The following is a 72,089-nucleotide window of genomic DNA, read 5'->3' as shown; positions in this document are numbered from 1 at the left end:
TGGGGAAGGCCCGGATTCTCCATGGCCTCTTAAAAACCAAGAGACTTCAAAAATCTGGACTGGGCGCTAATTACCAATCCAAACATGCCCCGATAGGGACCAAACTTTGCAAGCATGTGGGGGTGGGAGACTTCAAAAATCCGGACTGGGCGCTAATTACCAATCCAAACATGCTCCGATGGGAACCAAACTCTGCAAGCATGTGGGGGTGGGTCCCCCCCCATGCTTGCAAAGTTTGGTCCCCATCGGAGCATGTTTGGGTACGATGGTATGGGAAAGGCCCGAATTCTCCATGGCCTCTTAAGCACCCCCCATGCTTGCAAAGTTTGGTCCCCATCGGAGCATGTTTGGGTACGATGGTATGGGGAAGGCCCGGATTCTCCATGGCCTCTTAAGCACCAAGAGACTTCAAAAATCCTGACTGGGCGCTAATTACCAATCTAAACATGCTCCGATGGGGACCAAACTTTGCAAGCATGTGGGGGTGGGTCCCCCCCCCATGCTTGCAAAGTTTGGTCCCCATCGGAGCATATTTGGGTACGATGGTAGGGGGAAGGCCCGGATTCTCCATGGCCTCCTAAGCACCAAGAGACTTCAACAATCCGGACTGGGCGCTAATTACCAATCCAAACATGCTCCGATGGGAACCAAACTTTGCAAGCATGTGGGGGTGGGTCCCCCCCCCATGCTTGCAAAGTTTGGTCCCCATCGGAGCATGTTTGGGTACGATGGTATGGGGAAGGCCCGGATTCTCCATGGCCTCTTAAGCACCAAGAGACTTCAAAAATCCGGACTGGGCGCTAATTACAAATCCAAACATGCTCCGATAGGGACCAAACTTTGCAAGCATGTGGGGGTGGGTCCCCCCCCATGCTTGCAAAGTTTGGTCCCCATCGGAGCATGTTTGGGTACGATGGTATGGGGAAGGCCCAGATTCTCCATGGCCTCTTAAGCACCAAGAGACTTCAAAAATCCGGACTGGGCGCTAATTACCAATCCAAACATGCTCCGATGGGAACCAAACTCTGCAAGCATGTGGGGGTGGGTCCCCCCCATGCTTGCAGAGTTTGGTCCCCATCGGAGCATGTTTGGGTACGATGGTATGGGAAAGGCCCGGATTCTCCATGGCCTCTTAAGCACCCCCCATGCTTGCAAAGTTTGGTCCCCATCGGAGCATGTTTGGGTACGATGGTATGGGGAAGGCCCGGATTCTCCATGGCCTCTTAAGCACCAAGAGACTTCAAAAATCTGGACTGGGCGCTAATTACCAATCTAAACATGCTCCGATGGGGACCAAACTTTGCAAGCATGTGGGGGTGGGTCCCCCCCATGCTTGCAAAGTTTGGTCCCCATCGGAGCATGTTTGGGTACGATGGTATGGGGAAGGCCCGGATTCTTGATGGCCTCCTAAGCACCAAGAGACTTCAACAATCCGGACTGGGCACTAATTACTAATCCAAACATGCTCCGATGGGAACCAAACTTTGCAAGCATGTGGGGGTGGGTCCCCCCCCCCATGCTTGCAAAATTTGGTCCCCATCGGAGCATGTTTGGGTACGATGGTATGGGGAAGGCCCGGATTCTCCATGGCCTCTTAAGCACCACGAGACTTCAAAAGTCCGGACTGGGCGCTAATTACCAATCCAAACATGCTCCGATGGGGACCAAACTTTGCAAGCATGTGGGGGTGCGTCCCCCCCCATGCTTGCAAAGTTTGGTCCCCATCGGAGCATGTTTGGGTATCATGGTATGGGGAAGGCCCGGATTCTCCATGGCCTCCTAAGCACCAAGAGACTTCAACAATCCGGACGGGGCGCTAATTACCAATCCAAACATGCTCCGATGGGATCCAGACTTTGCAAGCATGTGGGGGTAGGTCCCCCCCCCCATGCTTGCAAAGTTTGGTCTCCATCGGAGCATGTTTGGGTACGATGGTATGGGGAAGGCCCGGATTCTCCATGGCCTCTTAAGCACCAAGAGACTTCAAAAATCTGGACTGGGCGCTAATTACCAATCCAAACATGCCCCGATAGGGACCAAACTTTGCAAGCATGTGGGGGTGGGAGACTTCAAAAATCCGGACTGGGCGCTAATTACCAATCCAAACATGCTCCGATGGGAACCAAACTCTGCAAGCATGTGGGGGTGGGTCCCCCCCCATGCTTGCAAAGTTTGGTCCCCATCGGAGCATGTTTGGGTACGATGGTATGGGAAAGGCCCGGATTCTCCATGGCCTCTTAAGCACCCCCCATGCTTGCAAAGTTTGGTCCCCATCGGAGCATGTTTGGGTACGATGGTATGGGGAAGGCCCGGATTCTCCATGGCCTCTTAAGCACCAAGAGACTTCAAAAATCCGGACTGGGCGCTAATTACCAATCTAAACATGCTCTGATGGGGACCAAACTTTGCAAGCATGTGGGGGTGGGTCCCCCCCCCATGCTTGCAAAGTTTGGTCCCCATCGGAGCATATTTGGGTACGATGGTAGGGGGAAGGCCCGGATTCTCCATGGCCTCCTAAGCACCAAGAGACTTCAACAATCCGGACTGGGCGCTAATTACCAATCCAAACATGCTCCGATGGGAACCAAACTTTGCAAGCATGTGGGGGTGGGTCCCCCCCCATGCTTGCAAAGTTTGGTCCCCATCGGAGCATGTTTGGGTACGATGGTATGGGGAAGGCCCGGATTCTCCATGGCCTCTTAAGCACCAAGAGACTTCAAAAATCCAGACTGGGCGCTAATTACCAATCCAAACATGCTCCGATAGGGACCAACCTTTGCAAGCATGTGGGGGTGGGTCCCCCACCCGTGCTTGCAAAGTTTGGTCCCCATCAAAGCATGTTTCGGTACAATGGTATGGGGAAGGCCCGGATTCTCCATGGTCTCTTAAGCACCAAGAGACTTCAAAAATCCGGACTGGGAGCTAATTACCAATCCAAACATACTCCGATGGGAACCAAACTTTGCAAGCATGTGGGGGTGGGTCCCCCCCATGCTTGCAAAGTTTGGTCCCCATCGGAGAATGTTTGGGTATGATGGTATGGGGAAGGCCCGGATTCTCCATGGCCTCTTAAGCACCAAGAGACTTCAAAAATCCGGACTGGGAGCTAATTACCAATCCAAACATGCTCCGATGGGAACCAAACTTTGCAAGCATGTGGGGGTGGGTCCCCCCCATGCTTGCAAAGTTTGGTCCCCATCGGAGCATGTTTGGGTATGATGGTATGGGGAAGGCCCGGATTCTCCATGGCTTCTTAAGCACCAAGAGACCTCAAAAATCCGGACTGGGCGCTAATTACCAATCCAAACATGCTCCAATGGGGACCAAACTTTGCAAGCATGTGGGGGTGGGTCCCCCCCATGCTTGCAAAGTTTGGTCCCCATCGGAGCATGTTTGGGTATGATGGTATGGAGAAGGCCCGGATTCTCCATGGCCTCTTAAGCACCAAGAGACTTCAAAAATCCGGACTGGGAGCTAATTACCAATCCAAACATGCTCCGATGGGAACCAAACTTTGCAAGCATGTGGGGGTGGGTCCCCCCAATGCTTGCATAGTTTGGTCCCCATCGGAGCATGTTTGGGTATGATGGTATGGGGAAGTCCCGGATTCTCCATGGCTTCTTAAGCACCAAGAGACCTCAAAAATCCGGACTGGGCGCTAATTACCAATCCAAACATGCTCCAATGGGGACCAAACTTTGCAAGCATGTGGGGGTGGGTCCCCCCCATGCTTACAAAGTTTGGTCCCCATCGGAGCATGTTTGGGTACGATGGTATAGGGAAGGCCCGGATTCTCCATGGCCTCTTAAGCACCAAGAGACTTCAAAAATCCGGACTGGGCGCTACTTACAAATCCAAACATGCTCCGATGGGAACCAAACTTTGCAAGCATGTGGGGGTGTGTCTCCCCCCATGCTTGCAAAGTTTGGTCCCCATCGGAGCATGTTTGGGTACGATGGTATGGGGAAGGCCCGGATTCTCCATGGCCTCTTAAGCACCAAGAGACTTCAAAAATCCGGACTGGGCGCTAATTACCAATCCAAACATGCTCCGATAGGGACCAAACTTTGCAAGCATGTGGGGGTGGGTCCCCCCCCATGCTTGGAAAGTTTGGTCCCCATCGGAGCATGTTTGGGTACGATGGTATGGGGAAGGCCCAGATTCTCCATGGCCTCTTAAGCACCAAGAGACTTCAAAAATCCGGACTGGGCGCTAATTACCAATCCAAACATGCTCCGATGGGAACCAAACTCTGCAAGCATGTGGGGGTGGGTCCCCCCCATGCTTGCAAAGTTTGGTCCCCATCGGAGCATGTTTGGGTACGATGGTATGGGAATTCTCCATGGCCTCTTAAGCACCCCCCATGCTTGCAAAGTTTGGTCCCCATCGGAGCATGTTTGGGTACGATGGTATGGGGAAGGCCCGGATTCTCCATGGCCTCTTAAGCACCAAGAGACTTCAAAAATCCGGACTGGGCGCTAATTACCAATCCAAACATGCTCCGATGGGAACCAAACTTTGCAAGCATGTGGGGGTGGGTCCCCCCATGCTTGCAAAGTTTGGTCCCCATCGGAGCATGTTTGGGTATGATGGTATGGGGAAGGCCCGGATTCTCCATGGCTTCTTAAGCACCAAGAGACCTCAAAAATCGGGACTGGGCGCTAATTACCAATCCAAACATGCTCCGATGGGGACCAAACTTTGCAAGCATGTGGGGGTGGGTCCCCCCCATGCTTGCAAAGTTTGGTCCCCATCGGAGCATGTTTGGGTATGATGGTATGGAGAAGGCCCGGATTCTCCATGGCCTCTTAAGCACCAAGAGACTTCAAAAATCCGGACTGGGAGCTAATTACCAATCCAAACATGCTCCGATGGGAACCAAACTTTGCAAGCATGTGGGGGTGGGTCCCCCCAATGCTTGCAAAGTTTGGTCCCCATCGGAGCATGTTTGGGTATAATGGTATGGGGAAGTCCCGGATTCTCCATGGCTTCTTAAGCACCAAGAGACCTCAAAAATCCGGACTGGGCGATAATTACCAATCCAAACATGCTCCAATGGGGACCAAACTTTGCAAGCATGTGGGGGTGGGTCCCCCCCATGCTTACAAAGTTTGGTCCCCATCGGAGCATGTTTGGGTACGATGGTATGGGGAAGGCCCGGATTCTCCATGGCCTCTTAAGCACCAAGAGACTTCAAAAATCCGGATTGGGCGCTACTTACCAATCCAAACATGCTCCGATGGGAACCAAACTTTGCAAGCATGTGGGGGTGTGTCCCCCCCCATGCTTGCAAAGTTTGGTCCCCATCGGAGCATGTTTGGGTACGATGGTATGGGGAAGGCCCGGATTCTCCATGGCCTCTTAAGCACCAAGAGACTTCAAAAATCCGGACTGGGCGCTAATTACCAATCCAAACATGCTCCGATAGGGACCAAACTTTGCAAGCATGTGGGGGTGGGTCCCCCCCCATGCTTGCAAAGTTTGGTCCCCATCGGAGCATGTTTGGGTACGATGGTATGGGGAAGGCCCAGATTCTCCATGGCCTCTTAAGCACCAAGAGACTTCAGAAATCCGGACTGGGCGCTAATTACCAATCCAAACATGCTCCGATGGGAACCAAACTCTGCAAGCATGTGGGGGTGGGTCCCCCCCATGCTTGCAAAGTTTGGTCCCCATCGGAGCATGTTTGGGTACGATGGTATGGGAAAGGCCCGGATTCTCCATGGCCTCTTAAGCACCCCCCCATGCTTGCAAAGTTTGGTCCCCATCGGAGCATGTTTGGGTACGATGGTATGGGGAAGGCCCGGATTCTCCATGGCCTCTTAAGCACCAAGAGACTTCAAAAATCTGGACTGGGCGCTAATTACCAATCTAAACATGCTCCGATGGGGACCAAACTTTGCAAGCATGTGGGGGTGGGTCCCCCCCCCATGCTTGCAAAGTTTGGTCCCCATCGGAGCATGTTTGGGTACGATGGTATGGGGAAGGCCCGGATTCTCCATGGCCTCCTAAGCACCAAGAGACTTCAACAATCCGGACTGGGCACTAATTACCAATCCAAACATGCTCCGATGGGAACCAAACTTTGCAAGCATGTGGGGGTGGGTCCCCGCCCATGCTTGCAAAGTTTGGTCCCCATCGGAGCATGTTTGGGTACGATGGTATGGGGAAGGCCCGGATTCTCCATGGCCTCCTAAGCACCAAGAGACTTCAACAATCCGGACTGGGCACTAATTACTAATCCAAACATGCTCCGATGGGAACCAAACTTTGCAAGCATGTGGGGGTGGGTCCCCCCCCATGCTTGCAAAGTTTGGTCCCCATCGGAGCATGTTTGGGTACGATGGTATGGGGAAGGCCCGGATTCTCCATGGCCTCTTAAGCACCACGAGACTTCAAAAATCCGGACTGGGCGCTAATTACCAATCCAAACATGCTCCGATGGGGACCAAACTTTGCAAGCATGTGGGGGTGCGTCCCCCCCCATGCTTGCAAAGTTTGGTCCCCATCGGAGCATGTTTGGGTATGATGGTATGGGGAAGGCCCGGATTCTCCATGGCCTCCTAAGCACCAAGAGACTTCAACAATCCGGACGGGGCGCTAATTACCAATCCAAACATGCTCCGATGGGAACCAGACTTTGCAAGCATGTGGGGGTAGGTCCCCCCCCCATGCTTGCAAAGTTTGGTCTCCATCGGAGCATGTTTGGGTACGATGGTATGGGGAAGGCCCGGATTCTCCATGGCCTCTTAAGCACCAAGAGACTTCAGAAATCTGGACTGGGCGCTAATTACCAATCCAAACATGCCCCGATAGGGACCAAACTTTGCAAGCATGTGGGGGTGGGAGACTTCAAAAATCCGGACTGGGCGCTAATTACCAATCCAAACATGCTCCGATGGGAATCAAACTCTGCAAGCATGTGGGGGTGGGTCCCCCCCCATGCTTGCAAAGTTTGGTCCCCATCGGAGCATGTTTGGGTACGATGGTATGGGAAAGGCCCGGATTCTCCATGGCCTCTTAAGCACCCCCCATGCTTGCAAAGTTTGGTCCCCATCGGAGCATGTTTGGGTACGATGGTATGGGGAAGGCCCGGATTCTCCATGGCCTCTTAAGCACCACGAGACTTCAAAAATCCGGACTGGGCGCTAATTACCAATCCAAACATGCTCCGATGGGGACCAAACTTTGCAAGCATGTGGGGGTGCGTCCCCCCCCATGCTTGGAAAGTTTGGTCCCCATCGGAGCATGTTTGGGTATGATGGTATGGGGAAGGCCCGGATTCTCCATGGCCTCCTAAGCACCAAGAGACTTCAACAATCCGGACGGGGCGCTAATTACCAATCCAAACATGCTCCGATGGGAACCAGACTTTGCAAGCATGTGGGGGTAGGTCCCCCCCCATGCTTGCAAAGTTTGGTCTCCATCGGAGCATGTTTGGGTACGATGGTATGGGGAAGGCCCGGATTCTCCATGGCCTCTTAAGCACCAAGAGACTTCAAAAATCTGGACTGGGCGCTAATTACCAATCCAAACATGCCCCGATAGGGACCAAACTTTGCAAGCATGTGGGGGTGGGAGACTTCAAAAATCCGGACTGGGCGCTAATTACCAATCCAAACATGCTCCGATGGGAATCAAACTCTGCAAGCATGTGGGGGTGGGTCCCCCCCCATGCTTGCAAAGTTTGGTCCCCATCGGAGCATGTTTGGGTACGATGGTATGGGAAAGGCCCGGATTCTCCATGGCCTCTTAAGCACCCCCCATGCTTGCAAAGTTTGGTCCCCATCGGAGCATGTTTGGGTACGATGGTATGGGGAAGGCCCGGATTCTCCATGGCCTCTTAAGCACCAAGAGACTTCAAAACTCCGGACTGGGCGCTGATTACCAATCTAAACATGCTCCGATGGGGACCAAACTTTGCAAGCATGTGGGGGTGGGTCCCCCCCCCCATGCTTGCAAAGTTTGGTCCCCATCGGAGCATATTTGGGTACGATGGTAGGGGGAAGGCCCGGATTCTCCATGGCCTCCTAAGCACCAAGAGACTTCAACAATCCGGACTGGGCGCTAATTACCAATCCAAACATGCTCCGATGGGAACCAAACTTTGCAAGCATGTGGGGGTGGGTCCCCCCCCCATGCTTGCAAAGTTTGGTCCCCATCGGAGCATGTTTGGGTACGATGGTATGGGGAAGGCCCGGATTCTCCATGGCCTCTTAAGCACCAAGAGACTGCAATCCAGACTGGGCGCTAATTACCAATCCAAACATGCTCCGATAGGGACCAACCTTTGCAAGCATGTGGGGGTGGGTCCCCCACCCATGCTTGCAAAGTTTGGTCCCCATCAAAGCATGTTTCGGTACGATGGTATGGGGAAGGCCCGGATTCTCCATGGTCTCTTAAGCACCAAGAGACTTCAAAAATCCGGACTGGGAGCTAATTACCAATCCAAACATACTCCGATGGGAACCAAACTTTGCAAGCATGTGGGGGTGGGTCCCCCCCATGCTTGCAAAGTTTGGTCCCCATCGGAGCATGTTTGGGTATGATGGTATGGGGAAGGCCCGGATTCTCCATGGCCTCTTAAGCACCAAGAGACTTCAAAAATCCGGACTGGGAGCTAATTACCAATCCAAACATGCTCCGATGGGAACCAAACTTTGCAAGCATGTGGGGGTGGGTCCCCCCCATGCTTGCAAAGTTTGGTCCCCATCGGAGCATGTTTGGGTATGATGGTATGGGGAAGGCCCGGATTCTCCATGGCTTCTTAAGCACCAAGAGACCTCAAAAATCCGGACTGGGCGCTAATTACCAATCCAAACATGCTCCAATGGGGACCAAACTTTGCAAGCATGTGGGGGTGGGTCCCCCCCATGCTTGCAAAGTTTGGTCCCCATCGGAGCATGTTTGGGTATGATGGTATGGAGAAGGCCCGGATTCTCCATGGCCTCTTAAGCACCAAGAGACTTCAAAAATCCGGACTGGGAGCTAATTACCAATCCAAACATGCTCCGATGGGAACCAAACTTTGCAAGCATGTGGGGGTGGGTCCCCCCAATGCTTGCATAGTTTGGTCCCCATCGGAGCATGTTTGGGTATGATGGTATGGGGAAGTCCCGGATTCTCATGGCTTCTTAAGCACCAAGAGACCTCAAAAATCCGGACTGGGCGCTAATTACCAATCCAAACATGCTCCAATGGGGACCAAACTTTGCAAGCATGTGGGGGTGGGTCCCCCCCATGCTTACAAAGTTTGGTCCCCATCGGAGCATGTTTGGGTACGATGGTATTGGGAAGGCCCGGATTCTCCATGGCCTCTAAAGCACCAAGAGACTTCAAAAATCCGGACTGGGCGTTACTTACAAATCCAAACATGCTCCGATGGGAACCAAACTTTGCAAGCATGTGGGGGTGTGTCCCCCCCCATGCTTGCAAAGTTTGGTCCCCATCGGAGCATGTTTGGGTACGATGGTATGGGGAAGGCCCGGATTCTCCATGGCCTCTTAAGCACCAAGAGACTTCAAAAATCCAGACTGGGCGCTAATTACCAATCCAAACATGCTCCGATAGGGACCAAACTTTGCAAGCATGTGGGGGTGGGTCCCCCCCATGCTTGCAAAGTTTGGTCCCCATCGGAGCATGTTTGGGTACGATGGTATGGGGAAGGCCCAGATTCTCCATGGCCTCTTAAGCACCAAGAGACTTCAAAAATCCGGACTGGGCGCTAATTACCAATCCAAACATGCTCCGATGGGAACCAAACTCTGCAAGCATGTGGGGGTGGGTCCCCCCCATGCTTGCAAAGTTTGGTCCCCATCGGAGCATGTTTGGGTACGATGGTATGGGAAAGGCCCGGATTCTCCATGGCCTCTTAAGCACCCCCCATGCTTGCAAAGTTTGGTCCCCATCGGAGCATGTTTGGGTACGATGGTATGGGGAAGGCCCGGATTCTCCATGGCTTCTTAAGCACCAAGAGACTTCAAAAATCCGGACTGGGCGCTAATTACCAATCCAAACATGCTCCGATGGGAACCAAACTTTGCAAGCATGTGGGGGTGGGTCCTCCCCATGCTTGCAAAGTTTGGTCCCCATCGGAGCATGTTTGGGTATGATGGTATGGGGAAGGTCCGGATTCTCCATGCCTTCTTAAGCACCAAGAGACCTCAAAAATCCGGACTGGGCGCTAATTACCAATCCAAACATGCTCCAATGGGGACCAAACTTTGCAAGCATGTGGGGGTGGGTCCCCCCCATGCTTGCAAAGTTTGGTCCCCATCGGAGCATGTTTGGGTATGATGGTATGGAGAAGGCCCGGATTCTCCATGGCCTCTTAAGCACCAAGAGACTTCAAAAATCCGGACTGGGAGCTAATTAACAATCCAAACATGCTCCGATGGGAACCAAACTTTGCAAGCATGTGGGGGTGGGTCCCCCCAATGCTTGCAAAGTTTGGTCCCCATCGGAGCATGTTTGGGTATGATGGTATGGGGAAGTCCCGGATTCTCCATGGCTTCTTAAGCACCAAGAGACCTCAAAAATCCGGACTGGGCGCTAATTACCAATCCAAACATGCTCCAATGGGGACCAAACTTTGCAAGCATGTGGGGGTGTGTCCCCCCCATGCTTACAAAGTTTGGTCCCCATCGGAGCATGTTTGGGTACGATGGTATGGGGAAGGCCCGGATTCTCCATGGCCTCTTAAGCACCAAGAGACTTCAAAAATCCGGACTGGGCGCTACTTACCAATCCAAACATGCTCCGATGGGATCCAAACTTTGCAAGCATGTGGGGGTGTGTCCCCCCCCATGCTTGCAAAGTTTGGTCCCCATCGGAGCATGTTTGGGTACGATGGTATGGGGAAGGCCCGGATTCTCCATGGCCTCTTAAGCACCACAAGACTTCAAAAATCCGGACTGGGCGCTAATTACCAATCCAAACATGCTCCGATGGGGACCAAACTTTGCAAGCATGTGGGGGTGCGTCCCCCCCCATGCTTGCAAAGTTTGGTCCCCATCGGAGCATGTTTGGGTATGATGGTATGGGGAAGGCCCGGATTCTCCATGGCCTCCTAAGCACCAAGAGACTTCAACAATCCGGACGGGGCGCTAATTACCAATCCAAACATGCTCCGATGGGATCCAGACTTTGCAAGCATGTGGGGGTAGGTCCCCCCCCCATGCCTGCAAAGTTTGGTCTCCATCGGAGCATGTTTGGGTAGGATGGTATGGGGAAGGCCCGGATTCTCCATGGCCTCTTAAGCACCAAGAGACTTCAAAAATCTGGACTGGGCGCTAATTACCAATCCAGACATGCCCCGATAGGGACCAAACTTTGCAAGCATGTGGGGGTGGGAGACTTCAAAAATCCGGACTGGGCGCTAATTACCAATCCAAACATGCTCCGATGGGAACCAAACTCTGCAAGCATGTGGGGGTGGGTCCCCCCCCATGCTTGCAAAGTTTGGTCCCCATCGGAGCATGTTTGGGTACGATGGTATGGGAAAGGCCCGGATTCTCCATGGCCTCTTAAGCACCCCCCATGCTTGCAAAGTTTGGTCCCCATCGGAGCATGTTTGGGTACGATGGTATGGGGAAGGCCCGGATTCTCCATGGCCTCTTAAGCACCAAGAGACTTCAAAAATCCGGACTGGGCGCTAATTACCAATCCAAACATGCTCCGATAGGGACCAAACTTTGCAAGCATGTGGGGGTGGGTCCCCCCCATGCTTGCAAAGTTTGGTCCCCATCGGAGCATGTTTCGGTACGATGGTATGGGGAAGGCCCAGATTCTCCATGGTCTCTTATCACCAAGAGACTTCAAAAATCCGGACTGGGCGCTAATTACCAATCCAAACATGCTCCAATAGGGACCAAACTTTGCAAGCATGTGGGGGTGGTTCCCCCCCCATGCTTGCAAAGTTTGGTCCCCATCGGAGCATGTTTCGGTACGATGGTATGGGGAAGGCCCGGATTCTCCATGGTCTCTTAAGCACCAAGAGACTTCAAAAATCCGGACTGGGCGCTAATTACCAATCTAAACATGCTCCGATGGGGACCAAACTTTGCAAGCATGTGGGGGTGGGTCCCCCCCATGCTTGCAAAGTTTGGTCCCCATCGGAGCATATTTGGGTACGATGGTAGGGGGAAGGCCCGGATTCTCCATGGCCTCCTAAGCACCAAGAGACTTCAACAATCCGGACTGGGCGTTACTTACAAATCCAAACATGCTCCGATGGGAACCAAACTTTGCAAGCATGTGGGGGTGTGTCCCCCCCCATGCTTGCAAAGTTTGGTCCCCATCGGAGCATGTTTGGGTACGATGGTATGGGGAAGGCCCGGATTCTCCATGGCCTCTTAAGCACCAAGAGACTTCAAAAATCCAGACTGGGCGCTAATTACCAATCCAAACATGCTCCGATAGGGACCAAACTTTGCAAGCATGTGGGGGTGGGTCCCCCCCATGCTTGCAAAGTTTGGTCCCCATCGGAGCATGTTTGGGTACGATGGTATGGGGAAGGCCCAGATTCTCCATGGCCTCTTAAGCACCAAGAGACTTCAAAAATCCGGACTGGGTGCTAATTACCAATCCAAACATGCTCCGATGGGAACCAAACTCTGCAAGCATGTGGGGGTGGGTCCCCCCCATGCTTGCAAAGTTTGGTCCCCATCGGAGCATGTTTGGGTACGATGGTATGGGAAAGGCCCGGATTCTCCATGGCCTCTTAAGCACCCCCCATGCTTGCAAAGTTTGGTCCCCATCGGAGCATGTTTGGGTACGATGGTATGGGGAAGGCCCGGATTCTCCATGGCTTCTTAAGCACCAAGAGACTTCAAAAATCCGGACTGGGCGCTAATTACCAATCCAAACATGCTCCGATGGGAACCAAACTTTGCAAGCATGTGGGGGTGGGTCCTCCCCATGCTTGCAAAGTTTGGTCCCCATCGGAGCATGTTTGGGTATGATGGTATGGGGAAGGTCCGGATTCTCCATGCCTTCTTAAGCACCAAGAGACCTCAAAAATCCGGACTGGGCGCTAATTACCAATCCAAACATGCTCCAATGGGGACCAAACTTTGCAAGCATGTGGGGGTGGGTCCCCCCCATGCTTGCAAAGTTTGGTCCCCATCGGAGCATGTTTGGGTATGATGGTATGGAGAAGGCCCGGATTCTCCATGGCCTCTTAAGCACCAAGAGACTTCAAAAATCCGGACTGGGAGCTAATTAACAATCCAAACATGCTCCGATGGGAACCAAACTTTGCAAGCATGTGGGGGTGGGTCCCCCCAATGCTTGCAAAGTTTGGTCCCCATCGGAGCATGTTTGGGTATGATGGTATGGGGAAGTCCCGGATTCTCCATGGCTTCTTAAGCACCAAGAGACCTCAAAAATCCGGACTGGGCGCTAATTACCAATCCAAACATGCTCCAATGGGGACCAAACTTTGCAAGCATGTGGGGGTGTGTCCCCCCCATGCTTACAAAGTTTGGTCCCCATCGGAGCATGTTTGGGTACGATGGTATGGGGAAGGCCCGGATTCTCCATGGCCTCTTAAGCACCAAGAGACTTCAAAAATCCGGACTGGGCGCTACTTACCAATCCAAACATGCTCCGATGGGAACCAAACTTTGCAAGCATGTGGGGGTGTGTCCCCCCCCATGCTTGCAAAGTTTGGTCCCCATCGGAGCATGTTTGGGTACGATGGTATGGGGAAGGCCCGGATTCTCCATGGCCTCTTAAGCACCACAAGACTTCAAAAATCCGGACTGGGCGCTAATTACCAATCCAAACATGCTCCGATGGGGACCAAACTTTGCAAGCATGTGGGGGTGCGTCCCCCCCCATGCTTGCAAAGTTTGGTCCCCATCGGAGCATGTTTGGGTATGATGGTATGGGGAAGGCCCGGATTCTCCATGGCCTCCTAAGCACCAAGAGACTTCAACAATCCGGACGGGGCGCTAATTACCAATCCAAACATGCTCCGATGGGATCCAGACTTTGCAAGCATGTGGGGGTAGGTCCCCCCCCCATGCCTGCAAAGTTTGGTCTCCATCGGAGCATGTTTGGGTAGGATGGTATGGGGAAGGCCCGGATTCTCCATGGCCTCTTAAGCACCAAGAGACTTCAAAAATCTGGACTGGGCGCTAATTACCAATCCAGACATGCCCCGATAGGGACCAAACTTTGCAAGCATGTGGGGGTGGGAGACTTCAAAAATCCGGACTGGGCGCTAATTACCAATCCAAACATGCTCCGATGGGAACCAAACTCTGCAAGCATGTGGGGGTGGGTCCCCCCCCATGCTTGCAAAGTTTGGTCCCCATCGGAGCATGTTTGGGTACGATGGTATGGGAAAGGCCCGGATTCTCCATGGCCTCTTAAGCACCCCCCATGCTTGCAAAGTTTGGTCCCCATCGGAGCATGTTTGGGTACGATGGTATGGGGAAGGCCCGGATTCTCCATGGCCTCTTAAGCACCAAGAGACTTCAAAAATCCGGACTGGGCGCTAATCACCAATCCAAACATGCTCCGATAGGGACCAAACTTTGCAAGCATGTGGGGGTGGGTCCCCCCCATGCTTGCAAAGTTTGGTCCCCATCGGAGCATGTTTCGGTACGATGGTATGGGGAAGGCCCGGATTCTCCATGGTCTCTTATCACCAAGAGACTTCAAAAATCCGGACTGGGCGCTAATTACCAATCCAAACATGCTCCAATAGGGACCAAACTTTGCAAGCATGTGGGGGTGGTTCCCCCCCCATGCTTGCAAAGTTTGGTCCCCATCGGAGCATGTTTCGGTACGATGGTATGGGGAAGGCCCGGATTCTCCATGGTCTCTTAAGCACCAAGAGACTTCAAAAATCCGGACTGGGCGCTAATTACCAATCTAAACATGCTCCGATGGGGACCAAACTTTGCAAGCATGTGGGGGTGGGTCCCCCCCATGCTTGCAAAGTTTGGTCCCCATCGGAGCATATTTGGGTACGATGGTAGGGGGAAGGCCCGGATTCTCCATGGCCTCCTAAGCACCAAGAGACTTCAACAATCCGGACTGGGCGCTAATTACCAATCCAAACATGCTCCGATGGGAACCAAACTTTGCAAGCATGTGGGGGTGGGTCCCCCCCCCATGCTTGCAAAGTTTGGTCCCCATCGGAGCATGTTTGGGTACGATGGTATGGGGAAGGCCCGGATTCTCCATGGCCTCTTAAGCACCAAGAGACTTCAAAAATCCAGGCTGGGCGCTAATTACCAATCCAAACATGCTCCGATAGGGACCAACCTTTGCAAGCATGTGGGGGTGGGTCCCCCACCCATGCTTGCAAAGTTTGGTCCCCATCAAAGCATGTTTCGGTACGATGGTATGGGGAAGGCCCGGATTCTCCATGGTCTCTTAAGCACCAAGAGACTTCAAAAATCCGGACTGGGAGCTAATTACCAATCCAAACATACTCCGATGGGAACCAAACTTTGCAAGCATGTGGGGGTGGGTCCCCCCCATGCTTGCAAAGTTTGGTCCCCATCGGAGCATGTTTGGGTATGATGGTATGGGGAAGGCCCGGATTCTCCATGGCCTCTTAAGCACCAAGAGACTTCAAAAATCCGGACTGGGAGCTAATTACCAATCCAAACATGCTCCGATGGGAACCAAACTTTGCAAGCATGTGGGGGTGGGTCCCCCCCATGCTTGCAAAGTTTGGTCCCCATCGGAGCATGTTTGGGTATGATGGTATGGGGAAGGCCCGGATTCTCCATGGCTTCTTAAGCACCAAGAGACCTCAAAAATCCGGACTGGGCGCTAATTACCAATCCAAACATGCTCCAATGGGGACCAAACTTTGCAAGCATGTGGGGGTGGGTCCCCCCCATGCTTGCAAAGTTTGGTCCCCATCGGAGCATGTTTGGGTATGATGGTATGGAGAAGGCCCGGATTCTCCATGGCCTCTTAAGCACCAAGAGACTTCAAAAATCCGGACTGGGAGCTAATTACCAATCCAAACATGCTCCGATGGGAACCAAACTTTGCAAGCATGTGGGGGTGTGTCCCCCCCCATGCTTGCAAAGTTTGGTCCCCATCGGAGCATGTTTGGGTACGATGGTATGGGGAAGGCCCGGATTCTCCATGGCCTCTTAAGCACCACAAGACTTCAAAAATCCGGACTGGGCGCTAATTACCAATCCAAACATGCTCCGATGGGGACCAAACTTTGCAAGCATGTGGGGGTGCGTCCCCCCCCATGCTTGCAAAGTTTGGTCCCCATCGGAGCATGTTTGGGTATGATGGTATGGGGAAGGCCCGGATTCTCCATGGCCTCCTAAGCACCAAGAGACTTCAACAATCCGGACGGGGCGCTAATTACCAATCCAAACATGCTCCGATGGGATCCAGACTTTGCAAGCATGTGGGGGTAGGTCCCCCCCCCATGCCTGCAAAGTTTGGTCTCCATCGGAGCATGTTTGGGTAGGATGGTATGGGGAAGGCCCGGATTCTCCATGGCCTCTTAAGCACCAAGAGACTTCAAAAATCTGGACTGGGCGCTAATTACCAATCCAGACATGCCCCGATAGGGACCAAACTTTGCAAGCATGTGGGGGTGGGAGCCTTCAAAAATCCGGACTGGGCGCTAATTACCAATCCAAACATGCTCCGATGGGAACCAAACTCTGCAAGCATGTGGGGGTGGGTCCCCCCCCATGCTTGCAAAGTTTGGTCCCCATCGGAGCATGTTTGGGTACGATGGTATGGGAAAGGCCCGGATTCTCCATGGCCTCTTAAGCACCCCCCATGCTTGCAAAGTTTGGTCCCCATCGGAGCATGTTTGGGTACGATGGTATGGGGAAGGCCCGGATTCTCCATGGCCTCTTAAGCACCAAGAGACTTCAAAAATCCGGACTGGGCGCTAATTACCAATCCAAACATGCTCCGATAGGGACCAAACTTTGCAAGCATGTGGGGGTGGGTCCCCCCCATGCTTGCAAAGTTTGGTCCCCATCGGAGCATGTTTCGGTACGATGGTATGGGGAAGGCCCGGATTCTCCATGGTCTCTTATCACCAAGAGACTTCAAAAATCCGGACTGGGCGCTAATTACCAATCCAAACATGCTCCAATAGGGACCAAACTTTGCAAGCATGTGGGGGTGGTTCCCCCCCCATGCTTGCAAAGTTTGGTCCCCATCGGAGCATGTTTCGGTACGATGGTATGGGGAAGGCCCGGATTCTCCATGGTCTCTTAAGCACCAAGAGACTTCAAAAATCCGGACTGGGCGCTAATTACCAATCTAAACATGCTCCGATGGGGACCAAACTTTGCAAGCATGTGGGGGTGGGTCCCCCCCATGCTTGCAAAGTTTGGTCCCCATCGGAGCATATTTGGGTACGATGGTAGGGGGAAGGCCCGGATTCTCCATGGCCTCCTAAGCACCAAGAGACTTCAACAATCCGGACTGGGCGCTAATTACCAATCCAAACATGCTCCGATGGGAACCAAACTTTGCAAGCATGTGGGGGTGGGTCCCCCCCCCATGCTTGCAAAGTTTGGTCCCCATCGGAGCATGTTTGGGTACGATGGTATGGGGAAGGCCCGGATTCTCCATGGCCTCTTAAGCACCAAGAGACTTCAAAAATCCAGGCTGGGCGCTAATTACCAATCCAAACATGCTCCGATAGGGACCAACCTTTGCAAGCATGTGGGGGTGGGTCCCCCACCCATGCTTGCAAAGTTTGGTCCCCATCAAAGCATGTTTCGGTACGATGGTATGGGGAAGGCCCGGATTCTCCATGGTCTCTTAAGCACCAAGAGACTTCAAAAATCCGGACTGGGAGCTAATTACCAATCCAAACATACTCCGATGGGAACCAAACTTTGCAAGCATGTGGGGGTGGGTCCCCCCCATGCTTGCAAAGTTTGGTCCCCATCGGAGCATGTTTGGGTATGATGGTATGGGGAAGGCCCGGATTCTCCATGGCCTCTTAAGCACCAAGAGACTTCAAAAATCCGGACTGGGAGCTAATTACCAATCCAAACATGCTTCGATGGGAACCAAACTTTGCAAGCATGTGGGGGTGGGTCCCCCCAATGCTTGCATAGTTTGGTCCCCATCGGAGCATGTTTGGGTATGATGGTATGGGGAAGTCCCGGATTCTCATGGCTTCTTAAGCACCAAGAGACCTCAAAAATCCGGACTGGGCGCTAATTACCAATCCAAACATGCTCCAATGGGGACCAAACTTTGCAAGCATGTGGGGGTGGGTCCCCCCCATGCTTACAAAGTTTGGTCCCCATCGGAGCATGTTTGGGTACGATGGTATTGGGAAGGCCCGGATTCTCCATGGCCTCTTAAGCACCAAGAGACTTCAAAAATCCGGACTGGGCGCTACTTACAAATCCAAACATGCTCCGATGGGAACCAAACTTTGCAAGCATGTGGGGGTGTGTCCCCCCCCATGCTTGCAAAGTTTGGTCCCCATCGGAGCATGTTTGGGTACGATGGTATGGGGAAGGCCCGGATTCTCCATGGCCTCTTAAGCACCAAGAGACTTCAAAAATCCGGACTGGGCGCTAATTACCAATCCAAACATGCTCCGATAGGGACCAAACTTTGCAAGCATGTGGGGGTGGGTCCCCCCCCATGCTTGCAAAGTTTGGTGACCATCGGAGCATGTTTGGGTACGATGGTATGGGGAAGGCCCAGATTCTCCATGGCCTCTTAAGCACCAAGAGACTTCAAAAATTCGGACTGGGCGCTAATTACCAATCCAAACATGCTCCGATGGGAACCAAACTCTGCAAGCATGTGGGGGTGGGTCCCCCCCATGCTTGCAAAGTTTGGTCCCCATCGGAGCATGTTTGGGTACGATGGTATGGGAATTCTCCATGGCCTCTTAAGCACCCCCCATGCTTGCAAAGTTTGGTCCCCATCGGAGCATGTTTGGGTACGATGGTATGGGGAAGGCCCGGATTCTCCATGGCCTCTTAAGCACCAAGAGACTTCAAAAATCCGGACTGGGCGCTAATTACCAATCCAAACATGCTCCGATGGGAACCAAACTTTGCAAGCATGTGGGGGTGGGTCCCCCCCATGCTTGCAAAGTTTGGTCCCCATCGGAGCATGTTTGGGTATGATGGGATGGGGAAGGCCCGGATTCTCCATGGCTTCTTAAGCACCAAGAGACCTCAAAAATCCGGACTGGGCGCTAATTACCAATCCAAACATGCTCCAATGGGGACCAAACTTTGCAAGCATGTGGGGGTGGGTCCCCCCCATGCTTGCAAAGTTTGGTCCCCATCCGAGCATGTTTGGGTATGATGGTATGGAGAAGGCCCGGATTCTCCATGGCCTCTTAAGCACCAAGAGACTTCAAAAATCCGGACTGGGAGCTAATTACCAATCCAAACATGCTCCGATGGGAACCAAACTTTGCAAGCATGTGGGGGTGGGTCCCCCCAATGCTTGCAAAGTTTGGTCCCCATCGGAGCATGTTTGGGTATAATGGTATGGGGAAGTCCCGGATTGTCCATGGCTTCTTAAGCACCAAGAGACCTCAAAAATCCGGACTGGGCGCTAATTACCAATCCAAACATGCTCCAATGGGGACCAAACTTTGCAAGCATGTGGGGGTGGGTCCCCCCCATGCTTACAAAGTTTGGTCCCCATCGGAGCATGTTTGGGTACGATGGTATGGGGAAGGCCCGGATTCTCCATGGCCTCTTAAGCACCAAGAGACTTCAAAAATCCGGACTGGGCGCTACTTACCAATCCAAACATGCTCCGATGGGAACCAAACTTTGCAAGCATGTGGGGGTGTGTCCCCCCCCATGCTTGCAAAGTTTGGTCCCCATCGGAGCATGTTTGGGTACGATGGTATGGGGAAGGCCCGGATTCTCCATGGCCTCTTAAGCACCAAGAGACTTCAAAAATCCGGACTGGGCGCTAATTACCAATCCAAACATGCTCCGATAGGGACCCAACTTTGCAAGCATGTGGGGGTGGGTCCCCCCCCATGCTTGCAAAGTTTGGTCCCCATCGGAGCATGTTTGGGTACGATGGTATGGGGAAGGCCCAGATTCTCCATGGCCTCTTAAGCACCAAGAGACTTCAAAAATCCGGACTGGGCGCTAATTACCAATCCAAACATGCTCCGATGGGAACCAAACTCTGCAAGCATGTGGGGGTGGGTCCCCCCCATGCTTGCAAAGTTTGGTCCCCATCGGAGCATGTTTGGGTACGATGGTATGGGAAAGGCCCGGATTCTCCATGGCCTCTTAAGCACCCCCCATGCTTGCAAAGTTTGGTCCCCGTCGGAGCATGTTTGGGTACGATGGTATGGGGAAGGCCCGGATTCTCCATGGCCTCTTAAGCACCAAGAGACTTCAAAAATCTGGACTGGGCGCTAATTACCAATCTAAACATGCTCCGATGGGGACCAAACTTTGCAAGCATGTGGGGGTGGGTCCCCCCCCATGCTTGCAAAGTTTGGTCCCCATCGGAGCATGTTTGGGTACGATGGTATGGGGAAGGCCCGGATTCTCCAAGGCCTCCTAAGCACCAAGAGACTTCAACAATCCGGACTGGGCACTAATTACCAATCCAAACATGCTCCGATGGGAACCAAACTTTGCAAGCATGTGGGGGTGGGTCCCCCCCCCATGCTTGCAAAGTTTGGTCCCCATCGGAGCATGTTTGGGTACGATGGTATGGGGAAGGCCCGGATTCTCCATGGCCTCTTAAGCACCACGAGACTTCAAAAATCCGGACTGGGCGCTAATTACCAATCCAAACATGCTCGGATGGGGACCAAACTTTGCAAGCATGTGGGGGTGCGTCCCCCCCCATGCTTGCAAAGTTTGGTCCCCATCGGAGCATGTTTGGGTATGATGGTATGGGGAAGGCCCGGATTCTCCATGGCCTCCTAAGCACCAAGAGACTTCAACAATCCGGACGGGGCGCTAATTACCAATCCAAACATGCTCCGATGGGAACCAAACTTTGCAAGCATGTGGGGGTGTGTCCCCCCCCATGCTTGCAAAGTTTGGTCCCCATCGGAGCATGTTTGGGTACGATGGTATGGGGAAGGCCCGGATTCTCCATGGCCTCTTAAGCACCAAGAGACTTCAAAAATCCGGACTGGGTGCTAATTACCAATCCAAACATGCTCCGATAGGGACCAAACTTTGCAAGCATGTGGGGGTGGGTCCCCCCCCATGCTTGGAAAGTTTGGTCCCCATCGGAGCATGTTTGGGTACGATGGTATGGGGAAGGCCCAGATTCTCCATGGCCTCTTAAGCAACAAGAGACTTCAAAAACCGGACTGGGCGCTAATTACCAATCCAAACATGCTCCGATGGGAACCAAACTTTGCAAGCATGTGGGGGTGGGTCCCCCCCATGCTTGCAAAGTTTGATCCCCATCGGAGCATGTTTGGGTACGATGGTATGGGGAAGTCCCGGATTCTCCATGGCTTCTTAAGCACCAAGAGACCTAAAAAATCCGGACTGGGCGCTAATTACCAATCCAAACATGCTCCAATGGGGACCAAACTTTGCAAGCATGTGGGGGTGGGTCCCCCCCATGCTTACAAAGTTTGGTCCCCATCGGAGCATGTTTGGGTACGATGGTATGGGGAAGGCCCGGATTCTCCATGGCCTCTTAAGCACCAAGAGACTTCAAAAATCCGGACTGGGCGCTACTTACAAATCCAAACATGCTCCGATGGGAACCAAACTTTGCAAGCATGTGGGGGTGTGTCCCCCCCCATGCTTGCAAAGTTTGGTCCCCATCGGAGCATGTTTGGGTACGATGGTATGGGGAAGGCCCGGATTCTCCATGGCCTCTTAAGCACCAAGAGACTTCAAAAATCCGGACTGGGCGCTAATTACCAATCCAAACATGCTCCGATAGGGACCAAACTTTGCAAGCATGTGGGGGTGGGTCCCCCCCCATGCTTGCAAAGTTTGGTCCCCATCGGAGCATGTTTGGGTACGATGGTATGGGGAAGGCCGAGATTCTCCATGGCCTCTTAAGCACCAAGAGACTTCAAAAATCCGGACTGGGCGCTAATTACCAATCCAAACATGCTCCAATGGTAACCAAACTCTGCAAGCATGTGGGGGTGGGTCCCCCCAATGCTTGCAAAGTTTGGTCCCCATCGGAGCATGTTTGGGTACGATGGTATGGGAATTCTCCATGGCCTCTTAAGCACCCCCCATGCTTGCAAAGTTTGGTCCCCATCGGAGCATGTTTGGGTACGATGGTATGGGGAAGGCCCGGATTCTCCATGGCCTCTTAAGCACCAAGAGACTTCAAAAATCCGGACTGGGCGCTAATTACCAATCCAAACATGCTCCGATGGGAACCAAACTTTGCAAGCATGTGGGGGTGGGTCCCCCCCATGCTTGCAAAGTTTGGTCCCCATCGGAGCATGTTTGGGTATGATGGGATGGGGAAGGCCCGGATTCTCCATGGCTTCTTAAGCACCAAGAGACCTCAAAAATCCGGACTGGGCGCTAATTACCAATCCAAACATGCTCCAATGGGGACCAAACTTTGCAAGCATGTGGGGGTGGGTCCCCCCCATGCTTGCAAAGTTTGGTCCCCATCCGAGCATGTTTGGGTATGATGGTATGGAGAAGGCCCGGATTCTCCATGGCCTCTTAAGCACCAAGAGACTTCAAAAATCCGGACTGGGAGCTAATTATCAATCCAAACATGCTCCGATGGGAACCAAACTTTGCAAGCATGTGGGGGTGGGTCCCCCCAATGCTTGCAAAGTTTGGTCCCCATCGGAGCATGTTTGGGTATAATGGTATGGGGAAGTCCCGGATTGTCCATGGCTTCTTAAGCACCAAGAGACCTCAAAAATCCGGACTGGGCGCTAATTACCAATCCAAACATGCTCCAATGGGGACCAAACTTTGCAAGCATGTGGGGGTGGGTCCCCCCCATGCTTACAAAGTTTGGTCCCCATCGGAGCATGTTTGGGTACGATGGTATGGGGAAGGCCCGGATTCTCCATGGCCTCTTAAGCACCAAGAGACTTCAAAAATCCGGACTGGGCGCTACTTACCAATCCAAACATGCTCCGATGGGAACCAAACTTTGCAAGCATGTGGGGGTGTGTCCCCCCCCATGCTTGCAAAGTTTGGTCCCCATCGGAGCATGTTTGGGTACGATGGTATGGGGAAGGCCCGGATTCTCCATGGCCTCTTAAGCACCAAGAGACTTCAAAAATCCGGACTGGGCGCTAATTACCAATCCAAACATGCTCCGATAGGGACCAAACTTTGCAAGCATGTGGGGGTGGGTCCCCCCCCATGCTTGCAAAGTTTGGTCCCCATCGGAGCATGTTTGGGTACGATGGTATGGGGAAGGCCCAGATTCTCCATGGCCTCTTAAGCACCAAGAGACTTCAAAAATCCGGACTGGGCGCTAATTACCAATCCAAACATGCTCCGATGGGAACCAAACTCTGCAAGCATGTGGGGGTGGGTCCCCCCCATGCTTGCAAAGTTTGGTCCCCATCGGAGCATGTTTGGGTACGATGGTATGGGAAAGGCCCGGATTCTCCATGGCCTCTTAAGCACCCCCCATGCTTGCAAAGTTTGGTCCCCATCGGAGCATGTTTGGGTACGATGGTATGGGGAAGGCCCGGATTCTCCATGGCCTCTTAAGCACCAAGAGACTTCAAAAATCTGGACTGGGCGCTAATTACCAATCTAAACATGCTCCGATGGGGACCAAACTTTGCAAGCATGTGGGGGTGGGTCCCCCCCCATGCTTGCAAAGTTTGGTCCCCATCGGAGCATGTTTGGGTACGATGGTATGGGGAAGGCCCGGATTCTCCATGGCCTCCTAAGCACCAAGAGACTTCAACAATCCGGACTGGGCACTAATTACCAATCCAAACATGCTCCGATGGGAACCAAACTTTGCAAGCATGTGGGGGTGGGTCCCCCCCCCATGCTTGCAAAGTTTGGTCCCCATCGGAGCATGTTTGGGTACGATGGTATGGGGAAGGCCCGGATTCTCCATGGCCTCTTAAGCACCACGAGACTTCAAAAATCCGGACTGGGCGCTAATTACCAATCCAAACATGCTCGGATGGGGACCAAACTTTGCAAGCATGTGGGGGTGCGTCCCCCCCCATGCTTGCAAAGTTTGGTCCCCATCGGAGCATGTTTGGGTATGATGGTATGGGGAAGGCCCGGATTCTCCATGGCCTCCTAAGCACCAAGAGACTTCAACAATCCGGACGGGGCGCTAATTACCAATCCAAACATGCTCCGATGGGAACCAAACTTTGCAAGCATGTGGGGGTGTGTCCCCCCCCATGCTTGCAAAGTTTGGTCCCCATCGGAGCATGTTTGGGTACGATGGTATGGGGAAGGCCCGGATTCTCCATGGCCTCTTAAGCACCAAGAGACTTCAAAAATCCGGACTGGGTGCTAATTACCAATCCAAACATGCTCCGATAGGGACCAAACTTTGCAAGCATGTGGGGGTGGGTCCCCCCCCATGCTTGGAAAGTTTGGTCCCCATCGGAGCATGTTTGGGTACGATGGTATGGGGAAGGCCCAGATTCTCCATGGCCTCTTAAGCAACAAGAGACTTCAAAAACCGGACTGGGCGCTAATTACCAATCCAAACATGCTCCGATGGGAACCAAACTCTGCAAGCATGTGGGGGTGGGTCCCCCCCATGCTTGCAAAGTTTGATCCCCATCGGAGCATGTTTGGGTACGATGGTATGGGGAAGTCCCGGATTCTCCATGGCTTCTTAAGCACCAAGAGACCTCAAAAATCCGGACTGGGCGCTAATTACCAATCCAAACATGCTCCAATGGGGACCAAACTTTGCAAGCATGTGGGGGTGGGTCCCCCCCATGCTTACAAAGTTTGGTCCCCATCGGAGCATGTTTGGGTACGATGGTATGGGGAAGGCCCGGATTCTCCATGGCCTCTTAAGCACCAAGAGACTTCAAAAATCCGGACTGGGCGCTACTTACAAATCCAAACATGCTCCGATGGGAACCAAACTTTGCAAGCATGTGGGGGTGTGTCCCCCCCCATGCTTGCAAAGTTTGGTCCCCATCGGAGCATGTTTGGGTACGATGGTATGGGGAAGGCCCGGATTCTCCATGGCCTCTTAAGCACCAAGAGACTTCAAAAATCCGGACTGGGCGCTAATTACCAATCCAAACATGCTCCGATAGGGACCAAACTTTGCAAGCATGTGGGGGTGGGTCCCCCCCCATGCTTGCAAAGTTTGGTCCCCATCGGAGCATGTTTGGGTACGATGGTATGGGGAAGGCCGAGATTCTCCATGGCCTCTTAAGCACCAAGAGACTTCAAAAATCCGGACTGGGCGCTAATTACCAATCCAAACATGCTCCAATGGTAACCAAACTCTGCAAGCATGTGGGGGTGGGTCCCCCCAATGCTTGCAAAGTTTGGTCCCCATCGGAGCATGTTTGGGTACGATGGTATGGGAATTCTCCATGGCCTCTTAAGCACCCCCCATGCTTGCAAAGTTTGGTCCCCATCGGAGCATGTTTGGGTACGATGGTATGGGGAAGGCCCGGATTCTCCATGGCCTCTTAAGCACCAAGAGACTTCAAAAATCCGGACTGGGCGCTAATTACCAATCCAAACATGCTCCGATGGGAACCAAACTTTGCAAGCATGTGGGGGTGGGTCCCCCCCATGCTTGCAAAGTTTGGTCCCCATCGGAGCATGTTTGGGTATGATGGGATGGGGAAGGCCCGAATTCTCCATGGCTTCTTAAGCACCAAGAGACCTCAAAAATCCGGACTGGGCGCTAATTACCAATCCAAACATGCTCCAATGGGGACCAAACTTTGCAAGCATGTGGGGGTGGGTCCCCCCCATGCTTGCAAAGTTTGGTCCCCATCCGAGCATGTTTGGGTATGATGGTATGGAGAAGGCCCGGATTCTCCATGGCCTCTTAAGCACCAAGAGACTTCAAAAATCCGGACTGGGAGCTAATTACCAATCCAAACATGCTCCGATGGGAACCAAACTTTGCAAGCATGTGGGGGTGGGTCCCCCCAATGCTTGCAAAGTTTGGTCCCCATCGGAGCATGTTTGGGTATAATGGTATGGGGAAGTCCCGGATTGTCCATGGCTTCTTAAGCACCAAGAGACCTCAAAAATCCGGACTGGGCGCTAATTACCAATCCAAACATGCTCCAATGGGGACCAAACTTTGCAAGCATGTGGGGGTGGGTCCCCCCCATGCTTACAAAGTTTGGTCCCCATCGGAGCATGTTTGGGTACGATGGTATGGGGAAGGCCCGGATTCTCCATGGCCTCTTAAGCACCAAGAGACTTCAAAAATCCGGACTGGGCGCTACTTACCAATCCAAACATGCTCCGATGGGAACCAAACTTTGCAAGCATGTGGGGGTGTGTCCCCCCCCATGCTTGCAAAGTTTGGTCCCCATCGGAGCATGTTTGGGTACGATGGTATGGGGAAGGCCCGGATTCTCCATGGCCTCTTAAGCACCAAGAGACTTCAAAAATCCGGACTGGGCGCTAATTACCAATCCAAACATGCTCCGATAGGGACCAAACTTTGCAAGCATGTGGGGGTGGGTCCCCCCCCATGCTTGCAAAGTTTGGTCCCCATCGGAGCATGTTTGGGTACGATGGTATGGGGAAGGCCCAGATTCTCCATGGCCTCTTAAGCACCAAGAGACTTCAAAAATCCGGACTGGGCGCTAATTACCAATCCAAACATGCTCCGATGGGAACCAAACTCTGCAAGCATGTGGGGGTGGGTCCCCCCCATGCTTGCAAAGTTTGGTCCCCATCGGAGCATGTTTGGGTACGATGGTATGGGAAAGGCCCGGATTCTCCATGGCCTCTTAAGCACCCCCCATGCTTGCAAAGTTTGGTCCCCATCGGAGCATGTTTGGGTACGATGGTATGGGGAAGGCCCGGATTCTCCATGGCCTCTTAAGCACCAAGAGACTTCAAAAATCTGGACTGGGCGCTAATTACCAATCTAAACATGCTCCGATGGGGACCAAACTTTGCAAGCATGTGGGGGTGGGTCCCCCCCCATGCTTGCAAAGTTTGGTCCCCATCGGAGCATGTTTGGGTACGATGGTATGGGGAAGGCCCGGATTCTCCATGGCCTCCTAAGCACCAAGAGACTTCAACAATCCGGACTGGGCACTAATTACCAATCCAAACATGCTCCGATGGGAACCAAACTTTGCAAGCATGTGGGGGTGGGTCCCCCCCCCATGCTTGCAAAGTTTGGTCCCCATCGGAGCATGTTTGGGTACGATGGTATGGGGAAGGCCCGGATTCTCCATGGCCTCTTAAGCACCACGAGACTTCAAAAATCCGGACTGGGCGCTAATTACCAATCCAAACATGCTCGGATGGGGACCAAACTTTGCAAGCATGTGGGGGTGCGTCCCCCCCCATGCTTGCAAAGTTTGGTCCCCATCGGAGCATGTTTGGGTATGATGGTATGGGGAAGGCCCGGATTCTCCATGGCCTCCTAAGCACCAAGAGACTTCAACAATCCGGACGGGGCGCTAATTACCAATCCAAACATGCTCCGATGGGAACCAAACTTTGCAAGCATGTGGGGGTGTGTCCCCCCCCATGCTTGCAAAGTTTGGTCCCCATCGGAGCATGTTTGGGTACGATGGTATGGGGAAGGCCCGGATTCTCCATGGCCTCTTAAGCACCAAGAGACTTCAAAAATCCGGACTGGGTGCTAATTACCAATCCAAACATGCTCCGATAGGGACCAAACTTTGCAAGCATGTGGGGGTGGGTCCCCCCCCATGCTTGGAAAGTTTGGTCCCCATCGGAGCATGTTTGGGTACGATGGTATGGGGAAGGCCCAGATTCTCCATGGCCTCTTAAGCACCAAGAGACTTCAAAAACCGGACTGGGCGCTAATTACCAATCCAAACATGCTCCGATGGGAACCAAACTCTGCAAGCATGTGGGGGTGGGTCCCCCCCATGCTTGCAAAGTTTGATCCCCATCGGAGCATGTTTGGGTACGATGGTATGGGGAAGTCCCGGATTCTCCATGGCTTCTTAAGCACCAAGAGACCTCAAAAATCCGGACTGGGCGCTAATTACAAATCCAAACATGCTCCAATGGGGACCAAACTTTGCAAGCATGTGGGGGTGGGTCCCCCCCATGCTTACAAAGTTTGGTCCCCATCGGAGCATGTTTGGGTACGATGGTATGGGGAAGGCCCGGATTCTCCATGGCCTCTTAAGCACCAAGAGACTTCAAAAATCCGGACTGGGCGCTACTTACAAATCCAAACATGCTCCGATGGGAACCAAACTTTGCAAGCATGTGGGGGTGTGTTCCCCCCCATGCTTGCAAAGTTTGGTCCCCATCGGAGCATGTTTGGGTACGATGGTATGGGGAAGGCCCGGATTCTCCATGGCCTCTTAAGCACCAAGAGACTTCAAAAATCCGGACTGGGCGCTAATTACCAATCCAAACATGCTCCGATAGGGACCAAACTTTGCAAGCATGTGGGGGTGGGTCCCCCCCCATGCTTGCAAAGTTTGGTCCCCATCGGAGCATGTTTGGGTACGATGGTATGGGGAAGGCCGAGATTCTCCATGGCCTCTTAAGCACCAAGAGACTTCAAAAATCCGGACTGGGCGCTAATTACCAATCCAAACATGCTCCGATGGGAACCAAACTCTGCAAGCATGTGGGGGTGGGTCCCCCCCATGCTTGCAAAGTTTGGTCCCCATCGGAGCATGTTTGGGTACGATGGTATGGGAATTCTCCATGGCCTCTTAAGCACCCCCCATGCTTGCAAAGTTTGGTCCCCATCGGAGCATGTTTGGGTACGATGGTATGGGGAAGGCCCGGATTCTCCATGGCCTCTTAAGCACCAAGAGACTTCAAAAATCCGGACTGGGCGCTAATTACCAATCCAAACATGCTCCGATGGGAACCAAACTTTGCAAGCATGTGGGGGTGGGTCCCCCCCATGCTTGCAAAGTTTGGTCCCCATCGGAGCATGTTTGGGTATGATGGTATGGGGAAGGCCCGGATTCTCCATGGCTTCTTAAGCACCAAGAGACCTCAAAAATCCGGACTGGGCGCTAATTACCAATCCAAACATGCTCCAATGGGGACCAAACTTTGCAAGCATGTGGGGGTGGGTCCCCCCCATGCTTGCAAAGTTTGGTCCCCATCGGAGCATGTTTGGGTATGATGGTATGGAGAAGGCCCGGATTCTCCATGGCCTCTTAAGCACCAAGAGACTTCAAAAATCCGGACTGGGAGCTAATTACCAATCCAAACATGCTCCGATGGGAACCAAACTTTGCAAGCATGTGGGGGTGGGTCCCCCCAATGCTTGCAAAGTTTGGTCCCCATCGGAGCATGTTTGGGTATAATGGTATGGGGAAGTCCCGGATTCTCCATGGCTTCTTAAGCACCAAGAGACCTCAAAAATCCGGACTGGGCGCTAATTACCAATCCAAACATGCTCCAATGGGGACCAAACTTTGCAAGCATGTGGGGGTGGGTCCCCCCCATGCTTACAAAGTTTGGTCCCCATCGGAGCATGTTTGGGTACGATGGTATGGGGAAGGCCCGGATTCTCCATGGCCTCTTAAGCACCAAGAGACTTCAAAAATCCGGACTGGGCGCTACTTACCAATCCAAACATGCTCCGATGGGAACCAAACTTTGCAAGCATGTGGGGGTGTGTCCCCCCCCATGCTTGCAAAGTTTGGTCCCCATCGGAGCATGTTTGGGTACGATGGTATGGGGAAGGCCCGGATTCTCCATGGCCTCTTAAGCACCAAGAGACTTCAAAAATCCGGACTGGGCGCTAATTACCAATCCAAACATGCTCCGATAGGGACCCAACTTTGCAAGCATGTGGGGGTGGGTCCCCCCCCATGCTTGCAAAGTTTGGTCCCCATCGGAGCATGTTTGGGTACGATGGTATGGGGAAGGCCCAGATTCTCCATGGCCTCTTAAGCACCAAGAGACTTCAAAAATCCGGACTGGGCGCTAATTACCAATCCAAACATGCTCCGATGGGAACCAAACTCTGCAAGCATGTGGGGGTGGGTCCCCCCCATGCTTGCAAAGTTTGGTCCCCATCGGAGCATGTTTGGGTACGATGGTATGGGAAAGGCCCGGATTCTCCATGGCCTCTTAAGCACCCCCCATGCTTGCAAAGTTTGGTCCCCGTCGGAGCATGTTTGGGTACGATGGTATGGGGAAGGCCCGGATTCTCCATGGCCTCTTAAGCACCAAGAGACTTCAAAAATCTGGACTGGGCGCTAATTACCAATCTAAACATGCTCCGATGGGGACCAAACTTTGCAAGCATGTGGGGGTGGGTCCCCCCCCATGCTTGCAAAGTTTGGTCCCCATCGGAGCATGTTTGGGTACGATGGTATGGGGAAGGCCCGGATTCTCCATGGCCTCCTAAGCACCAAGAGACTTCAACAATCCGGACTGGGCACTAATTACCAATCCAAACATGCTCCGATGGGAACCAAACTTTGCAAGCATGTGGGGGTGGGTCCCCCCCCATGCTTGCAAAGTTTGGTCCCCATCGGAGCATGTTTGGGTACGATGGTATGGGGAAGGCCCGGATTCTCCATGGCCTCTTAAGCACCACGAGACTTCAAAAATCCGGACTGGGCGCTAATTACCAATCCAAACATGCTCCGATGGGGACCAAACTTTGCAAGCATGTGGGGGTGCGTCCCCCCCCATGCTTGCAAAGTTTGGTCCCCATCGGAGCATGTTTGGGTATGATGGTATGGGGAAGGCCCGGATTCTCCATGGCCTCCTAAGCACCAAGAGACTTCAACAATCCGGACGGGGCGCTAATTACCAATCCAAACATGCTCCGATGGGAACCAAACTTTGCAAGCATGTGGGGGTGTGTCCCCCCCCATGCTTGCAAAGTTTGGTCCCCATCGGAGCATGTTTGGGTACGATGGTATGGGGAAGGCCCGGATTCTCCATGGCCTCTTAAGCACCAAGAGACTTCAAAAATCCGGACTGGGCGCTAATTACCAATCCAAACATGCTCCGATAGGGACCAAACTTTGCAAGCATGTGGGGGTGGGTCCCCCCCCATGCTTGGAAAGTTTGGTCCCCATCGGAGCATGTTTGGGTACGATGGTATGGGGAAGGCCCAGATTCTCCATGGCCTCTTAAGCACCAAGAGATTTCAAAAATCCGGACTGGGCGCTAATTACCAATCCAAACATGCTCCGATGGGAACCAAACTCTGCAAGCATGTGGGGGTGGGTCCCCGACATGCTTGCAAAGTTTGATCCCCATCGGAGCATGTTTGGGTACGATGGTATGGGAAAGGCCCGGATTCTCCATGGCCTCTTAAGCACCCCCCATGCTTGCAAAGTTTGGTCCCCATCGGAGCATGTTTGGGTACGATGGTATGGGGAAGGCCCGGATTCTCCATGGCCTCTTAACAACCAAGAGACTTCAAAAATCCGGACTGGGCGCTAATTACCAATCCAAACATGCTCCGATGTGGGGGTGGGTCCCCCCAATGCTTGCATAGTTTGGTCCCCATCGGAGCATGTTTGGGTATGATGGTATGGGGAAGTCCCGGATTCTCCATGGCTTCTTAAGCACCAAGAGACCTCAAAAATCCGGACTGGGTGCTAATTACCAATCCAAACATGCTCCAATGGGGACCAAACTTTGCAAGCATGTGGGGGTGGGTCCCCCCCATGCTTACAAAGTTTGGTCCCCATCGGAGCATGTTTGGGTACGATGGTATGGGGAAGGCCCGGATTCTCCATGGCCTCTTAAGCACCAAGAGACTTCAAAAATCCGGACTGGGCGCTACTTACAAATCCAAACATGCTCCGATGGGAACCAAACTTTGCAAGCATGTGGGGGTGTGTCCCCCCCCATGCTTGCAAAGTTTGGTCCCCATCGGAGCATGTTTGGGTACGATGGTATGGGGAAGGCCCGGATTCTCCATGGCCTCTTAAGCACCAAGAGACTTCAAAAATCCGGACTGGGCGCTAATTACCAATCCAAACATGCTCCGATAGGGACCAAACTTTGCAAGCATGTCGGGGTGGGTCCCCCCCCATGCTTGCAAAGTTTGGTCCCCATCGGAGCATGTTTGGGTACGATGGTATGGGGAAGGCCCAGATTCTCCATGGCCTCTTAAGCACCAAGAGACTTCAAAAATCCGGACTGGGCGCTAATTACCAATCCAAACATGCTCCGATGGGAACCAAACTCTGCAAGCATGTGGGGGTGGGTCCCCCCCATGCTTGCAAAGTTTGGTCCCCATCGGAGCATGTTTGGGTACGATGGTATGGGAATTCTCCATGGCCTCTTAAGCACCCCCCATGCTTGCAAAGTTTGGTCCCCATCGGAGCATGTTTGGGTACGATGGTATGGGGAAGGCCCGGATTCTCCATGGCCTCTTAAGCACCAAGAGACTTCAAAAATCCGGACTGGGCGCTAATTACCACTCCAAACATGCTCCGATGGGAACCAAACTTTGCAAGCATGTGGGGGTGGGTCCCCCCCATGCTTGCAAAGTTTGGTCCCCATCGGAGCATGTTTGGGTATGATGGTATGGGGATGGCCCGGATTCTCCATGGCTTCTTAAGCACCAAGAGACCTCAAAAATCCGGACTGGGCGCTAATTACCAATCCAAACATGCTCCAATGGGGACCAAACTTTGCAAGCATGTGGGGGTGGGTCCCCCCCATGCTTGCAAAGTTTGGTCCCCATCGGAGCATGTTTGGGTATGATGGTATGGAGAAGGCCCGGATTCTCCATGGCCTCTTAAGCACCAAGAGACTTCAAAAATCCGGACTGGGAGCTAATTACCAATCCAAACATGCTCCGATGGGAACCAAACTTTGCAAGCATGTGGGGGTGGGTCCCCCCAATGCTTGCAAAGTTTGGTCCCCATCGGAGCATGTTTGGGTATAATGGTATGGGGAAGTCCCGGATTCTCCATGGCTTCTTAAGCACCAAGAGACCTCAAAAATCCGGACTGGGCGCTAATTACCAATCCAAACATGCTCCAATGGGGACCAAACTTTGCAAGCATGTGGGGGTGGGTCCCCCCCATGCTTACAAAGTTTGGTCCCCATCGGAGCATGTTTGGGTACGATGGTATGGGGAAGGCCCGGATTCTCCATGGCCTCTTAAGCACCAAGAGACTTCAAAAATCCGGACTGGGCGCTACTTACCAATCCAAACATGCTCCGATGGGAACCAAACTTTGCAAGCATGTGGGGGTGTGTCCCCCCCCATGCTTGCAAAGTTTGGTCCCCATCGGAGCATGTTTGGGTACGATGGTATGGGGAAGGCCCGGATTCTCCATGGCCTCTTAAGCACCAAGAGACTTCAAAAATCCGGACTGGGCGCTAATTACCAATCCAAACATGCTCCGATAGGGACCAAACTTTGCAAGCATGTGGGGGTGGGTCCCCCCCCCATGCTTGCAAAGTTTGGTCCCCATCGGAGCATGTTTGGGTACGATGGTATGGGGAAGGCCCAGATTCTCCATGGCCTCTTAAGCACCAAGAGACTTCAAAAATCCGGACTGGGCGCTAATTACCAATCCAAACATGCTCCGATGGGAACCAAACTCTGCAAGCATGTGGGGGTGGGTCCCCCCCATGCTTGCAAAGTTTGGTCCCCATCGGAGCATGTTTGGGTACGATGGTATGGGAAAGGCCCGGATTCTCCATGGCCTCTTAAGCACCCCCCATGCTTGCAAAGTTTGGTCCCCATCGGAGCATGTTTGGGTACGATGGTATGGGGAAGGCCCGGATTCTCCATGGCCTCTTAAGCACCAAGAGACTTCAAAAATCTGGACTGGGCGCTAATTACCAATCTAAACATGCTCCGATGGGGACCAAACTTTGCAAGCATGTGGGGGTGGGTCCCCCCCCATGCTTGCAAAGTTTGGTCCCCATCGGAGCATGTTTGGGTACGATGGTATGGGGAAGGCCCGGATTCTCCATGGCCTCCTAAGCACCAAGAGACTTCAACAATCCGGACTGGGCACTAATTACCAATCCAAACATGCTCCGATGGGAACCAAACTTTGCAAGCATGTGGGGGTGGGTCCCCCCCCCATGCTTGCAAAGTTTGGTCCCCATCGGAGCATGTTTGGGTACGATGGTATGGGGAAGGCCCGGATTCTCCATGGCCTCTTAAGCACCACGAGACTTCAAAAATCCGGACTGGGCGCTAATTACCAATCCAAACATGCTCCGATGGGGACCAAACTTTGCAAGCATGTGGGGGTGCGTCCCCCCCCATGCTTGCAAAGTTTGGTCCCCATCGGAGCATGTTTGGGTATGATGGTATGGGGAAGGCCCGGATTCTCCATGGCCTCCTAAGCACCAAGAGACTTCAACAATCCGGACGGGGCGCTAATTACCAATCCAAACATGCTCCGATGGGAACCAAACTTTGCAAGCATGTGGGGGTGTGTCCCCCCCCATGCTTGCAAAGTTTGGTCCCCATCGGAGCATGTTTGGGTACGATGGTATGGGGAAGGCCCGGATTCTCCATGGCCTCTTAAGCACCAAGAGACTTCAAAAATCCGGACTGGGCGCTAATTACCAATCCAAACATGCTCCGATAGGGACCAAACTTTGCAAGCATGTGGGGGTGGGTCCCCCCCCATGCTTGGAAAGTTTGGTCCCCATCGGAGCATGTTTGGGTACGATGGTATGGGGAAGGCCCAGATTCTCCATGGCCTCTTAAGCACCAAGAGACTTCAAAAATCCGGACTGGGCGCTAATTACCAATCCAAACATGCTCCGATGGGAACCAAACTCTGCAAGCATGTGGGGGTGGGTCCCCCCCATGCTTGCAAAGTTTGATCCCCATCGGAGCATGTTTGGGTACGATGGTATGGGAAAGGCCCGGATTCTCCATGGCCTCTTAAGCACCCCCCATGCTTGCAAAGTTTGGTCCCCATCGGAGCATGTTTGGGTACGATGGTATGGGGAAGGCCCGGATTCTCCATGGCCTCTTAAGCACCAAGAGACTTCAAAAATCCGGACTGGGCGCTAATTACCAATCCAAACATGCTCCGATGGGAACCAAACTTTGCAAGCATGTGGGGGTGGGTCCCCCCCATGCTTGCAAAGTTTGGTCCCCATCGGAGCATGTTTGGGTATGATGGTATGGGGAAGGCCCGGATTCTCCATGGCTTCTTAAGCACCAAGAGACCTCAAAAATCCCTACTGGGCGCTAATTACCAATCCAAACATGCTCCAATGGGGACCAAACTTTGCAAGCATGTGGGGGTGGGTCCCCCCCATGCTTGCAAAGTTTGGTCCCCATCGGAGCATGTTTGGGTATGATGGTATGGAGAAGGCCCGGATTCTCCATGGCCTCTTAAGCACCAAGAGACTTCAAAAATCCGGACTGGGAGCTAATTACCAATCCAAACATGCTCCGATGGGAACCAAACTTTGCAAGCATGTGGGGGTGGGTCCCCCCCAATGCTTGCAAAGTTTGGTCCCCATCGGAGCATGTTTGGGTATAATGGTATGGGGAAGTCCCGGATTCTCCATGGCTTCTTAAGCACCAAGAGACCTCAAAAATCCGGACTGGGCGCTAATTACCAATCCAAACATGCTCCAATGGGGACCAAACTTTGCAAGCATGTGGGGGTGGGTCCCCCCCATGCTTACAAAGTTTGGTCCCCATCGGAGCATGTTTGGGTACGATGGTATGGGGAAGGCCCGGATTCTCCATGGCCTCTTAAGCACCAAGAGACTTCAAAAATCCGGACTGGGCGCTACTTACAAATCCAAACATGCTCCGATGGGAACCAAACTTTGCAAGCATGTGGGGGTGTGTCCCCCCCCATGCTTTCAAAGTTTGGTCCCCATCGGAGCATGTTTGGGTACGATGGTATGGGGAAGGCCCGGATTCTCCATGGCCTCTTAAGCACCAAGAGACTTCAAAAATCCGGACTGGGCGCTAATTACCAATCCAAACATGCTCCGATAGGGACCAAACTTTGCAAGCATGTGGGGGTGGGTCCCCCCCCATGCTTGCAAAGTTTGGTCCCCATCGGAGCATGTTTGGGTACGATGGTATGGGGAAGGCCCAGATTCTCCATGGCCTCTTAAGCACCAAGAGACTTCAAAAATCCGGACTGGGCGCTAATTACCAATCCAAACATGCTCCGATGGGAACCAAACTCTGCAAGCATGTGGGGGTGGGTCCCCCCCATGCTTGCAAAGTTTGGTCCCCATCGGAGCATGTTTGGGTACGATGGTATGGGAAAGGCCCGGATTCTCCATGGCCTCTTAAGCACCCCCCATGCTTGCAAAGTTTGGTCCCCATCGGAGCATGTTTGGGTACGATGGTATGGGGAAGGCCTGGATTCTCCATGGCCTCTTAAGCACCAAGAGACTTCAAAAATCCGGACTGGGCGCTAATTACCAATCTAAACATGCTCCGATGGGGACCAAACTTTGCAAGCATGTGGGGGTGGGTCCCCCCCCATGTTTGCAAAGTTTGGTCCCCATCGGAGCATGTTTGGGTACGATGGTATGGGGAAGGCCCGGATTCTCCATGGCCTCCTAAGCACCAAGAGACTTCAACAATCCGGACTGGGCACTAATTACCAATCCAAACATGCTCCGATGGGAACCAAACTTTGCAAGCATGTGGGGGTGGGTCCCCCCCCATGCTTGCAAAGTTTGGTCCCCATCGGAGCATGTTTGGGTACGATGGTATGGGGAAGGCCCGGATTCTCCATGGCCTCCTAAGCACCAAGAGACTTCAACAATCCGGACTGGGCACTAATTACTAATCCAAACATGCTCCGATGGAAACCAAACTTTGCAAGCATGTGGGGGTGGGTCCCCTCCCATGCTTGCAAAGTTTGGTCCCCATCGGAGCATGTTTGGGTACGATGGTATGGGGAAGGCCCGGATTCTCCATGGCCTCTTAAGCACCACGAGACTTCAAAAATCCGGACTGGGCGCTAATTACCAATCCAAACATGCTCCGATGGGGACCAAACTTTGCAAGCATGTGGGGGTGCGTCCCCCCCCATGCTTGCAAAGTTTGGTCCCCATCGGAGCATGTTTGGGTATGATGGTATGGGGAAGGCCCGGATTCTCCATGGCCTCCTAAGCACCAAGAGACTTCAACAATCCGGACGGGGCGCTAATTACCAATCCAAACATGCTCCGATGGGAACCAGACTTTGCAAGCATGTGGGGGTAGGTCCCCCCCCCATGCTTGCAAAGTTTGGTCTCCATCGGAGCATGTTTGGGTACGATGGTATGGGGAAGGCCCGGATTCTCCATGGCCTCTTAAGCACCAAGAGACTTCAAAAATCTGGACTGGGCGCTAATTACCAATCCAAACATGCCCCGATAGGGACCAAACTCTGCAAGCATGTGGGGGTTGGGATACTTCAAAAATCCGGACTGGGCGCTAATTACCAATCCAAACATGCTCCGATGGGAATCAAACTCTGCAAGCATGTGGGGGTGGGTCCCCCCCCATGCTTGCAAAGTTTGGTCCCCATCGGAGCATGTTTGGGTACGATGGTATGGGAAAGGCCCGGATTCTCCATGGCCTCTTAAGCACCCCCCATGCTTGCAAAGTTTGGTCCCCATCGGAGCATGTTTGGGTACGATGGTATGGGGAAGGCCCGGATTCTCCATGGCCTCTTAAGCACCAAGAGACTTCAAAAATCCGGACTGGGCGCTGATTACCAATCTAAACATGCTCCGATGGAGACCAAACTTTGCAAGCATGTGGGGGTGGGTCCCCCCCCCATGCTTGCAAAGTTTGGTCCCCATCGGAGCATATTTGGGTACGATGGTAGGGGGAAGGCCCGGATTCTCCATGGCCTCCTAAGCACCAAGAGACTTCAACAATCCGGACTGGGCGCTAATTACCAATCCAAACATGCTCCGATGGGAACCAAACTTTGCAAGCATGTGGGGGTGGGTCCCCCCCCCATGCTTGCAAAGTTTGGTCCCCATCGGAGCATGTTTGGGTACGATGGTATGGGGAAGGCCCGGATTCTCCATGGCCTCTTAAGCACCAAGAGACTTCAATCCAGACTGGGCGTTAATTACCAATCCAAACATGCTCTGATAGGGACCAACCTTTGCAAGCATGTGGGGGTGGGTCCCCCACCCATGCTTGCAAAGTTTGGTCCCCATCAAAGCATGTTTCGGTACGATGGTATGGGGAAGGCCCGGATTCTCCATGGTCTCTTAAGCACCAAGAGACTTCAAAAATCCGGACTGGGAGCTAATTACCAATCCAAACATACTCCGATGGGAACCAAACTTTGCAAGCATGTGGGGGTGGGTCCCCCCCATGCTTGCAAAGTTTGGTCCCCATCGGAGCATGTTTGGGTATGATGGTATGGGGAAGGCCCGGATTCTCCATGGCCTCTTAAGCACCAAGAGACTTCAAAAATCCGGACTGGGAGCTAATTACCAATCCAAACATGCTCCGATGGGAACCAAACTTTGCAAGCATGTGGGGGTGGGTCCCCCCCATTCTTGCAAAGTTTGGTCCCCATCGGAGCATGTTTGGGTATGATGGTATGGGGAAGGCCCGGATTCTCCATGGCTTCTTAAGCACCAAGAGACCTCAAAAATCCGGACTGGGCGCTAATTACCAATCCAAACATGCTCCAATGGGGACCAAACTTTGCAAGCATGTGGGGGTGGGTCCCTCCCATGCTTGCAAAGTTTGGTCCCCATCGGAGCATGTTTGGGTATGATGGTATGGAGAAGGCCCGGATTCTCCATGGCCTCTTAAGCACCAAGAGACTTCAAAAATCCGGACTGGGAGCTAATTACCAATCCAAACATGCTCCGATGGGAACCAAACTTTGCAAGCATGTGGGGGTGGGTCCCCCCAATGCTTGCATAGTTTGGTCCCCATCGGAGCATGTTTGGGTATGATGGTATGGGGAAGTCCCGGATTCTCATGGCTTCTTAAGCACCAAGAGACCTCAAAAATCCGGACTGGGCGCTAATTACCAATCCAAACATGCTCCAATGGGGACCAAACTTTGCAAGCATGTGGGGGTGGGTCCCCCCCATGCTTACAAAGTTTGGTCCCCATCGGAGCATGTTTGGGTACGATGGTATTGGGAAGGCCCGGATTCTCCATGGCCTCTTAAGCACCAAGAGACTTCAAAAATCCGGACTGGGCGCTACTTACAAATCCAAACATGCTCCGATGGGAACCAAACTTTGCAAGCATGTGGGGGTGTGTCCCCCCCCATGCTTGCAAAGTTTGGTCCCCATCGGAGCATGTTTGGGTACGATGGTATGGGGAAGGCCCGGATTCTCCATGGCCTCTTAAGCACCAAGAGACTTCAAAAATCCGGACTGGGCGCTAATTACCAATCCAAACATGCTCCGATAGGGACCAAACTTTGCAAGCATGTGGGGGTGGGTCCCCCCCATGCTTGCAAAGTTTGGTCCCCATCGGAGCATGTTTGGGTACGATGGTACGGGGAAGGCCCAGATTCTCCATGGCCTCTTAAGCACCAAGAGACTTCAAAAATCCGGACTGGGCGCTAATTACCAATCCAAACATGCTCCGATGGGAACCAAACTCTGCAAGCATGTGGGGGTGGGTCCCCCCCATGCTTGCAAAGTTTGGTCCCCATCGGAGCATGTTTGGGTACGATGGTATGGGAAAGGCCCGGATTCTCCATGGCCTCTTAAGCACCCCCCATGCTTGCAAAGTTTGGTCCCCATCGGAGCATGTTTGGGTACGATGGTATGGGGAAGGCCCGGATTCTCCATGGCTTCTTAAGCACCAAGAGACTTCAAAAATCCGGACTCGGCACTAATTACCAATCCAAACATGCTCCGATGGGAACCAAACTTTGCAAGCATGTGGGGGTGGGTCCCCCCCCATGCTTGCAAAGTTTGGTCCCCATCGGAGCATGTTTGGGTACGATGGTATGGGGAAGGCCCGGATTCTCCATGGCCTCCTAAGCACCAAGAGACTTCAACAATCCGGACTGGGCACTAATTACTAATCCAAACATGCTCCGATGGAAACCAAACTTTGCAAGCATGTGGGGGTGGGTCCCCTCCCATGCTTGCAAAGTTTGGTCCCCATCGGAGCATGTTTGGGTACGATGGTATGGGGAAGGCCCGGATTCTCCATGGCCTCTTAAGCACCACGAGACTTCAAAAATCCGGACTGGGCGCTAATTACCAATCCAAACATGCTCCGATGGGGACCAAACTTTGCAAGCATGTGGGGGTGCGTCCCCCCCCATGCTTGCAAAGTTTGGTCCCCATCGGAGCATGTTTGGGTATGATGGTATGGGGAAGGCCCGGATTCTCCATGGCCTCCTAAGCACCAAGAGACTTCAACAATCCGGACGGGGCGCTAATTACCAATCCAAACATGCTCCGATGGGAACCAGACTTTGCAAGCATGTGGGGGTAGGTCCCCCCCCCATGCTTGCAAAGTTTGGTCTCCATCGGAGCATGTTTGGGTACGATGGTATGGGGAAGGCCCGGATTCTCCATGGCCTCTTAAGCACCAAGAGACTTCAAAAATCTGGACTGGGCGCTAATTACCAATCCAAACATGCCCCGATAGGGACCAAACTCTGCAAGCATGTGGGGGTTGGGATACTTCAAAAATCCGGACTGGGCGCTAATTACCAATCCAAACATGCTCCGATGGGAATCAAACTCTGCAAGCATGTGGGGGTGGGTCCCCCCCCATGCTTGCAAAGTTTGGTCCCCATCGGAGCATGTTTGGGTACGATGGTATGGGAAAGGCCCGGATTCTCCATGGCCTCTTAAGCACCCCCCATGCTTGCAAAGTTTGGTCCCCATCGGAGCATGTTTGGGTACGATGGTATGGGGAAGGCCCGGATTCTCCATGGCCTCTTAAGCACCAAGAGACTTCAAAAATCCGGACTGGGCGCTGATTACCAATCTAAACATGCTCCGATGGAGACCAAACTTTGCAAGCATGTGGGGGTGGGTCCCCCCCCCATGCTTGCAAAGTTTGGTCCCCATCGGAGCATATTTGGGTACGATGGTAGGGGGAAGGCCCGGATTCTCCATGGCCTCCTAAGCACCAAGAGACTTCAACAATCCGGACTGGGCGCTAATTACCAATCCAAACATGCTCCGATGGGAACCAAACTTTGCAAGCATGTGGGGGTGGGTCCCCCCCCCATGCTTGCAAAGTTTGGTCCCCATCGGAGCATGTTTGGGTACGATGGTATGGGGAAGGCCCGGATTCTCCATGGCCTCTTAAGCACCAAGAGACTTCAATCCAGACTGGGCGTTAATTACCAATCCAAACATGCTCTGATAGGGACCAACCTTTGCAAGCATGTGGGGGTGGGTCCCCCACCCATGCTTGCAAAGTTTGGTCCCCATCAAAGCATGTTTCGGTACGATGGTATGGGGAAGGCCCGGATTCTCCATGGTCTCTTAAGCACCAAGAGACTTCAAAAATCCGGACTGGGAGCTAATTACCAATCCAAACATACTCCGATGGGAACCAAACTTTGCAAGCATGTGGGGGTGGGTCCCCCCCATGCTTGCAAAGTTTGGTCCCCATCGGAGCATGTTTGGGTATGATGGTATGGGGAAGGCCCGGATTCTCCATGGCCTCTTAAGCACCAAGAGACTTCAAAAATCCGGACTGGGAGCTAATTACCAATCCAAACATGCTCCGATGGGAACCAAACTTTGCAAGCATGTGGGGGTGGGTCCCCCCCATTCTTGCAAAGTTTGGTCCCCATCGGAGCATGTTTGGGTATGATGGTATGGGGAAGGCCCGGATTCTCCATGGCTTCTTAAGCACCAAGAGACCTCAAAAATCCGGACTGGGCGCTAATTACCAATCCAAACATGCTCCAATGGGGACCAAACTTTGCAAGCATGTGGGGGTGGGTCCCTCCCATGCTTGCAAAGTTTGGTCCCCATCGGAGCATGTTTGGGTATGATGGTATGGAGAAGGCCCGGATTCTCCATGGCCTCTTAAGCACCAAGAGACTTCAAAAATCCGGACTGGGAGCTAATTACCAATCCAAACATGCTTCGATGGGAACCAAACTTTGCAAGCATGTGGGGGTGGGTCCCCCCAATGCTTGCATAGTTTGGTCCCCATCGGAGCATGTTTGGGTATGATGGTATGGGGAAGTCCCGGATTCTCATGGCTTCTTAAGCACCAAGAGACCTCAAAAATCCGGACTGGGCGCTAATTACCAATCCAAACATGCTCCAATGGGGACCAAACTTTGCAAGCATGTGGGGGTGGGTCCCCCCCATGCTTACAAAGTTTGGTCCCCATCGGAGCATGTTTGGGTACGATGGTATTGGGAAGGCCCGGATTCTCCATGGCCTCTTAAGCACCAAGAGACTTCAAAAATCCGGACTGGGCGCTACTTACAAATCCAAACATGCTCCGATGGGAACCAAACTTTGCAAGCATGTGGGGGTGTGTCCCCCCCCATGCTTGCAAAGTTTGGTCCCCATCGGAGCATGTTTGGGTACGATGGTATGGGGAAGGCCCGGATTCTCCATGGCCTCTTAAGCACCAAGAGACTTCAAAAATCCGGACTGGGCGCTAATTACCAATCCAAACATGCTCCGATAGGGACCAAACTTTGCAAGCATGTGGGGGTGGGTCCCCCCCCATGCTTGCAAAGTTTGGTCCCCATCGGAGCATGTTTGGGTACGATGGTACGGGGAAGGCCCAGATTCTCCATGGCCTCTTAAGCACCAAGAGACTTCAAAAATCCGGACTGGGCGCTAATTACCAATCCAAACATGCTCCGATGGGAACCAAACTCTGCAAGCATGTGGGGGTGGGTCCCCCCCATGCTTGCAAAGTTTGGTCCCCATCGGAGCATGTTTGGGTACGATGGTATGGGAAAGGCCCGGATTCTCCATGGCCTCTTAAGCACCCCCCATGCTTGCAAAGTTTGGTCCCCATCGGAGCATGTTTGGGTACGATGGTATGGGGAAGGCCCGGATTCTCCATGGCTTCTTAAGCACCAAGAGACTTCAAAAATCCGGACTCGGCACTAATTACCAATCCAAACATGCTCCGATGGGAACCAAACTTTGCAAGCATGTGGGGGTGGGTCCCCCCCATGCTTGCAAAGTTTGGTCCCCATCGGAGCATGTTTGGGTATGATGGTATGGGGAAGGCCCGGATTCTCCATGGCTTCTTAAGCACCAAGAGACCTCAAAAATCCGGACTGGGCGCTAATTACCAATCCAAACATGCTCCAATGGGGACCAAACTTTGCAAGCATGTGGGGGTGGGTCGCCCCCATGCTTGCAAAGTTTGGTCCCCATCGGAGCATGTTTGGGTATGATGGTATGGAGAAGGCCCGGATTCTCCATGGCCTCTTAAGCACCAAGAGACTTCAAAAATCCGGACTGGGAGCTAATTAACAATCCAAACATGCTCCGATGGGAACCAAACTTTGCAAGCATGTGGGGGTGGGTCCCCCCAATGCTTGCAAAGTTTGGTCCCCATCGGAGCATGTTTGGGTATGATGGTATGGGGAAGTTCCGGATTCTCCATGGCTTCTTAAGCACCAAGAGACCTCAAAAATCCGGACTGGGCGCTAATTACAAATCCAAACATGCTCCAATGGGGACCAAACTTTGCAAGCATGTGGGGGTGGGTCCCCCCCATGCTTACAAAGTTTGGTCCCCATCGGAGCATGTTTGGGTACGATGGTATGGGGAAGGCCCGGATTCTCCATGGCCTCTTAAGCACCAAGAGACTTCAAAAATCCGGACTGGGCGCTACTTACCAATCCAAACATGCTCCGATGGGAACCAAACTTTGCAAGCATGTGGGGGTGTGTCCCCCCCATGCTTGCAAAGTTTGGTCCCCATCGGAGCATGTTTGGGTATGATGGTATGGGGAAGGCCCGGATTCTCCATGGCCTCCTAAGCACCAAGAGACTTCAACAATCCGGACGGGGCGCTAATTACCAATCCAAACATGCTCCGATGGGATCCAGACTTTGCAAGCATGTGGGGGTAGGTCCCCCCCCCATGCTTGCAAAGTTTGGTCTCCATCGGAGCATGTTTGGGTAGGATGGTATGGGGAAGGCCCGGATTCTCCATGGCCTCTTAAGCACCAAGAGACTTCAAAAATCTGGACTGGGCGCTAATTACCAATCCAAACATGCCCCGATAGGGACCAAACTTTGCAAGCATGTGGGGGTGGGAGACTTCAAAAATCCGGACTGGGCGCTAATTACCAATCCAAACATGCTCCGATGGGAACCAAACTCTGCAAGCATGTGGGGGTGGGTCCCCCCCCATGCTTGCAAAGTTTGGTCCCCATCGGAGCATGTTTGGGTACGATGGTATGGGAATTCTCCATGGCCTCTTAAGCACCCCCCATGCTTGCAAAGTTTGGTCCCCATCGGAGCATGTTTGGGTACGATGGTATGGGGAAGGCCCGGATTCTCCATGGCCTCTTAAGCACCAAGAGACTTCAAAAATCCGGACTGGGCGCTAATTACCAATCTAAACATGCTCCGATGGGGACCAAACTTTGCAAGCATGTGGGGGTGGGTCCCCCCCCATGCTTGCAAAGTTTGGTCCCCATCGGAGCATATTTGGGTACGATGGTAGGGGGAAGGCCCGGATTCTCCATGGCCTCCTAAGCACCAAGAGACTTCAACAATCCGGACTGGGCGCTAATTACCAATCCAAACATGCTCCGATGGGAACCAAACTTTGCAAGCATGTGGGGGTGGGTCCCCCCCCCATGCTTGCAAAGTTTGGTCCCCATCGGAGCATGTTTGGGTACGATGGTATGGGGAAGGCCCGGATTCTCCATGGCCTCTTAAGCACCAAGAGACTTCAAAAATCCAGACTGGGCGCTAATTACCAATCCAAACATGCTCCGATAGGGACCAACCTTTGCAAGCATGTGGGGGTGGGTCCCCCACCCATGCTTGCAAAGTTTGGTCCCCATCAAAGCATGTTTCGGTACGATGGTATGGGGAAGGCCCGGATTCTCCATGGTCTCTTAAGCACCAAGAGACTTCAAAAATCCGGACTGGGAGCTAATTACCAATCCAAACATACTTTGATGGGAACCAAACTTTGCAAGCATGTGGGGGTGGGTCCCCCCCCATGCTTGCAAAGTTTGGTCCCCATCGGAGCATGTTTGGGTATGATGGTATGGGGAAGGCCCGGATTCTCCATGGCCTCTTAAGCACCAAGAGACTTCAAAAATCCGGACTGGGAGCTAATTACCAATCCAAACATGCTCCGATGGGAACCAAACTTTGCAAGCATGTGGGGGTGGGTCCCCCCCATGCTTGCAAAGTTTGGTCCCCATCGGAGCATGTTTGGGTATGATGGTATGGGGAAGGCCCGGATTCTCCATGGCTTCTTAAGCACCAAGAGACCTCAAAAATCCGGACTGGGCGCTAATTACCAATCCAAACATGCTCCAATGGGGACCAAACTTTGCAAGCATGTGGGGGTGGGTCCCCCCCATGCTTGCAAAGTTTGGTCCCCATCGGAGCATGTTTGGGTATGATGGTATGGAGAAGGCCCGGATTCTCCATGGCCTCTTAAGCACCAAGAGACTTCAAAAATCCGGACTGGGAGCTAATTACCAATCCAAACATGCTCCGATGGGAACCAAACTTTGCAAGCATGTGGGGGTGGGTCCCCCAATGCTTGCATAGTTTGGTCCCCATCGGAGCATGTTTGGGTATGATGGTATGGGGAAGTCCCGGATTCTCCATGGCTTCTTAAGCACCAAGAGACCTCAAAAATCCGGACTGGGCGCTAATTACCAATCCAAACATGCTCCAATGGGGACCAAACTTTGCAAGCATGTGGGGGTGGGTCCCCCCCATGCTTACAAAGTTTGGTCCCCATCGGAGCATGTTTGGGTACGATGGTATGGGGAAGGCCCGGATTCTCCATGGCCTCTTAAGCACCAAGAGACTTCAAAAATCCGGACTGGGCGCTAATTACCAATCCAAACATGCTCCGATAGGGACCAAACTTTGCAAGCATGTGGGGGTGGGTCCCCCCCCATGCTTGCAAAGTTTGGTCCCCATCGGAGCATGTTTGGGTACGATGGTATGGGGAAGGCCCGGATTCTCCATGGCCTCTTAAGCACCAAGAGACTTCAAAAATCCGGACTGGGCGCTACTTACAAATCCAAACATGCTCGGATGGGAACCAAACTTTGTAAGCATGTGGGGGTGTGTCCCCCCCCATGCTTGCAAAGTTTGGTCCCCATCGGAGCATGTTTGGGTACGATGGTATGGGGAAGGCCCGGATTCTCCATGGCCTCTTAAGCACCAAGAGACTTCAAGAATCCGGACTGGGCGCTAATTACCAATCCAAACATGCTCCGATAGGGACCAAACTTTGCAAGCATGTGGGGGTGGGTCCCCCCCCATGCTTGCAAAGTTTGGTCCCCATCGGAGCATGTTTGGGTACGATGGTATGGGGAAGGCCCAGATTCTCCATGGCCTCTTAAGCACCAATAGACTTCTAAAATCCGGACTGGGCGCTAATTACCAATCTAAACATGCTCCGATGGGAACCAAACTCTGCAAGCATGTGGGGGTGGGTCCCCCCCATGCTTGCAAAGTTTGGTCCCCATCGGAGCATGTTTGGGTACGATGGTATGGGAATTCTCCATGGCCTCTTAAGCACCCCCCATGCTTGCAAAGTTTGGTCCCCATCGGAGCATGTTTGGGTACGATGGTATGGGGAAGGCCCGGATTCTCCATGGCCTCTTAAGCACCAAGAGACTTCAAAAATCCGGACTGGGCGCTAATTACCAATCCAAACATGCTCCGATGGGAACCAAACTTTGCAAGCATGTGGGGGTGGGTCCCCCCCATGCTTGCAAAGTTTGGTCCCCATCGGAGCATGTTTGGGTATGATGGTATGGGGAAGGCCCGGATTCTCCATGGCTTCTTAAGCACCAAGAGACCTCAAAAATGCGGACTGGGCGCTAATTACCAATCCAAACATGCTCCAATGGGGACCAAACTTTGCAAGCATGTGGGGGTGGGTCCCTCCCATGCTTGCAAAGTTTGGTCCCCATCGGAGCATGTTTGGGTATGATGGTATGGAGAAGGCCCGGATTCTCCATGGCCTCTTAAGCACCAAGAGACTTCAAAAATCCGGACTGGGAGCTAATTACGAATCCAAACATGCTCCGATGGGAACCAAACTTTGCAAGCATGTGGGGGTGGGTCCCCCCAATGCTTGCAAAGTTTGGTCCCCATCGGAGCATGTTTGGGTATAATGGTATGGGGAAGTCCCGGATTCTCCATGGCTTCTTAAGCACCAAGAGACCTCAAAAATCCGGACTGGGCGCTAATTACCAATCCAAACATGCTCCAATGGGGACCAAACTTTGCAAGCATGTGGGGGTGGGTCCCCCCCATGCTTGCAAAGTTTGGTCCCCATCGGAGCATGTTTGGGTATGATGGTATGGAGAAGGCCCGGATTCTCCATGGCCTCTTAAGCACCAAGAGACTTCAAAAATCCGGACTGGGAGCTAATTACCAATCCAAACATGCTCCGATGGGAACCAAACTTTGCAAGCATGTGGGGGTGGGTCCCCCCCAATGCTTGCAAAGTTTGGTCCCCATCGGAGCATGTTTGGGTATAATGGTATGGGGAAGTCCCGGATTCTCCATGGCTTCTTAAGCACCAAGAGACCTCAAAAATCCGGACTGGGCGCTAATTACCAATCCAAACATGCTCCAATGGGGACCAAACTTTGCAAGCATGTGGGGGTGGGTCCCCCCCATGCTTACAAAGTTTGGTCCCCATCGGAGCATGTTTGGGTACGATGGTATGGGGAAGGCCCGGATTCTCCATGGCCTCTTAAGCACCAAGAGACTTCAAAAATCCGGACTGGGCGCTACTTACAAATCCAAACATGCTCCGATGGGAACCAAACTTTGCAAGCATGTGGGGGTGTGTCCCCCCCCATGCTTTCAAAGTTTGGTCCCCATCGGAGCATGTTTGGGTACGATGGTATGGGGAAGGCCCGGATTCTCCATGGCCTCTTAAGCACCAAGAGACTTCAAAAATCCGGACTGGGCGCTAATTACCAATCCAAACATGCTCCGATAGGGACCAAACTTTGCAAGCATGTGGGGGTGGGTCCCCCCCCATGCTTGCAAAGTTTGGTCCCCATCGGAGAATGTTTGGGTACGATGGTATGGGGAAGGCCCAGATTCTCCATGGCCTCTTAAGCACCAAGAGACTTCAAAAATCCGGACTGGGCGCTAATTACCAATCCAAACATGCTCCGATGGGAACCAAACTCTGCAAGCATGTGGGGGTGGGTCCCCCCCATGCTTGCAAAGTTTGGTCCCCATCGGAGCATGTTTGGGTACGATGGTATGGGAAAGGCCCGGATTCTCCATGGCCTCTTAAGCACCCCCCATGCTTGCAAAGTTTGGTCCCCATCGGAGCATGTTTGGGTACGATGGTATGGGGAAGGCCTGGATTCTCCATGGCCTCTTAAGCACCAAGAGACTTCAAAAATCTGGACTGGGCGCTAATTACCAATCTAAACATGCTCCGATGGGGACCAAACTTTGCAAGCATGTGGGGGTGGGTCCCCCCCCATGTTTGCAAAGTTTGGTCCCCATCGGAGCATGTTTGGGTACGATGGTATGGGGAAGGCCCGGATTCTCCATGGCCTCCTAAGCACCAAGAGACTTCAACAATCCGGACTGGGCACTAATTACCAATCCAAACATGCTCCGATGGGAACCAAACTTTGCAAGCATGTGGGGGTGGGTCCCCCCCCATGCTTGCAAAGTTTGGTCCCCATCGGAGCATGTTTGGGTACGATGGTATGGGGAAGGCCCGGATTCTCCATGGCCTCCTAAGCACCAAGAGACTTCAACAATCCGGACTGGGCACTAATTACTAATCCAAACATGCTCCGATGGAAACCAAACTTTGCAAGCATGTGGGGGTGGGTCCCCTCCCATGCTTGCAAAGTTTGGTCCCCATCGGAGCATGTTTGGGTACGATGGTATGGGGAAGGCCCGGATTCTCCATGGCCTCTTAAGCACCACGAGACTTCAAAAATCCGGACTGGGCGCTAATTACCAATCCAAACATGCTCCGATGGGGACCAAACTTTGCAAGCATGTGGGGGTGCGTCCCCCCCCATGCTTGCAAAGTTTGGTCCCCATCGGAGCATGTTTGGGTATGATGGTATGGGGAAGGCCCGGATTCTCCATGGCCTCCTAAGCACCAAGAGACTTCAACAATCCGGACGGGGCGCTAATTACCAATCCAAACATGCTCCGATGGGAACCAGACTTTGCAAGCATGTGGGGGTAGGTCCCCCCCCCATGCTTGCAAAGTTTGGTCTCCATCGGAGCATGTTTGGGTACGATGGTATGGGGAAGGCCCGGATTCTCCATGGCCTCTTAAGCACCAAGAGACTTCAAAAATCTGGACTGGGCGCTAATTACCAATCCAAACATGCCCCGATAGGGACCAAACTCTGCAAGCATGTGGGGGTTGGGATACTTCAAAAATCCGGACTGGGCGCTAATTACCAATCCAAACATGCTCCGATGGGAATCAAACTCTGCAAGCATGTGGGGGTGGGTCCCCCCCCATGCTTGCAAAGTTTGGTCCCCATCGGAGCATGTTTGGGTACGATGGTATGGGAAAGGCCCGGATTCTCCATGGCCTCTTAAGCACCCCCCATGCTTGCAAAGTTTGGTCCCCATCGGAGCATGTTTGGGTACGATGGTATGGGGAAGGCCCGGATTCTCCATGGCCTCTTAAGCACCAAGAGACTTCAAAAATCCGGACTGGGCGCTGATTACCAATCTAAACATGCTCCGATGGAGACCAAACTTTGCAAGCATGTGGGGGTGGGTCCCCCCCCCATGCTTGCAAAGTTTGGTCCCCATCGGAGCATATTTGGGTACGATGGTAGGGGGAAGGCCCGGATTCTCCATGGCCTCCTAAGCACCAAGAGACTTCAACAATCCGGACTGGGCGCTAATTACCAATCCAAACATGCTCCGATGGGAACCAAACTTTGCAAGCATGTGGGGGTGGGTCCCCCCCCCATGCTTGCAAAGTTTGGTCCCCATCGGAGCATGTTTGGGTACGATGGTATGGGGAAGGCCCGGATTCTCCATGGCCTCTTAAGCACCAAGAGACTTCAATCCAGACTGGGCGCTAATTACCAATCCAAACATGCTCTGATAGGGACCAACCTTTGCAAGCATGTGGGGGTGGGTCCCCCACCCATGCTTGCAAAGTTTGGTCCCCATCAAAGCATGTTTCGGTACGATGGTATGGGGAAGGCCCGGATTCTCCATGGTCTCTTAAGCACCAAGAGACTTCAAAAATCCGGACTGGGAGCTAATTACCAATCCAAACATACTCCAATGGGAACCAAACTTTGCAAGCATGTGGGGGTGGGTCCCCGCCATGCTTGCAAAGTTTGGTCCCCATCGGAGCATGTTTGGGTATGATGGTATGGGGAAGGCCCGGATTCTCCATGGCCTCTTAAGCACCAAGAGACTTCAAAAATCCGGACTGGGAGCTAATTACCAATCCAAACATGCTCCGATGGGAACCAAACTTTGCAAGCATGTGGGGGTGGGTCCCCCCCATTCTTGCAAAGTTTGGTCCCCATCGGAGCATGTTTGGGTATGATGGTATGGGGAAGGCCCGGATTCTCCATGGCTTCTTAAGCACCAAGAGACCTCAAAAATCTGGACTGGGCGCTAATTACCAATCCAAACATGCTCCAATGGGGACCAAACTTTGCAAGCATGTGGGGGTGGGTCCCTCCCATGCTTGCAAAGTTTGGTCCCCATCGGAGCATGTTTGGGTATGATGGTATGGAGAAGGCCCGGATTCTCCATGGCCTCTTAAGCACCAAGAGACTTCAAAAATCCGGACTGGGAGCTAATTACCAATCCAAACATGCTCCGATGGGAACCAAACTTTGCAAGCATGTGGGGGTGGGTCCCCCCAATGCTTGCATAGTTTGGTCCCCATCGGAGCATGTTTGGGTATGATGGTATGGGGAAGTCCCGGATTCTCATGGCTTCTTAAGCACCAAGAGACCTCAAAAATCCGGACTGGGCGCTAATTACCAATCCAAACATGCTCCAATGGGGACCAAACTTTGCAAGCATGTGGGGGTGGGTCCCCCCCATGCTTACAAAGTTTGGTCCCCATCGGAGCATGTTTGGGTACGATGGTATTGGGAAGGCCCGGATTCTCCATGGCCTCTTAAGCACCAAGAGACTTCAAAAATCCGGACTGGGCGCTACTTACAAATCCAAACATGCTCCGATGGGAACCAAACTTTGCAAGCATGTGGGGGTGTGTCCCCCCCCATGCTTGCAAAGTTTGGTCCCCATCGGAGCATGTTTGGGTACGATGGTATGGGGAAGGCCCGGATTCTCCATGGCCTCTTAAGCACCAAGAGACTTCAAAAATCCGGACTGGGCGCTAATTACCAATCCAAACATGCTCCGATAGGGACCAAACTTTGCAAGCATGTGGGGGTGGGTCCCCCCCATGCTTGCAAAGTTTGGTCCCCATCGGAGCATGTTTGGGTACGATGGTACGGGGAAGGCCCAGATTCTCCATGGCCTCTTAAGCACCAAGAGACTTCAAAAATCCGGACTGGGCGCTAATTACCAATCCAAACATGCTCCGATGGGAACCAAACTCTGCAAGCATGTGGGGGTGGGTCCCCCCCATGCTTGCAAAGTTTGGTCCCCATCGGAGCATGTTTGGGTACGATGGTATGGGAAAGGCCCGGATTCTCCATGGCCTCTTAAGCACCCCCCATGCTTGCAAAGTTTGGTCCCCATCGGAGCATGTTTGGGTACGATGGTATGGGGAAGGCCCGGATTCTCCATGGCTTCTTAAGCACCAAGAGACTTCAAAAATCCGGACTCGGCACTAATTACCAATCCAAACATGCTCCGATGGGAACCAAACTTTGCAAGCATGTGGGGGTGGGTCCCCCCCATGCTTGCAAAGTTTGGTCCCCATCGGAGCATGTTTGGGTATGATGGTATGGGGAAGGCCCGGATTCTCCATGGCTTCTTAAGCACCAAGAGACCTCAAAAATCCGGACTGGGCGCTAATTACCAATCCAAACATGCTCCAATGGGGACCAAACTTTGCAAGCATGTGGGGGTGGGTCCCCCCCATGCTTGCAAAGTTTGGTCCCCATCGGAGCATGTTTGGGTATGATGGTATGGAGAAGGCCCGGATTCTCCATGGCCTCTTAAGCACCAAGAGACTTCAAAAATCCGGACTGGGAGCTAATTAACAATCCAAACATGCTCCGATGGGAACCAAACTTTGCAAGCATGTGGGGGTGGGTCCCCCCAATGCTTGCAAAGTTTGGTCCCCATCGGAGCATGTTTGGGTATGATGGTATGGGGAAGTTCCGGATTCTCCATGGCTTCTTAAGCACCAAGAGACCTCAAAAATCCGGACTGGGCGCTAATTACAAATCCAAACATGCTCCAATGGGGACCAAACTTTGCAAGCATGTGGGGGTGGGTCCCCCCCATGCTTACAAAGTTTGGTCCCCATCGGAGCATGTTTGGGTACGATGGTATGGGGAAGGCCCGGATTCTCCATGGCCTCTTAAGCACCAAGAGACTTCAAAAATCCGGACTGGGCGCTACTTACCAATCCAAACATGCTCCGATGGGAACCAAACTTTGCAAGCATGTGGGGGTGTGTCCCCCCCATGCTTGCAAAGTTTGGTCCCCATCGGAGCATGTTTGGGTACGATGGTATGGGGAAGGCCCGGATTCTCCATGGCCTCTTAAGCACCACGAGACTTCAAAAATCCGGACTGGGCGCTAATTACCAATCCAAACATGCTCCGATGGGGACCAAACTTTGCAAGCATGTGGGGGTGCGTCCCCCCCCATGCTTGCAAAGTTTGGTCCCCATCGGAGCATGTTTGGGTATGATGGTATGGGGAAGGCCCGGATTCTCCATGGCCTCCTAAGCACCAAGAGACTTCAACAATCCGGACGGGGCGCTAATTACCAATCCAAACATGCTCCGATGGGATCCAGACTTTGCAAGCATGTGGGGGTAGGTCCCCCCCCCATGCTTGCAAAGTTTGGTCTCCATCGGAGCATGTTTGGGTAGGATGGTATGGGGAAGGCCCGGATTCTCCATGGCCTCTTAAGCACCAAGAGACTTCAAAAATCTGGACTGGGCGCTAATTACCAATCCAAACATGCCCCGATAGGGACCAAACTTTGCAAGCATGTGGGGGTGGGAGACTTCAAAAATCCGGACTGGGCGCTAATTACCAATCCAAACATGCTCCGATGGGAACCAAACTCTGCAAGCATGTGGGGGTGGGTCCCCCCCCATGCTTGCAAAGTTTGGTCCCCATCGGAGCATGTTTGGGTACGATGGTATGGGAATTCTCCATGGCCTCTTAAGCACCCCCCATGCTTGCAAAGTTTGGTCCCCATCGGAGCATGTTTGGGTACGATGGTATGGGGAAGGCCCGGATTCTCCATGGCCTCTTAAGCACCAAGAGACTTCAAAAATCCGGACTGGGCGCTAATTACCAATCTAAACATGCTCCGATGGGGACCAAACTTTGCAAGCATGTGGGGGTGGGTCCCCCCCCATGCTTGCAAAGTTTGGTCCCCATCGGAGCATATTTGGGTACGATGGTAGGGGGAAGGCCCGGATTCTCCATGGCCTCCTAAGCACCAAGAGACTTCAACAATCCGGACTGGGCGCTAATTACCAATCCAAACATGCTCCGATGGGAACCAAACTTTGCAAGCATGTGGGGGTGGGTCCCCCCCCCATGCTTGCAAAGTTTGGTCCCCATCGGAGCATGTTTGGGTACGATGGTATGGGGAAGGCCCGGATTCTCCATGGCCTCTTAAGCACCAAGAGACTTCAAAAATCCAGACTGGGCGCTAATTACCAATCCAAACATGCTCCGATAGGGACCAACCTTTGCAAGCATGTGGGGGTGGGTCCCCCACCCATGCTTGCAAAGTTTGGTCCCCATCAAAGCATGTTTCGGTACGATGGTATGGGGAAGGCCCGGATTCTCCATGGTCTCTTAAGCACCAAGAGACTTCAAAAATCCGGACTGGGAGCTAATTACCAATCCAAACATACTTTGATGGGAACCAAACTTTGCAAGCATGTGGGGGTGGGTCCCCCCCATGCTTGCAAAGTTTGGTCCCCATCGGAGCATGTTTGGGTATGATGGTATGGGGAAGGCCCGGATTCTCCATGGCCTCTTAAGCACCAAGAGACTTCAAAAATCCGGACTGGGAGCTAATTACCAATCCAAACATGCTCCGATGGGAACCAAACTTTGCAAGCATGTGGGGGTGGGTCCCCCCCATGCTTGCAAAGTTTGGTCCCCATCGGAGCATGTTTGGGTATGATGGTATGGGGAAGGCCCGGATTCTCCATGGCTTCTTAAGCACCAAGAGACCTCAAAAATCCGGACTGGGCGCTAATTACCAATCCAAACATGCTCCAATGGGGACCAAACTTTGCAAGCATGTGGGGGTGGGTCCCCCCCATGCTTGCAAAGTTTGGTCCCCATCGGAGCATGTTTGGGTATGATGGTATGGAGAAGGCCCGGATTCTCCATGGCCTCTTAAGCACCAAGAGACTTCAAAAATCCGGACTGGGAGCTAATTACCAATCCAAACATGCTCCGATGGGAACCAAACTTTGCAAGCATGTGGGGGTGGGTCCCCCCAATGCTTGCATAGTTTGGTCCCCATCGGAGCATGTTTGGGTATGATGGTATGGGGAAGTCCCGGATTCTCCATGGCTTCTTAAGCACCAAGAGACCTCAAAAATCCGGACTGGGCGCTAATTACCAATCCAAACATGCTCCAATGGGGACCAAACTTTGCAAGCATGTGGGGGTGGGTCCCCCCCATGCTTACAAAGTTTGGTCCCCATCGGAGCATGTTTGGGTACGATGGTATGGGGAAGGCCCGGATTCTCCATGGCCTCTTAAGCACCAAGAGACTTCAAAAATCCGGACTGGGCGCTAATTACCAATCCAAACATGCTCCGATAGGGACCAAACTTTGCAAGCATGTGGGGGTGGGTCCCCCCCCATGCTTGCAAAGTTTGGTCCCCATCGGAGCATGTTTGGGTACGATGGTATGGGGAAGGCCCGGATTCTCCATGGCCTCTTAAGCACCAAGAGACTTCAAAAATCCGGACTGGGCGCTACTTACAAATCCAAACATGCTCGGATGGGAACCAAACTTTGCAAGCATGTGGGGGTGTGTCCCCCCCCATGCTTGCAAAGTTTGGTCCCCATCGGAGCATGTTTGGGTACGATGGTATGGGGAAGGCCCGGATTCTCCATGGCCTCTTAAGCACCAAGAGACTTCAAGAATCCGGACTGGGCGCTAATTACCAATCCAAACATGCTCCGATAGGGACCAAACTTTGCAAGCATGTGGGGGTGGGTCCCCCCCCATGCTTGCAAAGTTTGGTCCCCATCGGAGCATGTTTGGGTACGATGGTATGGGGAAGGCCCAGATTCTCCATGGCCTCTTAAGCACCAAGAGACTTCAAAAATCCGAACTGGGCGCTAATTACCAATCTAAACATGCTCCGATGGGAACCAAACTCTGCAAGCATGTGGGGGTGGGTCCCCCCCATGCTTGCAAAGTTTGGTCCCCATCGGAGCATGTTTGGGTACGATGGTATGGGAATTCTCCATGGCCTCTTAAGCACCCCCCATGCTTGCAAAGTTTGGTCCCCATCGGAGCATGTTTGGGTACGATGGTATGGGGAAGGCCCGGATTCTCCATGGCCTCTTAAGCACCAAGAGACTTCAAAAATCCGGACTGGGCGCTAATTACCAATCCAAACATGCTCCGATGGGAACCAAACTTTGCAAGCATGTGGGGGTGGGTCCCCCCCATGCTTGCAAAGTTTGGTCCCCATCGGAGCATGTTTGGGTATGATGGTATGGGGAAGGCCCGGATTCTCCATGGCTTCTTAAGCACCAAGAGACCTCAAAAATGCGGACTGGGCGCTAATTACCAATCCAAACATGCTCCAATGGGGACCAAACTTTGCAAGCATGTGGGGGTGGGTCCCTCCCATGCTTGCAAAGTTTGGTCCCCATCGGAGCATGTTTGGGTATGATGGTATGGAGAAGGCCCGGATTCTCCATGGCCTCTTAAGCACCAAGAGACTTCAAAAATCCGGACTGGGAGCTAATTACGAATCCAAACATGCTCCGATGGGAACCAAACTTTGCAAAGCATGTGGGGGTGGGTCCCCCCAATGCTTGCAAAGTTTGGTCCCCATCGGAGCATGTTTGGGTATAATGGTATGGGGAAGTCCCGGATTCTCCATGGCTTCTTAAGCACCAAGAGACCTCAAAAATCCGGACTGGGCGCTAATTACCAATCCAAACATGCTCCAATGGGGACCAAACTTTGCAAGCATGTGGGGGTGGGTCCCCCCCTGCTTACAAAGTTTGGTCCCCATCGGAGCATGTTTGGGTACGATGGTATGGGGAAGGCCCGGATTCTCCATGGCCTCTTAAGCACCAAGAGACTTCAAAAATCCGGACTGGGCGCTACTTACCAATCCAAACATGCTCCGATGGGAACCAAACTTTGCAAGCATGTGGGGGTGTGTCCCCCCCCATGCTTGCAAAGTTTGGTCCCCATCGGAGCATGTTTGGGTACGATGGTATGGGGAAGGCCCGGATTCTCCATGGCCTCTTAAGCACCAAGAGACTTCAAAAATCCGGACTGGGCGCTAATTACCAATCCAAACATGCTCCGATAGGGACCAAACTTTGCAAGCATGTGGGGGTGGGTCCCCCCCATGCTTGCAAAGTTTGGTCCCCATCGGAGCATGTTTGGGTACGATGGTATGGGAAAGGCCCGGATTCTCCATGGCCTCTTAAGCACCCCCCATGCTTGCAAAGTTTGGTCCCCATCGGAGCATGTTTGGGTACGATGGTATGGGGAAGGCCCGGATTCTCCATGGCCTCTTAAGCACCAAGAGACTTCAAAAATCTGGACTGGGCGCTAATTACCAATCTAAACATGCTCCGATGGGGACCAAACTTTGCAAGCATGTGGGGGTGGGTCCCCCCCCATGCTTGCAAAGTTTGGCCCCCATCGGAGCATGTTTGGGTACGATGGTATGGGGAAGGCCCGGATTCTCCATGGCCTCCTAAGCACCAAGAGACTTCAACAATCCGGACTGGGCACTAATTACCAATCCAAACATGCTCCGATGGGAACCAAACTTTGCAAGCATGTGGGGGTGGGTCCCCCCCATGCTTGCAAAGTTTGGTCCCCATCGGAGCATGTTTGGGTACGATGGTATGGGGAAGGCCCGGATTCTCCATGGCCTCTTAAGCACCACGAGACTTCAAAAATCCGGACTGGGCGCTAATTACCAATCCAAACATGCTCCGATGGGGACCAAACTTTGCAAGCATGTGGGGGTGCGTCCCCCCCCATGCTTGCAAAGTTTGGTCCCCATCGGAGCATGTTTGGGTATGATGGTATGGGGAAGGCCCGGATTCTCCATGGCCTCCTAAGCACCAAGAGACTTCAACAATCCGGACGGGGCGCTAATTACCAATCCAAACATGCTCCGATGGGAACCAGACTTTGCAAGCATGTGGGGGTAGGTCCCCCCCCCATGCTTGCAAAGTTTGGTCTCCATCGGAGCATGTTTGGGTACGATGGTATGGGGAAGGCCCGGATTCTCCATGGCCCCTTAAGCACCAAGAGACTTCAAAAATCTGGACTGGGCGCTAATTACCAATCCAAACATGCCCCGATAGGGACCAAACTTTGCAAGCATGTGGGGGTGGGAGACTTCAAAAATCCGGACTGGGCGCTAATTACCAATCCAAACATGCTCCGATGGGAACCAAACTCTGCAAGCATGTGGGGGTGGGTCCCCCCCCATGCTTGGAAAGTTTGGTCCCCATCGGAGCATGTTTGGGTACGATGGTATGGGAAAGGCCCGGATTCTCCATGGCCTCTTAAGCACCCCCCATGCTTGCAAAGTTTGGTCCCCATCGGAGCATGTTTGGGTACGATGGTATGGGGAAGGCCCGGATTCTCCATGGCCTCTTAAGCACCAAGAGACTTCAAAAATCCGGACTGGGCGCTGATTACCAATCTAAACATGCTCCGATGGGGACCAAACTTTGCAAGCATGTGGGGGTGGGTCCCCCCCCCCATGCTTGCAAAGTTTGGTCCCCATCGGAGCATATTTGGGTACGATGGTAGGGGGAAGGCCCGGATTCTCCATGGCCTCCTAAGCACCAAGAGACTTCAACAATCCGGAGTGGGCGCTAATTACCAATCCAAACATGCTCCGATGGGAACCAAACTTTGCAAGCATGTGGGGGTGGGTCCCCCCCCCATGCTTGCAAAGTTTGGTCCCCATCGGAGCATGTTTGGGTACGATGGTATGGGGAAGGCCCGGATTCTCCATGGCCTCTTAAACACCAAGAGACTTCAAAAATCCAGACTGGGCGCTAATTACCAATCCAAACATGCTCCGATAGGGACCAACCTTTGCAAGCATGTGGGGGTGGGTCCCCCACCCATGCTTGCAAAGTTTGGTCCCCATCAAAGCATGTTTCGGTACGATGGTATGGGGAAGGCCCGGATTCTCCATGGTCTCTTAAGCACCAAGAGACTTCAAAAATCCGGACTGGGAGCTAATTACCAATCCAAACATACTCCGATGGGAACCAAACTTTGCAAGCATGTGGGGGTGGGTCCCCCCCATGCTTGCAAAGTTTGGTCCCCATCGGAGCATGTTTGGGTACGATGGTATGGGGAAGGCCCGGATTCTCCATGGCCTCTTAAGCACCAAGAGACTTCAAAAATCCGGACTGGGCGCTAATTACCAATCCAAACATGCTCCGATAGGGACCAAACTTTGCAAGCATGTGGGGGTGGGTCCCCCCCCATGCTTGCAAAGTTTGGTCCCCATCGGAGCATGTTTGGGTACGATGGTATGGGGAAGGCCCGGATTCTCCATGGCCTCTTAAGCACCAAGAGACTTCAAAAATCCGGACTGGGCGCTACTTACAAATCCAAACATGCTCGGATGGGAACCAAACTTTGCAAGCATGTGGGGGTGTGTCCCCCCCCATGCTTGCAAAGTTTGGTCCCCATCGGAGCATGTTTGGGTACGATGGTATGGGGAAGGCCTGGATTCTCCATGGCCTCTTAAGCACCAAGAGACTTCAAGAATCCGGACTGGGCGCTAATTACCAATCCAAACATGCTCCGATAGGGACCAAACTTTGCAAGCATGTGGGGGTGGGTCCCCCCCCATGCTTGCAAAGTTTGGTCCCCATCGGAGCATGTTTGGGTACGATGGTATGGGGAAGGCCCAGATTCTCCATGGCCTCTTAAGCACCAAGAGACTTCAAAAATCCGGACTGGGCGCTAATTACCAATCTAAACATGCTCCGATGGGAACCAAACTCTGCAAGCATGTGGGGGTGGGTCCCCCCCATGCTTGCAAAGTTTGGTCCCCATCGGAGCATGTTTGGGTACGATGGTATGGGAATTCTCCATGGCCTCTTAAGCACCCCCCATGCTTGCAAAGTTTGGTCCCCATCGGAGCATGTTTGGGTACGATGGTATGGGGAAGGCCCGGATTCTCCATGGCCTCTTAAGCACCAAGAGACTTCAAAAATCCGGACTGGGCGCTAATTACCAATCCAAACATGCTCCGATGGGAACCAAACTTTGCAAGCATGTGGGGGTGGGTCCCCCCCATGCTTGCAAAGTTTGGTCCCCATCGGAGCATGTTTGGGTATGATGGTATGGGGAAGGCCCGGATTCTCCATGGCTTCTTAAGCACCAAGAGACCTCAAAAATCCGGACTGGGCGCTAATTACCAATCCAAACATGCTCCAATGGGGACCAAACTTTGCAAGCATGTGGGGGTGGGTCCCCCCCATGCTTGCAAAGTTTGGTCCCCATCGGAGCATGTTTGGGTATGATGGTATGGAGAAGGCCCGGATTCTCCATGGCCTCTTAAGCACCAAGAGACTTCAAAAATCCGGACTGGGAGCTAATTACGAATCCAAACATGCTCCGATGGGAACCAAACTTTGCAAGCATGTGGGGGTGGGTCCCCCCAAAGTTTGGTCCCCATCGGAGCATGTTTGGGTATAATGGTATGGGGAAGTCCCGGATTCTCCATGGCTTCTTAAGCACCAAGAGACCTCAAAAATCCGGACTGGGCGCTAATTACCAATCCAAACATGCTCCAATGGGGACCAAACTTTGCAAGCATGTGGGGGTGGGTCCCCCCCATGCTTACAAAGTTTGGTCCCCATCGGAGCATGTTTGGGTACGATGGTATGGGGAAGGCCCGGATTCTCCATGGCCTCTTAAGCACCAAGAGACTTCAAAAATCCGGACTGGGCGCTACTTACCAATCCAAACATGCTCCGATGGGAACCAAACTTTGCAAGCATGTGGGGGTGTGTCCCCCCCCATGCTTGCAAAGTTTGGTCCCCATCGGAGCATGTTTGGGTACGATGGTATGGGGAAGGCCCGGATTCTCCATGGCCTCTTAAGCACCAAGAGACTTCAAAAATCCGGACTGGGCGCTAATTACCAATCCAAACATGCTCCGATAGGGACCAAACTTTGCAAGCATGTGGGGGTGGGTCCCCCCCCATGCTTGCAAAGTTTGGTCCCCATCGGAGCATGTTTGGGTACGATGGTATGGGGAAGGCCCAGATTCTCCATGGCCTCTTAAGCACCAAGAGACTTCAAAAATCCGGACTGGGCGCTAATTACCAATCCAAACATGCTCCGATGGGAACCAAACTCTGCAAGCATGTGGGGGTGGGTCCCCCCCATGCTTGCAAAGTTTGGTCCCCATCGGAGCATGTTTGGGTACGATGGTATGGGAAAGGCCCGGATTCTCCATGGCCTCTTAAGCACCCCCCATGCTTGCAAAGTTTGGTCCCCATCGGAGCATGTTTGAGTACGATGGTATGGGGAAGGCCCGGATTCTCCATGGCCTCTTAAGCACCAAGAGACTTCAAAAATCTGGACTGGGCGCTAATTACCAATCTAAACATGCTCCGATGGGGACCAAACTTTGCAAGCATGTGGGGGTGGGTCCCCCCCCATGCTTGCAAAGTTTGGCCCCCATCGGAGCATGTTTGGGTACGATGGTATGGGGAAGGCCCGGATTCTCCATGGCCTCCTAAGCACCAAGAGACTTCAACAATCCGGACTGGGCACTAATTACCAATCCAAACATGCTCCGATGGGAACCAAACTTTGCAAGCATGTGGGGGTGGGTCCCCCCCCCATGCTTGCAAAGTTTGGTCCCCATCGGAGCATGTTTGGGTACGATGGTATGGGGAAGGCCCGGATTCTCCATGGCCTCTTAAGCACCACGAGACTTCAAAAATCCGGACTGGGCGCTAATTACCAATCCAAACATGCTCCGATGGGGACCAAACTTTGCAAGCATGTGGGGGTGCGTCCCCCCCCATGCTTGCAAAGTTTGGTCCCCATCGGAGCATGTTTGGGTATGATGGTATGGGGAAGGCCCGGATTCTCCATGGCCTCCTAAGCACCAAGAGACTTCAACAATCCGGACGGGGCGCTAATTACCAATCCAAACATGCTCCGATGGGAACCAGACTTTGCAAGCATGTGGGGGTAGGTCCCCCCCCCATGCTTGCAAAGTTTGGTCTCCATCGGAGCATGTTTGGGTACGATGGTATGGGGAAGGCCCGGATTCTCCATGGCCTCTTAAGCACCAAGAGACTTCAAAAATCTGGACTGGGCGCTAATTACCAATCCAAACATGCCCCGATAGGGACCAAACTTTGCAAGCATGTGGGGGTGGGAGACTTCAAAAATCCGGACTGGGCGCTAATTACCAATCCAAACATGCTCCGATGGGAACCAAACTCTGCAAGCATGTGGGGGTGGGTCCCCCCCCATGCTTGCAAAGTTTGGTCCCCATCGGAGCATGTTTGGGTACGATGGTATGGGAAAGGCCCGGATTCTCCATGGCCTCTTAAGCACCCCCCATGCTTGCAAAGTTTGGTCCCCATCGGAGGATGTTTGGGTACGATGGTATGGGGAAGGCCCGGATTCTCCATGGCCTCTTAAGCACCAAGAGACTTCAAAAATCCGGACTGGGCGCTGATTACCAATCTAAACATGCTCCGATGGGGACCAAACTTTGCAAGCATGTGGGGGTGGGTCCCCCCCCCCATGCTTGCAAAGTTTGGTCCCCATCGGAGCATATTTGGGTACGATGGTAGGGGGAAGGCCCGGATTCTCCATGGCCTCCTAAGCACCAAGAGACTTCAACAATCCGGACTGGGCGCTAATTACCAATCCAAACATGCTCCGATGGGAACCAAACTTTGCAAGCATGTGGGGGTGGGTCCCCCCCCCATGCTTGCAAAGTTTGGTCCCCATCGGAGCATGTTTGGGTACGATGGTATGGGGAAGGCCCGGATTCTCCATGGCCTCTTAAGCACCAAGAGACTTCAAAAATCCGGACTGGGCGCTAATTACCAATCCAAACATGCTCCGATGGGAACCAAACTTTGCAAGCATGTGGGGGTGGGTCCCCCCCATGCTTGCAAAGTTTGGTCCCCATCGGAGCATGTTTGGGTATGATGGTATGGGGAAGGCCCGGATTCTCCATGGCTTCTTAAGCACCAAGAGACCTCAAAAATGCGGACTGGGCGCTAATTACCAATCCAAACATGCTCCAATGGGGACCAAACTTTGCAAGCATGTGGGGGTGGGTCCCTCCCATGCTTGCAAAGTTTGGTCCCCATCGGAGCATGTTTGGGTATGATGGTATGGAGAAGGCCCGGATTCTCCATGGCCTCTTAAGCACCAAGAGACTTCAAAAATCCGGACTGGGAGCTAATTACGAATCCAAACATGCTCCGATGGGAACCAAACTTTGCAAGCATGTGGGGGTGGGTCCCCCCAATGCTTGCAAAGTTTGGTCCCCATCGGAGCATGTTTGGGTATAATGGTATGGGGAAGTCCCGGATTCTCCATGGCTTCTTAAGCACCAAGAGACCTCAAAAATCCGGACTGGGCGCTAATTACCAATCCAAACATGCTCCAATGGGGACCAAACTTTGCAAGCATGTGGGGGTGGGTCCCCCCCATGCTTACAAAGTTTGGTCCCCATCGGAGCATGTTTGGGTACGATGGTATGGGGAAGGCCCGGATTCTCCATGGCCTCTTAAGCACCAAGAGACTTCAAAAATCCGGACTGGGCGCTACTTACCAATCCAAACATGCTCCGATGGGAACCAAACTTTGCAAGCATGTGGGGGTGTGTCCCCCCCCATGCTTGCAAAGTTTGGTCCCCATCGGAGCATGTTTGGGTACGATGGTATGGGGAAGGCCCGGATTCTCCATGGCCTCTTAAGCACCAAGAGACTTCAAAAATCCGGACTGGGCGCTAATTACCAATCCAAACATGCTCCGATAGGGACCAAACTTTGCAAGCATGTGGGGGTGGGTTCCCCCCCATGCTTGCAAAGTTTGGTCCCCATCGGAGCATGTTTGGGTACGATGGTATGGGGAAGGCCCGGATTCTCCATGGCCTCTTAAGCACCAAGAGACTTCAAAAATCTGGACTGGGCGCTAATTACCAATCTAAACATGCTCCGATGGGGACCAAACTTTGCAAGCATGTGGGGGTGGGTCCCCCCCCATGCTTGCAAAGTTTGGTCCCCATCGGAGCATGTTTGGGTACGATGGTATGGGGAAGGCCCGGATTCTCCATGGCCTCCTAAGCACCAAGAGACTTCAACAATCCGGACTGGGCACTAATTACCAATCCAAACATGCTCCGATGGGAACCAAACTTTGCAAGCATGTGGGGGTGGGTCCCCCCCCATGCTTGCAAAGTTTGGTCCCCATCGGAGCATGTTTGGGTACGATGGTATGGGGAAGGCCCGGATTCTCCATGGCCTCTTAAGCACCACGAGACTTCAAAAATCCGGACTGGGCGCTAATTACCAATCCAAACATGCTCCGATGGGGACCAAACTTTGCAAGCATGTGGGGGTGCGTCCCCCCCCATGCTTGCAAAGTTTGGTCCCCATCGGAGCATGTTTGGGTATGATGGTATGGGGAAGGCCCGGATTCTCCATGGCCTCCTAAGCACCAAGAGACTTCAACAATCCGGACGGGGCGCTAATTACCAATCCAAACATGCTCCGATGGGAACCAGACTTTGCAAGCATGTGGGGGTAGGTCCCCCCCCCCATGCTTGCAAAGTTTGGTCTCCATCGGAGCATGTTTGGGTACGATGGTATGGGGAAGGCCCGGATTCTCCATGGCCCCTTAAGCACCAAGAGACTTCAAAAATCTGGACTGGGCGCTAATTACCAATCCAAACATGCCCCGATAGGGACCAAACTTTGCAAGCATGTGGGGGTGGGAGACTTCAAAAATCCGGACTGGGCGCTAATTACCAATCCAAACATGCTCCGATGGGAACCAAACTCTGCAAGCATGTGGGGGTGGGTCCCCCCCCATGCTTGGAAAGTTTGGTCCCCATCGGAGCATGTTTGGGTACGATGGTATGGGAAAGGCCCGGATTCTCCATGGCCTCTTAAGCACCCCCCATGCTTGCAAAGTTTGGTCCCCATCGGAGCATGTTTGGGTACGATGGTATGGGGAAGGCCCGGATTCTCCATGGCCTCTTAAGCACCAAGAGACTTCAAAAATCCGGACTGGGCGCTGATTACCAATCTAAACATGCTCCGATGGGGACCAAACTTTGCAAGCATGTGGGGGTGGGTCCCCCCCCCCATGCTTGCAAAGTTTGGTCCCCATCGGAGCATATTTGGGTACGATGGTAGGGGGAAGGCCCGGATTCTCCATGGCCTCCTAAGCACCAAGAGACTTCAACAATCCGGACTGGGTGCTAATTACCAATCCAAACATGCTCCGATGGGAACCAAACTTTGCAAGCATGTGGGGGTGGGTCCCCCCCCCATGCTTGCAAAGTTTGGTCCCCATCGGAGCATGTTTGGGTACGATGGTATGGGGAAGGCCCGGATTCTCCATGGCCTCTTAAACACCAAGAGACTTCAAAAATCCAGACTGGGCGCTAATTACCAATCCAAACATGCTCCGATAGGGACCAACCTTTGCAAGCATGTGGGGGTGGGTCCCCCACCCATGCTTGCAAAGTTTGGTCCCCATCAAAGCATGTTTCGGTACGATGGTATGGGGAAGGCCCGGATTCTCCATGGTCTCTTAAGCACCAAGAGACTTCAAAAATCCGGACTGGGAGCTAATTACAAATCCAAACATACTCCGATGGGAACCAAACTTTGCAAGCATGTGGGGGTGGGTCCCCCCCATGCTTGCAAAGTTTGGTCCCCATCGGAGCATGTTTGGGTACGATGGTATGGGGAAGGCCCGGATTCTCCATGGCCTCTTAAGCACCAAGAGACTTCAAAAATCCGGACTGGGCGCTAATTACCAATCCAAACATGCTCCGATAGGGACCAAACTTTGCAAGCATGTGGGGGTGGGTCCCCCCCCATGCTTGCAAAGTTTGGTCCCCATCGGAGCATGTTTGGGTACGATGGTATGGGGAAGGCCCGGATTCTCCATGGCCTCTTAAGCACCAAGAGACTTCAAAAATCCGGACTGGGCGCTACTTACAAATCCAAACATGCTCGGATGGGAACCAAACTTTGCAAGCATGTGGGGGTGTGTCCCCCCCCATGCTTGCAAAGTTTGGTCCCCATCGGAGCATGTTTGGGTACGATGGTATGGGGAAGGCCCGGATTCTCCATGGCCTCTTAAGCACCAAGAGACTTCAAGAATCCGGACTGGGCGCTAATTACCAATCCAAACATGCTCCGATAGGGACCAAACTTTGCAAGCATGTGGGGGTGGGTCCCCCCCCATGCTTGCAAAGTTTGGTCCCTATCGGAGCATGTTTGGGTACGATGGTATGGGGAAGGCCCAGATTCTCCATGGCCTCTTAAGCACCAAGAGACTTCAAAAATCCGGACTGGGCGCTAATTACCAATCTAAACATGCTCCGATGGGAACCAAACTCTGCAAGCATGTGGGGGTGGGTCCCCCCCATGCTTGCAAAGTTTGGTCCCCATCGGAGCATGTTTGGGTACGATGGTATGGGAATTCTCCATGGCCTCTTAAGCACCCCCCATGCTTGCAAAGTTTGGTCCCCATCGGAGCATGTTTGGGTACGATGGTATGGGGAAGGCCCGGATTCTCCATGGCCTCTTAAGCACCAAGAGACTTCAAAAATCCGGACTGGGCGCTAATTACCAATCCAAACATGCTCCGATGGGAACCAAACTTTGCAAGCATGTGGGGGTGGGTCCCCCCCATGCTTGCAAAGTTTGGTCCCCATCGGAGCATGTTTGGGTATGATGGTATGGGGAAGGCCCGGATTCTCCATGGCTTCTTAAGCACCAAGAGACCTCAAAAATCCGGACTGGGCGCTAATTACCAATCCAAACATGCTCCGATGGGGACCAAACTTTGCAAGCATGTGGGGGTGGGTCCCCCCCATGCTTGCAAAGTTTGGTCCCCATCGGAGCATGTTTGGGTATGATGGTATGGAGAAGGCCCGGATTCTCCATGGCCTCTTAAGCACCAAGAGACTTCAAAAATCCGGACTGGGAGCTAATTACGAATCCAAACATGCTCCGATGGGAACCAAACTTTGCAAGCATGTGGGGGTGGGTCCCCCCAAAGTTTGGTCCCCATCGGAGCATGTTTGGGTATAATGGTATGGGGAAGTCCCGGATTCTCCATGGCTTCTTAAGCACCAAGAGACCTCAAAAATCCGGACTGGGCGCTAATTACCAATCCAAACATGCTCTAATGGGGACCAAACTTTGCAAGCATGTGGGGGTGGGTCCCCCCCATGCTTACAAAGTTTGGTCCCCATCGGAGCATGTTTGGGTACGATGGTATGGGGAAGGCCCGGATTCTCCATGGCCTCTTAAGCACCAAGAGACTTCAAAAATCCGGACTGGGCGCTACTTACCAATCCAAACATGCTCCGATGGGAACCAAACTTTGCAAGCATGTGGGGGTGTGTCCCCCCCCATGCTTGCAAAGTTTGGTCCCCATCGGAGCATGTTTGGGTACGATGGTATGGGGAAGGCCCGGATTCTCCATGGCCTCTTAAGCACCAAGAGACTTCAAAAATCCGGACTGGGCGCTAATTACCAATCCAAACATGCTCCGATAGGGACCAAACTTTGCAAGCATGTGGGGGTGGGTCCCCCCCCATGCTTGCAAAGTTTGGTCCCCATCGGAGCATGTTTGGGTACGATGGTATGGGGAAGGCCCAGATTCTCCATGGCCTCTTAAGCACCAAGAGACTTCAAAAATCCGGACTGGGCGCTAATTACCAATCCAAACATGCTCCGATGGGAACCAAACTCTGCAAGCATGTGGGGGTGGGTCCCCCCCATGCTTGCAAAGTTTGGTCCCCATCGGAGCATGTTTGGGTACGATGGTATGGGAAAGGCCCGGATTCTCCATGGCCTCTTAAGCACCCCCCATGCTTGCAAAGTTTGGTCCCCATCGGAGCATGTTTGGGTACGATGGTATGGGGAAGGCCCGGATTCTCCATGGCCTCTTAAGCACCAAGAGACTTCAAAAATCTGGACTGGGCGCTAATTACCAATCTAAACATGCTCCGATGGGGACCAAACTTTGCAAGCATGTGGGGGTGGGTCCCCCCCCATGCTTGCAAAGTTTGGCCCCCATCGGAGCATGTTTGGGTACGATGGTATGGGGAAGGCCCGGATTCTCCATGGCCTCCTAAGCACCAAGAGACTTCAACAATCCGGACTGGGCGCTAATTACCAATCCAAACATGCTCCGATGGGAACCAAACTTTGCAAGCATGTGGGGGTGGGTCCCCCCCCCATGCTTGCAAAGTTTGGTCCCCATCGGAGCATGTTTGGGTACGATGGTATGGGGAAGGCCCGGATTCTCCATGGCCTCTTAAGCACCACGAGACTTCAAAAATCCGGACTGGGCGCTAATTACCAATCCAAACATGCTCCGATGGGGACCAAACTTTGCAAGCATGTGGGGGTGCGTCCCCCCCCATGCTTGCAAAGTTTGGTCCCCATCGGAGCATGTTTGGGTATGATGGTATGGGGAAGGCCCGGATTCTCCATGGCCTCCTAAGCACCAAGAGACTTCAACAATCCGGACGGGGCGCTAATTACCAATCCAAACATGCTCCGATGGGAACCAGACTTTGCAAGCATGTGGGGGTAGGTCCCCCCCCCATGCTTGCAAAGTTTGGTCTCCATCGGAGCATGTTTGGGTACGATGGTATGGGGAAGGCCCGGATTCTCCATGGCCTCTTAAGCACCAAGAGACTTCAAAAATCTGAACTGGGCGCTAATTACCAATCCAAACATGCCCCGATAGGGACCAAACTTTGCAAGCATGTGGGGGTGGGAGACTTCAAAAATCCGGACTGGGCGCTAATTACCAATCCAAACATGCTCCGATGGGAACCAAACTCTGCAAGCATGTGGGGGTGGGTCCCCCCCCATGCTTGCAAAGTTTGGTCCCCATCGGAGCATGTTTGGGTACGATGGTATGGGAAAGGCCCGGATTCTCCATGGCCTCTTAAGCACCCCCCATGCTTGCAAAGTTTGGTCCCCATCGGAGCATGTTTGGGTACGATGGTATGGGGAAGGCCCGGATTCTCCATGGCCTCTTAAGCACCAAGAGACTTCAAAAATCCGGACTGGGCGCTGATTACCAATCTAAACATGCTCCGATGGGGACCAAACTTTGCAAGCATGTGGGGGTGGGTCCCCCCCCCCATGCTTGCAAAGTTTGGTCCCCATCGGAGCATATTTGGGTACGATGGTAGGGGGAAGGCCCGGATTCTCCATGGCCTCCTAAGCACCAAGAGACTTCAACAATCCGGACTGGGCGCTAATTACCAATCCAAACATGCTCCGATGGGAACCAAACTTTGCAAGCATGTGGGGGTGGGTCCCCCCCCCATGCTTGCAAAGTTTGGTCCCCATCGGAGCATGTTTGGGTACGATGGTATGGGGAAGGCCCGGATTCTCCATGGCCTCTTAAACACCAAGAGACTTCAAAAATCCAGACTGGGCGCTAATTACCAATCCAAACATGCTCCGATAGGGACCAACCTTTGCAAGCATGTGGGGGTGGGTCCCCCACCCATGCTTGCAAAGTTTGGTCCCCATCAAAGCATGTTTCGGTACGATGGTATGGGGAAGGCCCGGATTCTCCATGGTCTCTTAAGCACCAAGAGACTTCAAAAATCCGGACTGGGAGCTAATTACCAATCCAAACATACTCCGATGGGAACCAAACTTTGCAAGCATGTGGGGGTGGGTCCCCCCCATGCTTGCAAAGTTTGGTCCCCATCGGAGCATGTTTGGGTATGATGGTATGGGGAAGGCCCGGATTCTCCATGGCCTCTTAAGCACCAAGAGACTTCAAAAATCCGGACTGGGAGCTAATTACCAATCCAAACATGCTCCGATGGGAACCAAACTTTGCAAGCATGTGGGGGTGGGTCCCCCCCATGCTTGCAAAGTTTGGTCCCCATCGGAGCATGTTTGGGTATGATGGTATGGGGAAGGCCCGGATTCTCCATGGCTTCTTAAGCACCAAGAGACCTCAAAAATCCGGACTGGGCGCTAATTACCAATCCAAACATGCTCCAATGGGGACCAAACTTTGCAAGCATGTGGGGGTGGGTCCCCCCCATGCTTGCAAAGTTTGGTCCCCATCGGAGCATGTTTGGGTATGATGGTATGGAGAAGGCCCGGATTCTCCATGGCCTCTTAAGCACCAAGAGACTTCAAAAATCCGGACTGGGAGCTAATTACCAATCCAAACATGCTCCGATGGGAACCAAACTTTGCAAGCATGTGGGGGTGGGTCCCCCCAATGCTTGCATAGTTTGGTCCCCATCGGAGCATGTTTGGGTATGATGGTATGGGGAAGTCCCGGATTCTCCATGGCTTCTTAAGCACCAAGAGACCTCAAAAATCCGGACTGGGCGCTAATTACCAATCCAAACATGCTCCAATGGGGACCAAACTTTGCAAGCATGTGGGGGTGGGTCCCCCCCATGCTTACAAAGTTTGGTCCCCATCGGAGCATGTTTGGGTACAATGGTATGGGGAAGGCCCGGATTCTCCATGGCCTCTTAAGCACCAAGAGACTTCAAAAATCCGGACTGGGCGCTACTTACAAATCCAAACATGCTCGGATGGGAACCAAACTTTGCAAGCATGTGGGGGTGTGTCCCCCCCCATGCTTGCAAAGTTTGGTCCCCATCGGAGCATGTTTGGGTACGATGGTATGGGGAAGGCCCGGATTCTCCATGGCCTCTTAAGCACTAAGAGACTTCAAGAATCCGGACTGCGCGCTAATTACCAATCCAAACATGCTCTGATAGGGACCAAACTTTGCAAGCATGTGGGGGTGGGTCCCCCCCCATGCTTGCAAAGTTTGGTCCCCATCGGAGCATGTTTGGGTACGATGGTATGGGGAAGGCCCAGATTCTCCATGGCCTCTTAAGCACCAAGAGACTTCAAAAATCCGGACTGGGCGCTAATTACCAATCCAAACATGCTCCGATGGGAACCAAACTTTGCAAGCATGTGGGGGTGGGTCCCCCCCATGCTTGCAAAGTTTGGTCCCCATCGGAGCATGTTTGGGTACGATGGTATGGGAATTCTCCATGGCCTCTTAAGCACCCCCCATGCTTGCAAAGTTTGGTCCCCATCGGAGCATGTTTGGGTACGATGGTATGGGGAAGGCCCGGATTCTCCATGGCCTCTTAAGCACCAAGAGACTTCAAAAATCCGGACTGGGCGCTAATTACCAATCCAAACATGCTCCGATGGGAACCAAACTTTGCAAGCATGTGGGGGTGGGTCCCCCCCATGCTTGCAAAGTTTGGTCCCCATCGGAGCATGTTTGGGTATGATGGTATGGGGAAGGCCCGGATTCTCCATGGCTTCTTAAGCACCAAGAGACCTCAAAAATCCGGACTGGGCGCTAATTACCAATCCAAACATGCTCCAATGGGGACCAAACTTTGCAAGCATGTGGGGGTGGGTCCCCCCCATGCTTGCAAAGTTTGGTCCCCATCGGAGCATGTTTGGGTATGATGGTATGGAGAAGGCCCGGATTCTCCATGGCCTCTTAAGCACCAAGAGACTTCAAAAATCCGGACTGGGAGCTAATTACCAATCCAAACATGCTCCGATGGGAACCAAACTTTGCAAGCATGTGGGGATGGGTCCCCCCAATGCTTGCATAGTTTGGTCCCCATCGGAGCATGTTTGGGTATGATGGTATGGGGAAGTCCCGGATTCTCCATGGCTTCTTAAGCACCAAGAGACCTCAAAAATCCGGACTGGGCGCTAATTACCAATCCAAACATGCTCCAATGGGGACCAAACTTTGCAAGCATGTGGGGGTGGGTCCCCCCCATGCTTACAAAGTTTGGTCCCCATCGGAGCATGTTTGGGTACGATGGTATGGGGAAGGCCCGGATTCTCCATGGCCTCTAAAGCACCAAGAGACTTCAAAAATCCGGACTGGGCGCTACTTACCAATCCAAACATGCTCCGATGGGAACCAAACTTTGCAAGCATGTGGGGGTGTGTCCCCCCCCATGCTTGCAAAGTTTGGTCCCCATCGGAGCATGTTTGGGTACGATGGTATGGGGAAGGCCCGGATTCTCCATGGCCTCTTAAGCACCAAGAGACTTCAAAAATCCGGACTGGGCGCTAATTACCAATCCAAACATGCTCCGATAGGGACCAAACTTTGCAAGCATGTGGGGGTGGGTCCCCCCCCATGCTTGCAAAGTTTGGTCCCCATCGGAGCATGTTTGGGTACGATGGTATGGGGAAGGCCCAGATTCTCC

This window comes from Cibotium barometz, chromosome 33, assembly GCF_041138505.1.
Source record: "Cibotium barometz isolate CiBa-2024 chromosome 33, ASM4113850v1, whole genome shotgun sequence".
Lineage (NCBI taxonomy): Eukaryota > Viridiplantae > Streptophyta > Polypodiopsida > Cyatheales > Cibotiaceae > Cibotium > Cibotium barometz.
This window is presented reverse-complemented; position numbering follows the sequence as displayed.